The 72,089-nt window shown below is 34.9% G+C and overlaps 2 protein-coding genes across 5 annotated transcripts; one reads left to right on the top strand and one right to left on the bottom strand.

Moving 5' to 3' along the window:
• Positions 1-30,093: 30,093 nt before the first annotated feature.
• On the bottom strand, positions 30,094-40,215 carry Fer1HCH (ferritin 1 heavy chain). The gene is made up of 4 exons (XM_073961081.1): positions 39,601-40,215; positions 39,192-39,358; positions 31,242-31,519; positions 30,094-31,147 (listed from the first exon to the last, which is right to left on the bottom strand). The coding sequence occupies exons 2-4, from the start codon at positions 39,259-39,261 to the stop codon at positions 30,878-30,880; spliced, it is 618 nt and encodes a 205-aa protein (XP_073817182.1). The 5' UTR covers positions 39,262-39,358; positions 39,601-40,215; the 3' UTR covers positions 30,094-30,877.
• A 7,670-nt stretch (positions 40,216-47,885) lies between these two features.
• Fer2LCH (ferritin 2 light chain) lies at positions 47,886-52,861 on the top strand. 4 transcript variants are annotated; one of them, XM_073961077.1, is made up of 4 exons: positions 47,886-48,229; positions 48,570-48,724; positions 49,042-49,068; positions 51,731-52,861. In XM_073961077.1, the coding sequence occupies exons 2-4, from the start codon at positions 48,610-48,612 to the stop codon at positions 52,288-52,290; spliced, it is 702 nt and encodes a 233-aa protein (XP_073817178.1). In that variant the 5' UTR covers positions 47,886-48,229; positions 48,570-48,609; the 3' UTR covers positions 52,291-52,861. The 4 variants fall into 4 exon arrangements, with proteins under 4 accessions (XP_073817178.1, XP_073817180.1, XP_073817181.1 ...); XM_073961078.1 differs by lacking the exon at positions 47,886-48,229 and adding an exon at positions 48,302-48,413; XM_073961079.1 differs by lacking the exon at positions 49,042-49,068.
• The last annotated feature ends 19,228 nt before the right edge of the window (positions 52,862-72,089 follow it).

Raw genomic sequence — 72,089 nt, 5'->3', positions numbered from 1 at the left:
TTTTGCACGCCACTCAAGTCACTTAAGAGTGGTAAATTTTATTCGGTTCATTGCCCAGCACATGGAGACGTAGGACAGGAAATAAATAACAACGTAACACGTAGTAGCAAAGACTACTTAAGCCATGTCTACTTTCTTGCAATAAATTCTCAATGGAGACAATTTAAATTTAGTTATGAATAGAACAAAAAGATACCTATTTAAATCTCAAAAAAAGTAAATAACATACTACAAAGCCTAAATGATTTTGTTAGAAACTATTTTTTACTGCCAAAATTTATTACTGTTGAATTTTTATAACCCACATGTATATGTATAACCAACATATGTAGTCTTCTTCCCATCCGGGACACCCATTAGCCACCGAAATTTCGTGACGATCCGATCAAAATTGCGACCAGTAGCGTGATTTCAAAAAAAAAATGGAAAAATGGGATGTATTGCCATATCTCCGTTATTGGGCCACCTACACCAACCTATTTTGCATCATAGTAAAGATGGGATTTTCCACTTTCATAGTCAGTCATTGCTTTGGAAAGTCCCCAAAAGAAAGTTCTGATATTCGTCATTATAACTAAAATCGCAAAAATAAAAAGTTGGGTTTCATACGATATTATTGTGATATCTTCGATCTTTGACCACCTACGACAAGCTACTTTACATCGTTAGAAAGGTGATATTTTCTACATTCATTGTTATTATCCGACTATCACCAAAATCAATAGGCTTCTTCCCCTCCGGGACCTTCACCAACACCCAAAATTTGGTGGCGATCCGATCAAAATTGCGACCTGTCGCGTGATTACAAGATTTAGATGGTCAGACTGACGGACAGACATAAGCAGATCGACTCAGCTCGTCGAGACATTCATTATATATAAGTATGGGTCTGCGATCATTATTTCGATGCGTTACAAAATTTTTGGGAAAAACCAACTTATAATACCCTCCCCACATAGTGGTGTAGGGTATAATAAAGCTTAAGAATTGCTTCGTAGGAAGACTTCATGCGACTGTCGCAAATTTAGCACTATAATGTACTACCGAAACCACCGTTATTCCTAAAAATGTGACCTTTGACCGGGAGACGTAGGTGATGGACGATACCAAGGAACGGTCCTGACAGACTTTAACATGGCAAAGCCCAGGATTTATCTTGGTCCGTCTATCATCTCAAGTGGACACTGACCTCCCCGTGGTGTCACCTGGGGAACTGCCTTTAACACCCGTTAAAGGTAGTGAGCTAACATGTGCCGCGCGTTCACCCATAAGAACGTTAAAAACTTGGGTTTGGGCGTCGGGTTAGTAACCCTCCCCTAGAAAAAACAACCTACTATGAAAAAACGAAAGAAAAGAAAAACAAACCCCTCTAAAGTTGACGAACCCCGCAAACGTTTTAAGGACCATGCGAATCTGCACCTGGAATGTTCGCACTCTTTATAGAGAAGGTGCAGTCTTCGCATTGGCAGACGTACTTGAAAAGTACAAGACCGATATTACTGCCATACAGGAAATACGATGGATTGGGAAAGGCGTCACAACAACACCTAAAGGTGACGCACTGTATTATAGCTGCCATGACGTAAAGCATGAGTTTGGTTGTGGATTCGTAGTTAGTCGGAGACTAAAACATCTGGTATCCAGCTTCACCCCAGTGAATGAGCTAAATTCTTCAACATCAGCTTTATTTGCGCTCATGCTCCCACTGAAGAAAAGGACGAACAGACCAAAGATATATTTTACGAGCGCTTAGAAGAGACATATGACCGTTGCCCTGCCCATGACATTAAAATCATTCTAGGCGATTTTAATGCCAAAATTGAAAGGAGAATATCTTTGGCCCAACAGTCGGGAAATTCAGTCTCCACAGTGAAACATCTGACAATGGTATGAGGCTGATAGACTTTGCAGCTGCAAAAAACATGGTAGTTAGCAGTACCAGATTTAATCATCTCGATATTCATAAGGGCACCTGGCTGTCTCCAGATCAGAAAACAAGAAACCAAATTGATCATGTTGTGATAGATGGAAGACATTCATCGAGCGTGTTGGATGTACGATCGTTCCGAGGCGCAAACATTGATTCGGACCACTACCTTGTTGCAGCAAAGGTACGCACCCGCTTAAACGTAGCAAACAAAGTGCGAACAGACACAACACGAAAGTTAGACATCGGTAAGCTGCAATCACAACAGATAGCCACAGCATATTCCACTCAACTAGCCCAATTGCTTAATCAAAGCACTCCTCATCCCGATAACATATCAGCGCAATGGCAAAGCATTGCCCACTCCATGCAAACAGCCGCAAAATCCATACTTGGATACCAGAGACCTCCACCAAGGAATCCATGGTATGATGAGGAGTGTCGTGCTGCCACCGAAGAGAAAAATGCGGCATATAAGGCTACTTTACAATCCGTAGCAACGCGTAGCGCACGAGAGAGATACAGGGAGAAAAGGAGAGAGGAAAAACGTCTTTTCCGCAGGAAAAAGAGAGAGATGGAAAAGCGGGAGTGTGAAAAAATCGAGATGTACAGGAGCCAGAATGAAGTCCGAAAATTCTACCAAAGAGTCAAGCATCAAACTGATGGCTTTGGTACAGGCACATCCTCCTGTAGAGACCAGCAAGGTAATTTGGTAACTGATACAGATAGTGTACTCAGGATATGGAAAGAACATTTTTCAAATCTGTTGGTATCCAATAGCAGCGAAGACGACGAAGATACCACAGTCCCAATCCCAGAAGATGGTATTGAATGTATACCGCCCCGCCAAGATGAGGTAAAGACAGCAATAAATCGCCTGAAGAATAATAAGGCAGCAGGGGCCGATGGCTTACCAGCCGAGCTGTTCAAAACCGGAGGCGACACGCTGATAAGGTGTATTCATCAGCTAGTTAGCTCCATCTGGCAGGAAGAACGCGTACCAGACGATTGGAACCTGAGCATCCTGTGTCCCGTCCATAAAAAAGGAGATAAGACTTTATGCTCCAACTATAGGGGCATAAGTCTTCTCCCTATCGCCTACAAGATAGTGTCAGGAATATTGTGCGAACGACTAAAGCCCATGGTCAACGAAATAATTGGACCATACCAATGCGGCTTTAGACCTGGCAAGTCCACCATTTACCAGATATTTACCCTGCGGCAAATCCTAGAGAAGACCCAAGAGATGCAGATCGACACCTACCACCTTTTTGTCGATTATAAAGCAGCCTTCGACAGCCCGCTACTTTCAAAGGTATTCCAAGCAATGTCTGAATTTGGTATCCCCGCAAAGCTCATTCGGCTTTGTAAAATGACTCTAACTGACACAAGATCTTCAGTTAAAATAGGAAAGAACATATCCGAAAAGTTTTGTACCAATAGAGGTTTCAGGCAAGGAGACAGCATTTCGTGTGATCTTTTCAACATCCTTCTAGAAAAGGTTATACGAGAGGCAAACGTCACATGTTACTTGCTTATGCTGATGATATAGACATCATGGGACGATCAGTAAAAGAAGTAACCGATACCTTTATGAAGGTCGAAGGAGAATCTGCTAAAGTGGGTCTGGCGGTAAACGGAGAGAAGACCAAGCCGATGGTGTCGACGCGCAATGCGTCCATTGAGATAGGACCAACTTTTGAAGTTGGTTCCTATAATTTTGAGGCAGTAAAAGACTTCGTATACCTTGGCACCGCCGTTAACAGAACAAACGACATTAGTTGTGCAATAAAAAGAAGAATTGTATTGGCCAGCAGATGCTACTTTGGCTTAAGTAAGCACTTTAAAAACAAAGCCACACCTCGTCAAACAAAAATAACGCTTTACAAAATACTGATACTACCCGTGCTGATGTATGGTTCCGAAGCCTGAGTACTTGAGCAAGCAGATAAGGCAGTGCTTGGCGTGTTTGAGAGAAAATTTCTCCGAAAGATCTATGGACCGATCTGCGTTGACTGTGAATATCGACGTCGTATGAACCACGAGCTGTATCTGCTATACAACGACATCAATATAGTTAAACGTATAGAGATGCAGCGATTGCGTTGGCTAGGGCATATAATAAGAATGAGCGATAATGAACCCGCTAAAAAGGCGTATAAATTCGAGCCACATGGCGGTGCACGCATAATTGGCAGGCCAAAGAATAGATGGCTCAAACAAGTGGATAAAGAAATGACGAGGCGCGGTATTCCAAAAAGTGAAGCACGAAACAGAGAGAATTGGAGATATTTTCTTAGTTCGGTCTATGGAACAAATGTGCTGTAATGGGCCAGCTAAGTAAGTAAGTATGTGACCTTTGACCGCGGTTTATTTATATTATTTATTTATTTATCTTTTTTTTTCTCATAAAGTTAGTTTAGACGCACCCTGACGGGCCAATCTGCGAAAACGTCGAATATCATTCTTATTAAAAAACTTCTAAATACCAAATTTCATCCATTTCGATGGTATAATAGGCTAATTCCTTTAAAATATCGAAAATAGGGAGTTACCGTTGTATGGGGTCTTATCAAAACGTGGATCTGCACAGACAAACATTTGGGGGAAATTGTTGTAGCCCCAACTAATGAGGCTAAAACTTTGGGCTATATAAAAACGTGGACCATTTTCAATAATAAAAATCCAAATAGGACCCATAGAAACTTAAGTACCAGATTATAAAGCTCTAACTTAAATATTGCGAGTTGCATATTGATTTCAACAGACAAACAACTAAGAATTTTATCCTGATCAATAAAATATACAAAATAAAGGATATCCGACGAATATTTCGATCGATGTGTGTTACAAACGAAATGAATGGAGAGTATAAAAATAAAAAGGTAAATTCAAGATTGATGCTTTAAAATTATTTCAATTTCGTGCATAGAGATTGAAAAACGTTTTATTTAGAAAACTCAACGATTTGAACTGACATACAATATACTCTTATTAAAATTCAAGCAATGACTCAGGTGGGTTTGTCCAATCAAATATTATCGCTACTTTCTTATTTACAAATTTAAAATTCTTGTAAAAAGATTTCTTTGTTCAATATATAAAACGCCAAATACATACAACAATAACGTGACCGACCTTTTAAGAAAAGCTACTTTTAAAGGCGTAAAATTTATTTCGGAATGAGAACTGCTAAACTTTTACAAATACCTTTTACAATATCTTCACAAAATGTACACTCATACATATGTGCGAATGTATGCGAGAAGCAATATGTATTGTCAAACATGTGTACCACAGTTAATAATCAAATATTTTGAGGACATTGGCCAAATATTTGTTCAACAACTTGGAAACCGTCCATCATCATCACCATCTTCGTCAACAACAACTACACTATTCCAAAGTGAACAGACATCATCCCTCACTTAGATTTGACAATATGGGTAAAAATCAACAGATTGACACTTTGACCATAATTTATCATCATTCAATGCATGTCGCATCATTGTTCGTTCGCAAAAAAATGGAAACGACAACATTTGTAATGTCTTTTGAGAAAACGTGATTGACTTTCCAGCAAATGGGTCACAAAAGGAAAGTTGAAAAGAAAAGGATTAGATTAGTTAAGGTTACTTATTTGGCCTGAGAGTGTGTGTGTGTCCGTTGATTTGAATTACAACAGTTAATAAGATTAGTTGTAGTGTGTCCCACAAATCCGGAAGGAGTAAATTTTGTGGCACGATTTTTTTAAGGATTTCATGAAATATTTATTGCAATAATTTGGTACTTTTCATATGAACAGATAGGCAAAGGAATCCATAAACTTAATATATTATCGAAATTCTGTTTTAAGGACATACAACAACAGTTTAAACAAGCAAAAAGCGTTAAGTTCGGCCGGCCCGAACTTTTTATCTTCTTCTTTATTTGCGTATCCGATATTCAGATGTAAAGCGATCATACAATATTATTGTTTACATATTCAAAAATGTATTTCAAAATATAGATATTATCTAAGTGTATGTAAGCTGTCGATTCTCGAACTTTTTATATCATCCACCATAAAATATTCTGAATTAAAACGGAATATTTATATTCTTTTCAGTCCACAATTTTAGGCAGAGATATTTTTATTTTACTTAAATAAGGTAAAAATGCATACAACAATGTCTTCAATCGGTCGCCACCTTTACAGATAGTTTCGTCAAAAATTTTAGCTAAAATCCTCAAAATATCCAAAATCGGTAGATACCGTTATATGAGGGATATGCCAAAACATGGGCCTTTGTTCACAGTTTTTGGTGGAGAAGTTTTGTGATCACTGGGAACCTCAAATGTAAAATTGCAGGTAGTTCAGTCAACTAATGTAGCTAAATTCCTCAAAATACCGAAAATCTGGAGGTACCGTTATAGGGGGCTATACCAAAACGTTGACCTATGATGACAATTTTTGGAGTAGATATTTTGTGGCTAGAAACCCCAAACGTCAATTTACAGTTACTTCGGTTAAAAACTGTAGCTAAAATTAGCCAAACACCAAAAATTGGGAAGTACCGTTATATGGGGGCTACGCCAAAACATGGACCTATGTTGACAGTTTTTGGTGCAGAGGTTTTGTGCCCACTGGGAACCCCAAACGTCATATTACAGGTACTTCCGTAAAAAAAATTAGCTAAACTCTCCAAAATACCGAAAATCGGGATGTACCGTTATATGGGGGCTATACTAAAACGTGGGCCGATATAGCCCATCTGCCAATGGAAAAAAGACAATCGGGTGCAAACATATAGCGCACTAGCTCAATTATTGTGTACGCTAGAGTGATTACAACAGACGGACATGGCTATATCGACTCAGAACGAGGATCAATCAATTTCGCAAAGGGCATACCACAAGGTGGCGTTCTATCGCCACTGCTGTGGCTCCTGGTGATAAATAAAATACTTTGGGATTTTGATAAATTTCGATTAAACACGATCGCTTATGCTGGTGACGAGGGCATAATGATCAGCGTGAAGTTCCCACAAACACTATAGAAACTCGTGCAAGGAGCTTTAGGTACCACCAGCGCCACAATGATGCTCAATGTAGCTTCATCCATTAAATCTCGTAGTGCAGGAAGTGGCTGCCAAGAGTACAGTCCGGGTCAAGGATTTAAATTCATGGTACAGATCCGATTATGGTCACGCTCCCTCTGGGATCTGGGGGTAATCAGTGATTATGTATCACCACAACTCTATTCGGTAGAGGTTCCAAGATGGGAACGGGAACAGGAGCAGGTGTCTACTGCGATATACTCAACTTACGCTCTCATACACGTTGAACCTTGGGCGTTTAGAACACTGGGAGACCCCGCCCCATTTTCGTCATTCCGCTGGGTCTGGGTTCTACATCATCGTTTAAGTTGTTGGTAATCATTGTAAATGGGTCAAAATTTTTAGCTGTTATATCGGTATAGTCCGATGTTAAGTTACGTTTTGCGTTCCCATGGTTATCTATGCAAGCAGAGGGGTCATGTGAGGGTTAACGCATAATCATTAGGAGAAACTGCGTTCAGAGCCAGACCCGTATGAAGCAGTACAAGCCTGGAGCTCAATATTCACCTTGGTGCCAACAGAACTGAGAGCGTTTGTCAAGTATTAACGTAGAAGTCATTTCCGTAAGATTTCCCTGCACTTACTCAAGTTCCAGAATACTACAACTGTCAGGCCAAGGGATCAATAAAAATTAAGTGATGTGTACCAGTATACCATAATTATAGGCGAAAATTGTGTATTGCTGCCACCCCTCCTGGAGTCAGACGCAGACCAGCAATGTGGGTCAGACTCTGAGTGATTTATTTATGGTTATTGCGAAAGTAGAGCGGACGTGTCATCCAGAAGTTTACATGTTTCTCGCCCTGAAGGCTCAAACCATTGTCTACCATTGCACGGGAGCTGCGATATAATGCGACGGCCAGAGACTCTTTGGGCTTACCTACAGGGTGGCTTTCAGGTCTATAACGCAGGCACCAATTTTAAGATCCACTGTATAGATTTAAATTCGCTTTTGGCAGGGGAATGAGGTCTGTCCTTCACCAGAAAAGTCTCTAGTCAGACTTCATAGTTAACTGTCGATCGAACTGCCGCCCCTCCTGGAGTCAGACGCAGATCAGCAAAGCCACCCACTATGGGTCAGACGCTAATGGATTTATTTATAGAATGCCGTTCGGATAAATAATATTTTTACTATAGCATGGGTAATTGCGAAAGTAGAGGGGACGTGACGTCCAGAAGTTTACATGTTTCTTGCCTTGAAACCTCCAACCATCGTGTACCATTGCACGGGAACTGCGATAAAATGCGTCGGCCAGATACCCTTTGGAATTGCCTAGAGTGCTCTTAGAGAGTGGTTCCCCCACGGGGCTTTCAGGTCTACCTCGCAGACACTAATTTTAATATCCACTGTAGGGGGTGAGGTCTATCCTTTACCAGAAAAGTCTCCAGTCAGACTTCAGAAGTGACACTACTACAACTTTTAATCCCATACAAATTAGGACCTCTGGATTTCAGATATCTTTAGGAATTTAGCTACCTTTTCAGAACGAATGAGTTGATTTTTAGTCAGAAAACTTCACTGCCATAAAAATTTGACGTAAATTTTATACGGACAAAATGTGTCTCGTCAAAATAATGGTTTAAGGCCCCAAGTATGTTTGGACGAAATGTGTTTCAGACAATTTGGAGTTAATTTAGCCATGTCCGTCGGTCTGGCTGGCTGGAGCGCACGATAACTCTCGAGTGAATGAACCATTTTGGTCCAAGATTTGACGTTAGTAATATTTTATCCAAACTTAGTTTAAGTTCGAAGATGAGCCATATCGGTCCACTCCTTCAGATACCTCCCCCACAAAAGTTCAAAAATGTTCCGAAAAATTGTGCGAACGATAACTCTTGAAGGGAAATTTCTACCAGACATAGATGAGATTTCAATATGGAGTCTATTGGTTCACCCCTTCGGGTACCTACACACAAAATTTGCAGTTCAGGGGAAAGTCCGTACTTCCTGAGAAAATAGTTCGAAAGGTTTCAAATACCCCCATGGCACCATGTGTGTTGGCTTGAGCTCACAATAACTCTCGAACGGATCAGCCGAATCGGTCGAAAATTTGGACTTCGAATACTTTTGGTTTTTGTTGTATTGCTTTCCCCATTACGACGTCAGAAGTATGTTGTGTTACTTCTTTTCTTTAGGACCGAGTCTGAGGGTATATCTCTATCGGCCAAGTCGACTGATACTTTTTTAATTGTTTCTTTTTTTTAATACTGCAAATAGGCATTTCGGTCTTTCGGTGTGGTGAGATGTTCACACGAAAAATAGTCAAAATAGGTCGACGCATCCATGCAGCCTCCATACCACAGTACGAGGGCGGTTCGGGAACTTCTTAGCCTATCAATGAAAGAGAATAGTTAGTTTTTCAAAAATAATTTTATTTTTCAATATAATCTCCTGAAACTTCAATACACTTAGTCCAACACTTTTCTAGCAATTCTATCCCTCTATTAAAATAGTTTACTGTAATTGCATCTTCATTTGAGGTAAAACGCTTGCCAGCAAGGAATTTTTTTAGATTTGGGAACAAGTAAAAGTCACTGGGAGCTAAATCAGGAGAATTAGGTGGGTGGTCAAGCAACTCGTACTTTAATTCGTTGATTTTAGCCATTGTTAAAACACTCTTGTGCGCTGGTGCGTTGTCTTGATGAAAAATTATTTTTTTGCGTTGTAAGCCAGGACGTTTTTCTCGAATTTGTACATTTAATTGATCCAAAAAGTTGCAATAGTACTCTGAATTTATTGTTTTACCCTTTTGCAGATAGTCAATCAATAAAATACCTTTGAAGTCCCAAAAACCCGTTGCCATAACCTTACCAGCCGATTGAATTGTTTTTGCCTTCTTTGGGGCACTTCCTCCAGCTTCAGTCCACTGTTTGGATTGTTCTTTTGTCTCTGGAGTATAGTGGTGGATCCATGTCTCATCAAAAGTTATGAAACGACGCTTAAAATCCATTTTATTTCGCTTAAAATGATCCAAACAAGCTTGAGAAATGTTCATTCTTATGCGTTTTTGATCGACTGTTAACAAATGCGGCACCCATCTTGCAGAAAGCTTTTTCATCTGTAGTTCTTCATGCAAAATTAAATAGACTCGATCATTTGAGATGCCCATGATATTCGCAATTTCACGCACTTTTATTCGTCGATCATTTAATACCATATCATGCACTTTGGCTACAATTTCTGTTGTTGCTGTTTTTGGACGTCCACTACGTGGTTCATCTTCAATGCTTGTACGACCACGTTTAAATGCAGCAACCCAATTTTTTACTGTTGCATATGAAGGAGCACTTTCCCCTAAGACATTCACCATATCATTATGAATTTCTTGTCCCGATAAACCTCTTTTATGTAAATATTTAATGACAGCACGCGTTTCTAATTTTTCCATTGTAAAAAAATTGCGGATGCGTCTTCTTTGAACACCTGTTTCTATATGAAGCAGTTGCCAGATCGAAACAAAATTTAACATGTGTTCATAACAGAGATGGAAGTTTACAAAACACTTAACTTTTTTCTGTTTATACCGCGCTTTTTGTGCTAGGTTAAGAAGTTTCCGAACTGCCCTCGTACCTCACAAATTGTGAGGTGTGAGTCACAATTACTAGCATTTGATGTTTTCATCTCGATTAATTAATTAAAAATCTCACAAATAATGGCCTTCGCCCTAAAAAGGCAAAACTTAAAAATAAAAATTCAGCTTAGCCGGACTGGGATTCGAACTTGGGTCGTCGCCAACTAACAGACAATGTTGCTGACGTCTTAGCGTTCTGAACCACAATCCACTTAAAATCTTTCGATATGAAAGACATACTTACAGTCTACGGTGGAAAAAAGCTATCGACTGTAATATCGACACCTCCAAATAATAGTATGCTAAGTCTAAAAAGTGAGTTTTGCAGGAGAAGCTCTCAAAGTGTGGAATTTTTTTTGAACTTCAGTACTATGCTAAGTCAAAATTTGTTTATAACTTCTGTTCGGATTGACCGATCATTACCAAAATTTGACAGAATTTAAGTTAAAGGACGTTGGACACCTCCAAATAATAGTTTGCTAATTCTGAACAGTGAGTTTTGCAGGACAAGCTCTAAAACTTTGGAAATTTCTTTGACCTTCAGTACTATGCTAAGTAAATATTTGTTTATAACTTCTGTTCGGATTGTCCGATTATTACCAAAATTTGACAGAATTTACGTTAAAGGACGTTAAATATAAAAATGTAAAGAACTTGAAAACATGCTAAGTCGACTTAGCATACTATTGTTTGGAGGCGTCGATATGATGTAACATTCAAACATGGAGTTCTAGAAAACAAGGGGGACAAATGAGTCGTCTTTGGAAATAAAAAGCTTCAATTTGAAATTCACAAATGCAATTCGCTAGATATCAATTTTTCAATGTAATCTCCTTAGGTCATATAGCTCAATGAATTAAATTAATAAAATATCTTTAGTTTAGTACACTTTTCAAGAAATTGTAAATATAAGTCCATGATTTGTTGTACCTCATATAACGATAACTCCTAATTTCAGGGTGCTTTTCCTAGTTCAATTGAGAAAAATCCCCAATACTGACAACACTGACGAAAATCTTCATTATCTTTTTTCTCTGAAAATCTATGTCATTTCTTCCTTCAGTCCACAATTATCTATTTTCTTTATCTTTAATTTTAAGCCCTCTATTAGGATGAACACAATGGACCGTAAGGTCTCCGAGTGAAGCAGCTTTCTACTACTACAGCTAGGCCTTAAGAAGTGTTATAAGGAAGCAAGAATAGAAATATAATAAGGAAGCAGGAGCCAATAGTTTACAAGCCGAGGTGCTCAAGATCAGAGGCGACACCCTGGTAAGGTATATGCAACATCTAGTAACTTTTGGCGAAAGGAACCAATATCCTATTATTGTAACTTTATCCTATATCTCGGCCACAAAAAAGGTGATAAGACTGTGTGCTCTCGCCGTTGACTCATTCTCAACTTTTTTAAGGTGGCATGAATTTTTTCATTTGCCATTGATTCTTCCCTTTAACAGATTTAAGAAATACAATTTCTTTCTCCATAAAACTAAACAAGTGCGCCGCTTAATTTTTATGGTGTGATTTCGTCATACGGAAATCCATTTTTATTACAATTCTGTCAAATCGTCAATGTGCACAAATAAATCTGACCTTTAACCCCCTTAACACAACATAACATCATGCATGGTTCAAATAAACATTATGGTGATAAAAAAAGGAACAAAACGCCAAAACAACAATTTATTTTCGTTTGTTACACTTTGACCATCACCAACCACACACCGAAAATATTATTTAAACTTTTGTTTTGACAAGTGATTGTCCGGCTGTACGTTTTTTTATGTGGAGTATTCGGCCCCGACTTGGTTTATGGCGACATTTGACAGTTGACATTTGGATCATTAATCTTGAATATATCACAACAATTGCTCGTAAATTTAGCACCCGCCACCCGCCACCAAACGTACGACAGACAGTGTAGATTTTGTGGTGGTCGCCATAGGGAAGCGTATAAGGATAAAAAAACGTTTTCAAATATTCACATTTTCATGGTACTTTCAACACGTTTGTTGTGTTATGCATGCATACATCGCATCAGATAGACGACAGACAGATAAATATTCGCAGCTATTAAGTTCTACCAGACAAGAATACAATACACACTTGCAGCGATAGTTTTTTTTATCCATGAAATATTTTTTTTTTTTTCATCTTTTGGATGATATCAAAGTTGAGAAGATTTATTTGCAACAATTATTTGTTGTGGCTATTTTTTTGTTCGGTTGTTTTTTTTTTCTTTTTCGGTGCGGAAATGCTTCGTTTTATTTCATGCTTTATTAAAAAAACTTTTTATTATCTCTACTCTTAATAAAACTTCAAAGTGTCATAGTTTTGATAGATTATGGTACCAAAAATAAGATCTTAGAATACAAAAGGACACAATGTTGACATACAGTTTATTTTAGTTTTGGACGATATAAAATATTTTAAGAAATTAAATTATGACAAATAAAAACGCCAAAATATCATCATTCCTGCTGCCACAAAACAAAAATAACTTTCAACATTAAAAAATTTTCACCAAATAACATATACTAATTATTAGACATCGGATTTTAGCATGTTTTTTATTTCTTATCCGATTGGACTCAAATCTTGGATCTAGGCGTTTTGAGGGTCAATTTTTCGATATTTGGGGTCATATCAAAAATATGCAAAAAATATGCAAAATATATGCAAAAAATATGCAAAATATATGCAAAAAATATGCAGAATATGCAAAAAATATGCTAAATATGCGAGTGTTTTTTTGACAAAAATCGTCAATTAAACTTGGAAAATCATCAAAAAAGCATTCTAAATTAAGTTTTTTGACGTTTAACATAGTTTTTTGCAGATAATTATGTTATTGCGACTCTCCAGATATTCCGCCACAGCAATAAATCTAGACTAACAAGACTTAAATCAGTTTTCACAAGGTAAGAAAATGTCAAATAACCCAGCATTCCTATTACAACATAATTTGCTTCCTATACAAATGTAGATAGATAATGGAAAAATTTCAAAAACTCAATCAGAAATGTCAAAATCAACGTGTCCAAATATGGTGATAGTTTCTAATCGGCCAAAATTGTCTAGCAGAAAAACAAAAGAGCTAGTGTTAGTCATCGCTATTTTTGTTTAGATAAAAGCGCAATTTTTTTTAGTTTTTGGAAAAAGGGTTCGTTTTTTAGCGCAAAATGGGAAAAAGTACTAAAGTACCATTTACGATTCCAGGTTCTGGAATATAACTATAACACTGTGCAACAAAATGGAGCTCAAAGTCTGGGGGGTGGAAAATTCCTTTTGGGGTTGAAAGCCCTTGGTGAGTATATACAGAACCCAGAAGGACAGATCCGCCGTGAGTCGAACTTTAGAGATATGGCGTGATGAATATTTTGCTGGATACTCTATAAGCCTTCAGATATTAGCGTTATATCTTTGTCCGCTGTTGTTTTAGCTTATTTTTGAGATCACATTTCTTCAGCCAAATCAAATGAGCATTATTTTCGTAGAGCATTTTGACCTTCTATCTCGCTTCCTTCAATGTCCTTTTCGTCCTTTATTTTAAGAGCGACTATAAAAGTACCACAAGATGACGTTTTTCAGCTTCGAAATGTTCTGCAAAAATGTCGGTCAGAAAATTTTAGGTACGGCTCTCATTGACAACAAATCGATTTTGTCGCGTTTTCGTGGTCGTTTTGTGCATTTACCCTGTTTTTGTTCAGAAAAAGACTATATTTTGTTTTTTGTATATTCGTTACAGAACATACAAAAACATAAAACACAGTTTTTTCTGAGCAAACAGGGGTAAATTTAAAAAATGACTATGAAAACGCGACAAAATCGATTAGTTGTCAATGAGAGCCGTACCTAAAATTTTCTGAGCGACATTTTTGTAGAACATTTCGAAGCTGAAAAACGTCATCTTGTGGTACTTTTATAGTCGCTCTTAAAATAAAGGACGACATTTCTGATTGAGTATGAAAACGCGGCAAAATCGATTAGTTGTCAATGAGAGCCGTACCTAAAATTTTCTGAGCGACATTTTTGTAGAACATTTCGAAGCTGAAAAACGTCATCTTGTGGTACTTTTATAGTCGCTCTTAAAATAAAGGACGAAAAGGACATTGAAGGAAGCGAGATAGAAGGTCAAAAAGCTCTACGAAAATAATCCTCATTTGATTTGGCTGAAGAAATGTTATCTCAAAAATAAGCTAAAACAACAGCGGACAAAGATATAACGCTAATATCTGAGGTCTTATAGGGTCTCCAGCAAAATATTCATCACGCCATATCTCAAAAGTTCGACTCACGGCGGATCTGTCCTTCTGGGTTCTGTATATACTCATTAAGAGCTTTCATCCCCAAAAGGAATTTTCCACCCCCAAAATTTCGGTTCACAGTGTAATTAGAAGTATACGTTTTGAATATCCACATTATAGATTTTAATATATTTTATAGTGTTTAGTCCTTTATTCAGTTTATACAGACATAAATTGGCAATTTTTGTTCTTTATGGTCATAAAGCTTCTTTGGAAAAATGCTCTAACTGCCGCTTTAATATTGATGACATGGTTTTAGTTTAATGCACTAAAAATACATAATTTTATAATATCGATCTATATTGTACGCATAATGCAGAATTGGAAAATGTTCACTCCTCGGCGAAAAGTAATGCATTATTGTTATACCCATCCACGATGAATAATAAGAAAAATGAAGAACGTCCAATGATTAGTGCAAAATGACATCACTTAGAAAAACCACACAATAGAGTGGTAGTGGTAAAATAAGTCAAAAACCTTGGAATTGTCTTTAAAATGGCAAAACCACTCACATATTTCTGCTAGAAAAGTATTTGGAATGATAAAAAATATAGTTCATTCATTCCTGGTACAGGAAAACAATTTTGATAACACAGTCGAGAAGTCATAACCCTTTTGTATACACAATTGTTTAATTTATACCTGTCCGTGTACTCGATAATTTGTACCAATTATTACCAATGCTTCGAATTTTGACAGTTGTTTAATGGAGAAGTTGGTAAAAAATTTGTTTCAGCAACATTTAGTAAAAATTATCGAGTACAAGGACAAACCTTTCATGACACATTAGTCTTGTTGTATAGGATATAAATAAATATATTCAGAAAAATATTCGCGCATTGTCATTAAAGTTGCCAAATGCACGTAGAGCACTTTCATTTAAGTGTTCGTAATTAGCAGTTACAATTTAAAAAAGTATTATTATATAACTTCCACGAGTGATTTAATCATATAAAATAATTTATTTTCCTTACAATTCGTTAATCCGAACAATTTGATAATTCGGACACCGCCGAAACCTGTAGTGTAGGGATTATAGGGAATCAACTGTATATATGGGAGCAATATCCAAATCTGAATCAATTCTTACCAAAATAGGGATCGCCCTAGGGCCAAAAAATCCCCAATTTTTATGCGAAGTGGTCTATAAATGTGACCTGTGCTTTATTTTCAAAAAGACATGGCGAGATGGATAAGTGCGAATCTATGCAGATCATCAAAAGGATTTCGTTGCAAACTCATTCACTAAGACATAATACCCTTAGGGTATTAAAATATAATTATCAGTGCAATCATGAATAAAAATTCCGTGCAGAATTTGTTTCCTTTCCACAATTTCACAATTTTTTATTTCCGTATTAATGCTCAAAAAGGGAATATTTTTGTCGATTCGACTAGAATACGCCATAATGAAGCGAATCTAGTACTTTTCAAATTTTAACAAATATTGATTTTAAAAGAATTTCACTTTTAAAAATTATTTTCCGTGTGGAAAATTCAGAGGGAAATATTCATGATGGCACCGTATATATTTGTTATATGTTTTTAATAAAATATGAAAGATTTTATGTAATATTCAATATTTCCTTAGTCTTAATTTCTAGCTCATTTGTTATTCTGTCAGACAATTTTGGCCGAGCAGAACCTATCAACATATTTGGATACATACATTTTGACATTTCTGATTGAGTTTTTGAACAAATTTGTATTAGAAAGCAACTTATGTTGTAATAAGAAGGCTGGGTTATAGGAAATTTGTTAAGTCCTTTAGTCCAGATTTATTGCTGTGGCGGAATAATAACTAATAACATGATAATCTGCTAAGAAATCGACGTTTAACGGCAATAAACTTAATATAGAACACTTTTTGATGACTTTCAAATTTAATTTGATGATTTTTGTCAAAAAAATTACGTGCATATTTTGCATATTTTTTGCATATTTTGCATATTTTTTGCATATTTTGCATATTTTTTGCATATTTTTTGCATATTTTGTGCATATGCAAAATATGCAAATATGCAAAAAAATAAAAAATATGAGCCTGTCATTGCATTCAGTTTCCTTCAAAACGAATTTTGTCCCAATCAGAATTTTCGTATGTTTATTAATAAAAAATATGCAAAATCCGATGTCTACTAATTATCCCTTCTGAGATGTTTGTGGAACAATTACACTGTGATACAAAGGTGGACAAATTTTTTTTGCAGGATTTCTGATGCACAAATTCGGTTTTGTGGGAGTCCATAGAAGACGAAAATACCTTTGGTTTTTTGGGTCACTTCGGGTTTTGATTTTATAACGGTAAATGTAGTGAAAAATGGGCTTTCTTGGATTTTCAACTTTAGACTGACATTACTTATTTTTTCCACAACCGATTTGCACACACTGTTTTTCATTATAAAGTGGAGAGTAATGCCTTTCGAACAAACCATAGATTTTTAAAATCGGTTAACAAATGGCTAAGTAATAGTAGTTTAAGTGTGACAAAAACGCATTAAAAACAGTAAAATGTTTTTTCTTGTGCTCTAGGCTGCTTAAACGACACCTAACAGTACAATTATTTATAGTTAGCAAGTAGGAAATTTAGTTGGCTTTCCAAAATGGGTTGTAAAATGAATGCATTATGGCACTTTTTGTGTTTCAACTTTTTGGTTTTTTTCATATTTTCCTTTATAAAAGATGGGTATCTTAGCATGTATGATTCTAATTGTGATTATCCTGCTTAACAATTACGCACAAGGTATCAATGTTTTATAAAGGAAAATATGAAAAAAACCAAAAAGTTGAAACACAAAAAATGCCATAACGCATTCATTTTTCAACGGATTTTTTTGGTTTTCCCCATTTTGGAAAGCCAACTAAAGCCAACTAAGCCTACTTGCTAACTGTAAATAATTGTACTGTTAGGTGTCATTTACGCAGCCTACAGCACAAGGAAAAACATTTTACTGTTTTTTAATGCGTTTTGGTCACACTTAAACCACTATTACTTAGCCATTTGTTAACCGATTTTAAAAATCTATGGCTTGTTCGAAAGGCATTACTCTCCCCTTTATGAACAACAGTGTGTGCAAATCGGTTGTGGAAAAAAGAAGTAATGTCCGTTTAAAGTTGAAAATCCAAGAAAGCCCATTTTTCACTACATTTACCGTTATAAAATGAAAAACTGAAGTGACCCAAAGACACCAAAGGTATTTTCGTCTTCTGTGGACTCCCACAAAACCGAATTTATGCATTAGAACCCCTGCAAATTTTCACTGTAGCACAGTGTTATTATTTGCCAACAGAAATATACGTTCGGTCACACGATCCGAGAAGTAGTCATAAACTGGATTAAAGCACACAAGTGCTGTAATTGCGTGCGGAAGATGTATTGAAGGAATGCACCAATATAGTCCATCTTGGAACTGGATTTAATTATGGAAGTAATTCCCTTCGAAAGTTGTCGTACCAACCAGTCATTTTAGCGGTCACTCTAACATTTTTTGACCTTTTGACCGAATGTATGGATTTGGCCACAAACAAAATTTCAAAACATTCCTCGAACAGGTCTTAAGATTCGCTTTGTGAGAGAGGTACCTTAAGGTATTGTCCAATATACGTACACGGAGAAAAAGGCCTCTCTAACACATGTCCCAAAAATATTTTGCAGAAAACATATCGTCTGCTCCGTCGGAAAAGGTCGTAAGTCCCTCTCAATAAATTTTTCAGGAGGAAGAAAAAACTTTCCAGCGCTTTCTGTATTAAAGATTTTATTATGGTGGTAAAGGCAGTATTTTTCGTTTTTTTATTCCGCTTCAATACCTGTACTTTGTTTAATAAAATTCCATCGCGTTTGGGAGATAATTGGATGTCTTTGGACTTACGACCTTTTCCTTGTACAGTTTTGTATTTTTGTAGGGACTTACGACCTTTTCCTACAATTTACGGACGTTTTTAAAATAAAATATTTATACTTTACAAAACAATGTGGAAAGGGTATTATAAGTTTGTTTTGTCCAATATTCGTGTAACATCGCGAAGTATTCGTCGTAGACCCCCTCCCCTTTCCATTTTTTCATATCTTGATGAGATAAAGCGATCTAGCTATGTGTGTTCTTCTATCCATTAACAATTGTAATAAATCTCCAGTCTTCAATTTTGGACCGATCGTCACGAAATTTTGTGGAGAGGTCGGGTTCCGACCAGAAGTGGCCCCATTAGATGTTGGTTATGATCGAAAGGTGTGAAATGGACCAAACCAACAATTTTTACCCGACTTTGTTACTGTCCTGTAGATCGCAGTAATATTCCGATCGGACCGAAATTTTAAGAATGATTTGAGTTTAAGACAAAGAATAAGCTTGCAATTTAACATGGTGATGAGATAATTATTAGCGGGTTTAATGGACCAAAACTTTTGTATGAAATCTTATATATAAAAGACAATGTGCGTATGTTTGTATGTTCCGCATAGACTCAAAAACGGCTGAACCGATTTTTTTAGAAAATTTCAGAGAATATACAAGGAACAACGAGGTGAAAATAGGCTTTATAGTTTTTGAATTTCGGAGGGACCCTATTTTTAAAAAAAAAACACTATTTTTCAACAGTTATGAAAGCATCGGTCAGAAAATAAATTTGCGAGGCAACGGTTGTTGAATCTCCGACCCTAAGTACTTATTCCATGTAATTTTCAGGTTATGCACAGGAATGTCCCTTGGTGGAAGTAGGCTATATATTTTGTTGAATTTCGGAGGAGCGGGTTAAAAATTATTTTTTAAATGCGCTATATATAAAACTTAAGAACGATTCGGTTTCTCCAATCCTGGCTACATATTTTAGCAATAAGACCCGACCAGTGTAAAATTTTAAGTCGGTATAACCATGACCGTCTGTCCGTCTTTTGAAATTAAGATACAGCTCGCAATTTTTAAGATAGATCTTCGTGATTTGGTATAGAAGTTTCTATTACTTCTAGGATGTTTGGTATTGACGTCATCAGAGCTTTCAGAATCACCGTGAAAACCATAGGGAACTAGACCCATGACACCATCGTCTAATTCCATTCCAAATTTATACTGCTCCTTGTTAGCAAAAACCATGATGACTTCTTAAATTAATAACATTCCAATCAATTATTATTTTAAAATTATTTAATAATATAAACATTGCACTTACCCGTCCGTTAGAAGGTTTTACTTTATTGAATTCGGAATACAAACTAATCTCGTTATGTGAATGTCCTATGTCCTATGAATGTCCCTAGAGAAACCACAAATGACCAGTTGATAAAGTTAAGTAAGATATACGACAGTAAAAACAGAACAAATTTTGATTTTTTTTTTTTAAATTTTCAATATATGAGTTATTTGAACACATACAGTATCCCATATTGTATCAATGAAAATGCCAGAAGTCCATCTTTCATAATCAGTTCGCTTATAGGGGAAAATAGATTTCAAATGTAAATTTTCGTTGCAATATAGAAATTATCACATTTTTGTTCAAATGTTTGGTCCACAGGCTCCGCCAAATATCATCCGATTATCATCCAAAAGTGTAGGTTAGTTCTTTACATTGTACCCCAACCATGGATGACGTTAAACATTATATCTGAACTACATTAGCTGTAGTATTCTTTTAAAGTATACATTTTCCTGTGGACTTACGACCTTTTCGTACTCAAATTTGTACGTTTTGTGGACTTACGACCTTTTCCGACAAGGGCAAAACATATAGAAAAACGCGACATCCTACCATTTTCTTTGTATCATACGACGTGTTTTGACTTGTACTATCATCTTGTAACAAAAACGCGATTTCCAAAAAAAGTGGACTTACGACCTTTTCCGACGGAGCAGACGATATGTATATTTGTTTGCAATCAGTTCCAAACATAACATATGTTTGGGTCCTGCAAACAAATATATATTTGGGTGCAAACAAATTATATGTTTGGGTGCAAACAAATATTTGTGTGTGTGCAAAAAACTACAAACCCAAAAGCCACAAAAACAAGTAAAAAAGTATCAGTCGGCTTTGCCGACAGAGATATACCCTGAGACTGTGTGGATTGAAATATTTTTTCCCAAAAAAAAACTTATGTATTTAGGGGGTTTTAAAATATTGGGCGTATGAACCGACAAAAGTATGTATAGGATTAAAGCTCAAAAATTTGCGGGGATAAAGATAGATAGGGCTTTTTATCACACTAGCCCAAGAAAAACATAATATTGCTGTAAACAGGGCCACTAGGAAAACCTTCGGTAAAAATGTCCAAAGGATCCTCGAACATACCCTTAACCACACAAAAATGTTAAACATTTGTGTGGGTGGTACCATAAGTATTACAGAGAAGGCCCAAATTTGAACATAAACTAAGTTTCGACAATATTTAGAGACACAAATTTTGGACCAAATCGATTGCTATGTATAATATTCGAAGAAATATTATAATATCCAAAGTGTGGACGAACGCAGTATTCGGTTCGAGCTCTCCACCCACTACATATGGTGCCATAGGGGTTTTTTACAACTTTCGGGCTGTTCTCTCAAGAAGTATGGACTTGCCCCTGAAAAAATTTTACTGTCGTAATTGAGGCAGCGAATGCAAGTTGCTTCAACAAAAATCAAAATTTTTTTTTTTTTGTTTTGCCTTATTAAGGCGAAGGTCATTTTTAGAGTGATATTTGAATTAATTCTCTTTCGAGTTGAGCTATTTAGACCTAATAGGTACATTGAAAAATTAGGAATCCACCGAAGTCCCACACATTCAACCACTATGCTACGTTTCACGGGTGGTTAGACCGATCATCAGGCATATTGAATGGTGTTTTTTAGTGGATGGACGAAGGCTGAGCTTGGAGACTAGCATTTATATCACAAATCATTCGAAATTTGTATATTCGAATTAATTATTTATTTTAATGTTAGTCATTTAATTCCAAACCTTTCCTATAGTCCGACTTGGCTGGTAACCCTATTTTTCAATGCTTTATTACAAATACTAAGGCAGCTTTTTTCCACCTTTATTTTATTTGTTCTTCTGTATCAGAAGATTTTGATCATCAATATTTGTCATCGGAATCTTTGACAAGTTGATGGTGGCTTAGAACGCTAAGACGCCTGCAACCGTGTCACTTGGTTGTTGGGGTCCCAGGTTCGAATCCCAGCCTGGCTCATGCTGAAATTATTTTTTTTTTTTTTTTTTTGTTTTGCCTTATTAAGGCGATGGTCATTTTTCATCAAAATGATTCGAGAGCAGGTCTTAAAGTGAACTTATCCGAAAATTTGTGTGGGAGGTATCAGAAGGAGAGGACAAATATAGTCCATATTCGAACCTGATCTATATCTGGTAGATATATTAAGATGTGTAAATTATGGACCAAACCGGTCACTCCCTTCAAGAGTTATCGTGAGCACAATTTTTCCGAAAATTTTTGAACTTTTGTGGAGGAGGTACCGGAAGGAGTGGACCGATATGGCTTATCTTCGAACATAAACTTAGTTTGGACAAAATATTACGAAGGCCACACTTTCATACGGGCAAAATGTGCCTCATCCAAATACTGGTTTTAGACCCCAAGTATGTTTGGACGAAATGTGTTTCAGACAATTTGGAGTCGATTGAGCAATGTCCGTCCGTTTGTCTGTCTGGCTGGAGTGCACGATAACTCTCGAACGGATAAACCGATTCGGTTCAAATTTTGGCTTTCGTAATATTTTGTCCAAACATAGTTTAAGTTTGAATATAGGCCATATCGGTCCACTCCTTCAGGTACCTCCCTCACAAAAGTTCAAAAATGTTCGGAAAAATTATGCGTACGGTAACTCTTGAAGGGAGTGGCCGAATTGGTCTATACTTTACACATCCTAATATATCTACCAGATATGGACTATATTTGTCCACTCCATCCGGAGATCCACTTCCATAACGGTCAATATCGATCCATTCTTTGTAGTATCTCCTCCGCAAAACTTTTGATCCTTACTCCTAATCAACAACGCCCAAAAATTTTAAAACGCCCTAAATACATACGTATTTTGGGGAAAAATTGTTTCAATATACACAGGCTGAGTCGGCAAAGCCGACTGATACTTTTTTAATTGTTGCAGGGGTTTTTTGTATATTTCAGGCTATTTCCTCAGGAAGTATGGACTTGCCCCTGATGAAACTTATAGCGTCGTATGGGGGGCAGTAAACACAAGTTGCTACAACAAAAATCAAATCTATTCGAGAGCAGGTCCTAAACATAACTTTTCCGAAATTTTGTGTGGAAGGTACCCGAAGGAGTAGACCGATATAGCCCATCTTCGAACTTAAACTAAGTTTGGACAAAATATTACGAAAGCCAAATTTTGGACCGAATCGGTTGATCCGTTCGAGAGTTATCGTGCGCACCAGCCAGCCAGACAGACAGTGGGACGGACATTGCTAAATCAACTCCAAGTTATCTGAAACACATTTCGTCCAAACATACTTGTGGTCTAAAACCATTATTTCGATGAGGCACATTTTGCCCGTATGAAAAAAAAACTTAAACTTTACATGTTGTGTGGGAGATACGCTAAGGAGTGGTACGATATACGTTCCATATTTGGACGTAATCCAAGTATGTACGCGAGTGTTATGTTAGGCACAACCAAATTTAGTTAGTGCCGGCAGATTTTTTAGAGCTCCAAGGCCATTATCTCAAAAAGTATGGACTTGTCCCCGAAAAAGAATACACCGTCAAGGAAACGAATACAAAGTCAAAATTTCGATTTTTAACAAAAAATGTGCCGTTTATTGACCATTAAGCGGTCAAAAAATTTTAAGGATATTCTCTTTTTTGAAGACAAAATGTTGATGTATTCAATAAACTCACAAAAATATATGAAGACTGATCACCAAATTTCTGTAATTTTGGGTGGATAATGTGGCTAAAACCTTGCAAACCCAAAAATTGGGCGGTACCGTTCCACGGGGGTTATATCAAAAAAAGTTCAACCAATTTGGTTGATAAGTTTAGCTAAAATATTCAAAATACAGAAACATTAAGAAGTACCGTTCCATGGGGACTATCCCAAAACGTGGAATAAAAGTTGACAACACTGTTGCTATCAGTGCTATCGGCGGTCCGGCGTTTTTTTTTTTTTACTTAACTGAATTAATTGAGCTATCATGACCTAAGGAGTTTAATTGAAAAATTCATATCTAGCGATGTCCACACACATCCAACCAATATGCTACGCTGGCGGTTAATTGATATATTTGGCCGATTTGTATTACTTATATATTTTTTTGATAAAACTCCCATAGGGCATTACCTCCCGATTTATGTAATTTTGATGATTTTAGCCGCGTTATCCAACTAAAATGGCTGACATTTGGTATTTAGTCTTCCTTGGGGGTGTAACATATTCCGACAGAGAATTGTCGGTACACTTTTTGATATAACCCCCATAGAAAGGTACCACCTGATTTTGGTAATTTTGAAGATTTTAGCGGCATTATCCAACTGAAATAGCTGAAATTTGGTTTTTAGTCTTTGTTGGGGGTATAAAATCGCCCTTATTACAATTGGCGTTGTCGTATCCAAAATTGCAAACTGACGTGTCGTAACGTCTAATTGGTATTATGTTATTTGTACAAAAAAGCAAAAATTTAAATTTTTAAAGAATTCTTTTGGTAACAAAAATTAATAGAATTATTAGTAGATCATTTTAAACTATTAATTCAGAAGAACAACTAACCCTACAATTTTTACAATCAAAATAGGTGTTCGGCGTAGACTTTTTTGTGGTCGTTGGCGTAGTCGTTGTCGTAGGGATATTTTTTGGTACCACGTAACATTTACGACAACGACAATTTTTTCTCATACAAAATTAAAAAATATATATCTTTTTTAATGGTAAAACAATTCGTTTGAAATCTCTTGAATAAAAACTAAGAAATTTGCATTGCATGAATAACTATATGAGGACTCTAACAAATTTTCAATAGATAGTTTGTCATCTGATAAAAACACGTAATTTATCTTATGCAAATGAATAAAAGTAGTAGTAAAGTTTGTATTTATTATTGTTATTTTCCAATATATTGTAATAATCATTGCCAAAAAACCTTTTGAAATTGATTTGTTTCTATTTTTATATGCTGTCGTTTACAAAATCGGTCACGACTTTTTCCTCGTATTTCAACGCCATACCTGATACCCATTTGTCGTATTACGCCATACGTAATACCGATTTGTCGTATCAAAAAAATAAATGTTATATTGAAAACATGGCACAATTACCAAGGTAGTGGCATCGTAAAATTTTGAATATGTTATGTCAAAACTTTCTTTATGTTGTTGGGGAAATTACAACAAAAATAATTTTTTTATAAAGAGATTTGACTTTTCATATTCGATCAGCTGGTGTGATACCACTACCTGGTAGTTCTGCCATGATTGAAAATCAGAAATCCGTTCTGGGAATTACGAATGTATTTCTTTCGATTTTTTGGGGATATAACAGCTATAAAAGTCAAAAATTGTCGTTGTATATCATGTTTCATCACAGCTGTGTTCCTTTACTTACCTGTGGTCACCATTTTTACCATTTGTTACCATTTTAACCTGCAAAGCGTTCCTTAACCCCGAAAAGTGGCAAAACTGGAAGCAATTTTTAATAGAGTGAGAGTGGAGAGAGAGCGAAAATGGCTTTCTCTTCTACCACAGGCTACCAGCAAAATTTCTGCAGGTAAAAAATGGCAAAACTGATTTTTCGACTTTTGTTTGACGATTATTTCACAATGAAAAAGAAAATGGACGAAAAACAGAAGAAAAAGTCGAACGCTGACAAAACTAAATTAAAAACTGTGAAATAAAAGACGAAAATTGATTTTTTATGTTTCTTTTTGACATTGCTGCCAGATCTACCATTTTTCCGTTCCTTTACTTTTCTGGTAAAAATGTTCATGAGAGAGCAACTTTGAGCAATTTTGACACTTTTCTCTTTTACCACCCTTATTATTAAACAAGTAAAAAGTCGTTAAGTTCGGCCGGGCCGAACTTTTTATACCCTCCACCATAAAATAGTCATTAAAATGGAATAACTAGGGTCCTTTCACAATTTTAGGTGGAACAACTTTTCGACAATGGATAGACTCCTACTGCCTCCCACTATTGCTTAAATTACAATGTGAGCACAAATTTTGGGGCAGAGATAATTCCTTTTGGAGATGAAAGCCCTTGGTGTGTGTATATTAAAACCCCGAAGGATAGATGCGCCGTGAGTCGAACTTCCGCGTTATGGCGTGATGAAGTTTTTTCAAGAGACCCTGTAAGCCATCATGAATTAGCATTATATCTTTGTTTGTTGTTTTTGTAGAGCACTTAAGCAACAGTGAACAAAGATATAACGCTAATTCCTGATGGCCCACAGGGTCTCTAACAAAAATTTGTCCTTCGGGGTTCATAATATACCCACCAAGGCCTTTCTTCCCCAAGAGTAATTTTCCGTGCCCCAGACTTTCACCTCCATTTTGTTGCACAGTGTTATCTAATCTAATCTAAAAAAATGTTTTCAGCTAGGTGAAAGGTACCACCTACGGGGCTATATCAAAGAGTCAACCTACCTTTAAATTTTTTGGCGGAAACGTTTTATAGCTGCAGGGAACTTCAAGAGTCAAATTGAGGGTAGTTTCATCAAAACAATGTAGACCCTCAAAAATCGACCCTTGTTGACGAATTTTAGTGAAGAAATTTCGTGACCACTGAAAATTCCCGAAAATCGGGAGGTACAGTTATATAGGGGGATATACCAAAACATGGACCTATATTGACGATTATTTTTGAATAGACAAAATTGTAGCTAAAATTCTCAAAATACCGATCATTACAGCTAGTTCGGTTAAAAATTGCAGCTAAAATTCTCAAAATACCGAAAATCGGGAGATACCGTTATATGGGGGCTATACCAAAACATGGACCTATGTTGACGATGTTTCGTTGGAGATGTTTTATGACCACTGAGAACTTCAAATGTCAAATTACGGCTATTTCGGTTAAAAACTGTAGCTAAAATTCTCAAAATACCGAAAATTGGGAGGTACCGTTATATGGGGGCTATACCAAAACATGGACCTATGTTGACGATGTTTGGTGGGGATGTTTCATGACCACTGAGAACCTCAAATGGCAAATTACAGCTAGTTCGGTTAAAAATTGCAGCTAAAATTCTCAAAATACCGGAAATCGGGAGATACCGTTATATGGGGGCTATACAAAAACTTGGACCTATGTTGACGATGTATCGTGGAGATGTTTCATGACCACTGAGAACCTCAAATGTCAAATTGCAGATAGTTCGGTTAAAAATTGTGGCTAAAATTCTCAAAATACCGAAAATCGGGAGGTACCGTTATATGGGGACTATACCAAAACATGGACCTATGCCCATATCCTTTGTGGTATAAGTTTGTTGATCACTAGGAACCCTAAGTGTTAAATTATAGCTAATTCGGTCTGCAAATGTGGCGAAGAACGCCAAAATACCTCAAATCCGGAGGTACCGTTATATGGGGGCTATACCAAAAAGTGGACCGATATAGCCCATCTTCGAACTTGACCTGCCTATGGAAAAAAGACCCTCGGGTGCAAAATTTCAGCACTCTATCTCAATTATTGCGGACGCTAGAGTGATTACAACAGACGGACAGACAGACGGACAGACGGACATGGCTAGATCGTCTTAGAATTTTATCCTGATCAAGAATATATATACTTTATAGGGTCGCAAATGATTAGTTCGATGTGTTACAAACAGAATGACAAACTTAATATACCCTCCATACTATGGTGGAGGGTATAAAAAGTAAAGGAACAAAGCTCACATAAAAATGTAACTTACGACAACGTCTACGTCTCTTGAACGTCTACGACTACGCCAACCGTAACACAGTGGATCCACTTGTATGGAGAAAGTGGCCAAAAATATTTCCCGTGTAAATATCAAGCTAATGCGCTGGTTACAGCTACAGAGCGTTTTAAGAAGCCACGAGCGTAACATTCTCCCCCCTTTCCCCTCTGGAGGGGGTATAAGGTAAGAATTGTTTTATGTTGTTAATACAAAATGACATGAACAAAGGTCCCGATTATCTTATTATGCAAAAATAGGCTTGGGGAAACAAAACAATGTCCAAAACAGCATAAAATTCAACCAATTTAGCGGATTAAAAAAATCAAAATTTTTGTCTGAAAATTGGTAAAATTTTTAATATAGATCTTATAGCGTTCTTCCTGGAAGTCACGTACCACCAACGTAAGACAAATTTTGAAGAAGATTTCTTCATCTTGCCACTGAAACCAATTATGTTAATGTACGTGGTCAGATAACAGAGTTATACGCTAATATATCCATAGAAACCCTATTCTAGGGCAGCTTTAGACAGCGGCCCACCATTTATAGTCTGGCACTAGATGGCAGCTGATTTTAATACTGAATAATCTTAAACCCATGAACTACTTTGGACATTCATTTCCGAGGTGGGCACTGGTGGGCATCATGACTAAAACCTTAGGTCAAATTTAAGTACATGATCGAATTAACATTACAAAATACACTAACAAAATATGCAGCTAACTAGAATTCCACAACACGCTAAAGCACTATTTTTTATGAAAATTAAGCTATTATCTCCTCCTTCAAAATCCACTATAATATTTTGTTATACGTATTAGTTTCGCGATATTTTGAATATATTTACTTGCACTTAAAATATAGGTTGTACTCACAACAAAAAATATTAGTCAAATGTTCCGACTTTTGAAGTTATTCTTAAGATCTCGTTCGAATGAAACAAAAATTAATATATTTTTAAAAAGGTCCATGTCATAGCTGTCAGAGTTGCCAGATGTTGTACCAAAATTTTGACATTCATTTTTTTATTTTTGGCCAATGGGTGGATCCACTGTGCGTAATAAGGGTGAATGTGAGAAAAATAATCATTGAATTTGGCGGCACTGAAGGGTCTTTTTCCTACCTTGTGTGCCCTAATTGTTGTGAAAACAAAGAGCAAATTTTAAGTGTTTTTAGACAAAATCAACAAATTTAATCAAATAAATTACACTTTTATACATCAAAGACATTCAGAAGATGTTACTAATTATGAAAAACATCAGATGTGATTGGAAATTTCTAAGAAGACAGTGCAACTGACTCCATTGTGCTATGGAACTGCCACTATCATGAATGTGTTAAAAACGAGTGTTTTTAATTAAATAATGGCAAAAATTGAAAAAATACGAATTCTGAAATAGAGATTATTGAAAAAATGTTTTTATCCAGTGTTTTTTCAAAAATTGTTGTGCAACAATTTTTTATCTCCAAAATTCTTTCATCCCATCGTTGATCGGTACAAAAAGTGGAGAGTGACTGAGTTTGCAAAGTGATGTTATTTTGTAAAAACCACAAGTAAATGATTTTAGTATAAAATCCCAACAAAAGTGTTTATTTTGCATGTTTTGTACAAAGTTTGTGGGAAATACTAAGATTTTTGTAAACTCCCTTCAGTTTTGCAAGGGAGATTTTTTTTGGAGGAAAACACATGTTTGAGAGCGTTCATGATACCTACTTTTTCTCCATCGGAATTTTTTTCCGTGCGGATTTTTTATTTGTGATAGCAAAGAAGTGAAAAAAGAGAAATTTCGCACGGAATTTTGTTTTTGTTTGTTTTTGTTGTTTGATTGGGCTGATTGTGCACAACCATGATCCAGTAACAGTAATACACTCAACTTCTATAAGAAAAATATTGTGCCTGTTGCTTATCTTTTCTTTTGTTTCCATTGAAGTCCTCTTGCGTTTCCAGGAAAAATTGTACAGCAATGTGTTGACTTTGGTTTTCCAGAGAACATATTGAAAAAGAATGTGTAATTTTCATCCCCTGTCTTATGAAATTCAATCCAAATATTAATTGGGATTATTCTGAACGAATATTCCCCGTGAGTTTTTCACTTTCCGCCGTTTCAACTTCAGGGAGAAAGTGAAAAAATTCACGGAGAATTTTCGTTCAGAATAATCCCAATTAATATTTGCATTGAATTTCATAAGACAGCACAGAGGTTTGTTTTGATCATTTCATTCGAACAAAAACAAATTCAACAACAAATGTAATTAGAACCCAACTTAAAACATTTTTTGCAGTAAACCCCCAATGGCGAACACAGTTTCAATTTTATTTTTAAGTTAATTCATTTATTTATCGTGGCATAATTGACGAATAAAATAATAATATTATTAATAATAACATACATTACTATAAGTATGTATTTTCTAAAACTAAAATCATTACTCCATATAATTTTATTGATACGACTAACGTGTTTTGTCGCTTTGAATGTGATTTATTTTTAATTTTTGGAAAATTTATGATTCACTTAAATTTATTTTATACTGTAATCCAAGGGAAATGATAAAAAAACAAAACTTATTAACAAGTAAATAAATCATCACACAATTAACGAAGACTTTTTCGTGGAGGGTAAGTGAGGTTGGCTAGAACTATAGCAACACGGTGCTTGGTGACAATGCAAATATTTTTAAATGGAAGATAAGAATTCTCTAAGCCAACCAATAAAGTATAAGAAAAATGTTGTGGAAGTAATGATAAATTAAATGCAAGGAAATAATAATTTATTGTGAAAATTAAGAAAAGAAAAAAAAAACTCAACAATTTTTGTTGCCACTCCTCTATAAAAAAGATTATAAATTTGTAGCCAAATATAAAACCAATAAAGCGATGAAATTTATTGAACAAAAAAAAAAGGAAAAACAAATTTAATTTTTCTGATAATAATTTTTAAAGCATTAAACAATACTATTTGTTTTATAATTTATTATGTGATTTTTAGTGATAATTGAAAAGCACAGCTATAGAATGTTTATGACAATAGATAATTTAATGGTTTTTTGTTTGCAAACTTAAAAATCTCATGGCTGCATCACATAGTTGGAAATTTACAAATCCTTGTCGAACAAGAATTCACCCAAAGCACCATGGTTGGTCATCATCTTCTTGAGGGTGCTCAATTTACCAGCCAATTCACGTTGACCGTGCAATTGTTCTTCCAAATAGACACCGGTCAAATAGTCAACCAAATGATAGTAGTTGGGTTTCTTTTCACAGGTGGCAATCAATTTACGAATGGACTTGGTGACTTCAGTTTCCAATTTGAGGGCATCTTCCAAAGCTTCTGCGCCACTTTCCCATTCGTCCTTGGAGACAGTCTGTAAGAAATTAATGAGAAATGAGTTGTTAGTTATAAGGAAAATTTGCTTGTGATTCTTTCTCGCATCTTTCGTTGAATTTATTATTACTTACGGGAATGGTAATCAAGTCGGTAACACGATCGGTCAATTGACCACGCATGGACAAGTATTCAATCAATTTGGAACCATGTTCACGTTCTTCCTTGGCAGACTTGAAGAACAATTCAGCGAAACCGGGACGATTGATGGTATCACGAGAGAAGTGAGCACCCATGGCCAAGTATTGGTAAGAAGCATCAATTTCCTTTTGAATTTGATTGCGCATGGCTGTCAAACAGTCACCGCGCATATCGATCCATTCGGTAGGCAATTCAGGATTTGGCACGGAACCTAAATTATGGATAGATTAAAGAAATTATGGTTAGGAGAGGTCAAATTTATTTGCGAAAAGCCAATAATAAAGGTAAACAAAGTGTTTTTTACCACAAATCGTTGGAAATGGCTGTAAATCTAAACACCAGAAACCTTTTATGGAAACATTCAAGTTCATCTGCAAGACACAGCTAAAAGACCGTAATACAAGGCTGACTTGTCATTGGAAAAACATCAGAAATTTCAAAAAACAAAACAGTGTCTGCTGGCCTAGTAAAGATCACACTATATACATTTAGACTCAGCGGTTACTGAGTTACAAATATAATCTGATGTAATATGAGAGAGGCATATGACAAAATCTTTGACCCATGTAGAGGTTATTCTTGTCATGATCTTTTTCTTAAATATGACAAGTTTAAAAGTAATTTAAGAAATATGTTTCACTAATTTACCCAATTCCTACAGTCAAGCGGAAGAAACCCCCTCCCCTGTTGCCTTCGCAAAATCTTCTATTGAATTTCACAAGTTTATGTTATAGTAATTATTTCACAATCAATTGCTATATTCCCTTAAAGGCTGGGGTATTTTCATTGACAGCTAGGGGAAGATGCAATGCATATCAATAAGAATAGAACTGTGACGTTAGACAAATAGAAATGCCAACAATAAGCAAATGTAAAATTGCCGCCAATTAGAGCAACAAATGAGGGTTGATCAATCTATGATCATGGGAATGATCAACAAGATCTTGGGAAATCTATAGAATTTTAAGTATGTTAAAAGGGGGTTGGTTTTGTCTATGGGAATTTAAGGTATAGATGTCAAACTGAGGGGATATTACTTTCGAATGAGCTGATATTGTGAAAATCCACAGGCAATGGCAAATGAATAATTGATCGTAATTCAAAATACAATGTAAAGGAATTTCTTTTCACAAGATTTGTATGGTGTGGAATGTAAAGCGCAATATTGTAGGTACACTAGATGTGACCATGTGAAGTCTCCCCTGATTTTTGTTAAAGCTGTAACCTCCATTAGAAACAATTGGAATATCTTGGTATAGACGTTTGTTTAGAAGAGACTTAAGTGTACGTTTGAATTTCACATTAGATTCATGTGAACTGTTATCAGTTGTTTAGGTTCCTATGCTAGACGAATAGTAATAACAAAATTTACATCATGGCTGCCGGGTGATTTTGTTTATATATTTTTTTTTTTTGTTTATGCCTTTATATTTGTTGTTGGCGATAAATGTTGTTTAGTTGTGGTTGTTGCGATCCATTTTTAGATTATTTGTTTATGTTTAAAAGACAGTCGTGTGCAAAATTCAATGGGAGAATGAACACGGGAGTAGAGCAAATCTTTAGGGAAGAGAATGGTTTAATTTAAGTTTTTACTATAAAAATTTAGGTACAAATGTACTGCACCCATTGCCCACTAAACCTTTAAAAGGAAACTTTAATTCAGATGAATTGACAAGTGGGAAAGATTTTTGGCAAATTGTACAAAATTGTTATAGAAGCTTTTTGGAGTAATTGTTAACTATCTTCTGCTTATTTGAAAAATATATTTTACAAAAATAATTGGGGTTTGGACGTAAGTTAAAACGAAAAAACTCACGGGGAATTTTCGTTCAAAGTCCGATTATCTAAAATATAAAAAATATCCCCCCTGATTCATAACTTCATAAAAAGCAAATATTGTTATAATTCGTGTACATTGATCTTATAATTTCTGTATTTTTTTAACAAGCCATAGCCATATAGATATCAAATTATGACACATTTCGATGGTATGTATTACTGCTTTGAAAATAAAACAATTTTCTCCTCATAATGAATAATAAAAATTACTAATATTTGTTCTACTATATTCAATATGGGGAACAATATCCTCCTGATTCATACATCTATTCACAACAAAGAAAATTCAATTTTATATTGTTGTACATTGGCCTCCAAAGGGCATAGTTTTCGTATCTTCTTTCTATAATATATCGGCCATCTATTAAAAAAACTACATTCTGATAGCATTGAGGCCATTGTTATGTACTATACTTTTGTTGTCTATATGAGAATTATTCTTTGTCACCATATAAGAGCCATGCGGTTTTTTATTATTTTTTTCTTTGTAGACATTTTGTAAAATAATGAAATCTCTTGCCGTGTGCAAAAACACATAGTGTCAATGGATCTCTCGAATTCTCTGGAAGTAACATTATTGTGGGAGTACCACAATTCTCAAAACACAGTAGAGAATTTGTAATCATGGCTTGACGGGATCTTGTTGTCATTGTTCTTGCTCAGCATTTATAAAACCGTGTGCAAAACTCACATTGAGAGTAAGTAACAAATACAAAATAAATTATTGTCAAACAAGCAACAACAACATTGCAATGAAATAATAACAATTATGAGATTTCTAAAGAAAAAAACCACGAGGTCAACTTATGCAGACGCAAAAAATAAGGGGAACTTTTATAAAAAAGAATTTTCTTGGATTTTAGACCCAAATCATATAGTTCATAGGCAGAATATTAAAAAATTGGAGATGAAAGTGCTAAAACTGTGGTTCCTAAATGACTATAGGGTACCTAAGGCATAGAGCCATATGATACCAAAGTTGAATATAATAACAAAAATAATTAATAAAAGAAAAATCCAAGAATTTGGGAAAAACTCAAACAAACAAAGCGCGCAAATAATGACTTCGTCATTGGATTGGTTTCATCAAAAGGTTTTTTTTTTTTGAAAAAAGGAAGACGATTTTTGTTTAATTTATGTTGATTAAATAAACATTTTAGAAATTAAAATATATGTTGGTATGTACATTTGCAATTAATGGGATTCTATATGGGTACCAGTCAAAGTCGGTGTAAACAATTTTGAAAAATTTCCTCCAATAAAATCTCGGTTTTTCCAAGCGGAAGGAACAAACAATTGTTTTATTCTTGGCTCACAGATGGTCTGTGGTTCAATCCTTTTCCAGAACTTTAAATCTTTCGGCGGTGGCAAGGTTCCCTAAACAAGATGGTAGTCACAACAAAATGGTAGTCAAATTTACATTTTCTGGAAGTAGTTGGCTAATTTTCGGAACATCCAGGCATCTTATCTAGGGAATTGTGAACTTCCCATTAAAAATTATACAGCTGTAAATAACATCATTTGTATTGAAATAAATGTGGCAAACAAATTCTAAAGTGATCCATGAACAAGCCAAAAATTGTATCTGGGCGGAAAATGTTGGACGTTTGGTGGGAAGGATTGAACCTTAACTTAAACATGGACAGATCGAACACTACAGGAATAAAAAGTTATCAATGTGTTACAAAACAACAAAAAAGGCATTTTGGTTGTTGGATCTTGGAAACTTTCAATGCCTTTATTTCGGTAAGTGTCGAAGAAAACAAATATTCGGGTTTAATACGGACCTCAAGGACTACTAACGATACAAATTAAACTACCATCCGAGAACAATTGTTAAACTGCAGCTAAGTCCATATTTACATTAGGGTGCACGTAGAAGTTAGTGGGTGCGATTCCCCAACCGGGCAAACATCAACATTTTCAACGGTGGCAAAATACCTCTCAGTAATTTTGGCGACATTTCCTGAGTACTTCAGCCATGTAAAAACTTCTCTACAAGTGGTGTCTTAAGACACACCATTCGGACTCGGCGATAAATAGTAGGTTCCATTTCATTGAGCTAATATGAATCGGGGTGCACTCATTGATATGAGAGAAGTATCCCTTGTCCCGCCTGGGATGTTTGTGAAACAATTATTATAGCTGAGAAACGGTGGTGAGAGGCAAAGGACTACCATATGCCTCACCTATCTCTCAATCAAACTGATAATTGACGCAAGGAAAATTGCCTAATGTAAATATGGACTATGTGTATACTTTTGCAGTTTCATAGGGAGAGGAACTAGAACTGGAGGACCGTTATAGTTCATCATCAAAATGTATGTAAGTTTTAGGAGCAAATATTGCGATATCCCATCAAGAGTAACCGTGCTCACCAGTTGTTGTTGTAGCAGTATAGAAACTTGCCTTAAGCAGCGTTGGCAGCCTGACCGAAACACTATGGTTTCGGTTCAATCCGTTACGAAAGAGCCCGCTGCAGTGGGATTGCTCATCAGTAATTTTAGTCGGTGGCTCTATGTTTTGCAGATATTTTGGGACTTTATCTCAGGAAGTATGGATTTCCCAACTAAAGAAATTATTTCTAATTCTAATTCAATTCATTGTATATGTGATAAAATGTTTAGAACTTTCCTAGAACAATTGAGATTTCAAAATGTTTGAGATTTTGTGGGGGAGGTACCAAAAGACTGGCATTGATTAGCTATCTTCGAATTTGATCTATATTTAGTAGAAATATTAGGCTGTGCAAAGTTTGGACCGAATCGGCCACTTCTTTCGACAATTGTCATTCGCATCAGCCAGCCAGAGAGAAACACATGCTTCAGAAAATCGAACATTTTTATTGGCTTATTTTTAAGAAGAAGTAGCATAGAAAATGTTGCAAAATTTTCATTTCGATCGGAACAATATTGCCTGCTATATGGACGGACAAATTTTATTGTGTTTCGTATGAAACATAGGAACTAAAAACGCATTTTTCTCGAAATGACATTTTGAAATCGGTGCCAACTCTAGCTCGAAAACTAATGAACCGATTGTCATACAATATCAAGGACATGAAAATCTTGGTCCTTCATCGATCGATTTTATTTCTAAAAAACCTTAAAATATTATTCAACAATTAATATAAAAAAGACAAAGTTCATGATTATAAGTAGAAGGGGCATCGAATCCAACACTCCTTTAAGCATCAATGGTACTCAAATAGAAAGAGTCTCAACATTCAAATATCTCGGAGTTCAAATTAATGAAAACTGGGATCCATCAAAAGAAATAAAATGTAGAATTGAAATGGCAAGAAACTCTTTTCATAAATTTAGAAAAATATTAACGAGCCATGACATAACTCTGGAAACAAAAAAACGATTTGTAAAATGCTACATATGGTCAGTACTATTATACTCGGCAGAAACATGGACACTAAAAGCAGCAGACGAGAGAAGACTGCACTCGTTTGAGATTTGGATATACCGACGGATCTTAAAGATATCCTGGACCAATCACATCTCAAATAATGAAGTACTGAGGCGAATGAATACCGAAAATCAAATTATCAGAACTATAAAGACGAGAAAAACTGCTTATTTGGGACACATTATGCGAAATAGAAAATATAATCTCCTCCAAGCTATTATAAGAACCAAAATTGAAGGTCGCAGACCAAGAGGAAGACGAGAAATAACATGGATGAAAAACATTCAGGAATGGACAGGACACCAAGATGAAATAAGCCTTTTAAGCGCCGCAAGAAACAGAGAACTAGCTATAATTGAATAAAATGTTTTAACTCTATAATATGTAATTAAATAACTCTGTAATAATTAACATTGTATGATCGCTAATATCCGAATACGGATTTGCAAATAAAGAAGAAAGAAGAAGATTATTCAACAAAAAATAGATGATTAAGATGAGCTCTTTTAGAGAAAAAATCGACCAAAAAGTTTAGTAGTTTTATTGAAAAAAAAAATCATGAAAAATTGTCTTATTGGCTTTACAAGTGGGGGTAACCCCTTAAACCACTCCAAATTGAAAGTACTACCCAAAGCCTTAATCTGATTGAAAGGTAAAATACTTCCTAAATTATGAAATTTTGCTGAATGATTGTAGGTATAGTTTTATATACGAAAAACTCAACGTCTAAGATCTTAGATTGCATCGAGGATGAAAAGTTTGATGATAGTCACAGCTTATACCCAAGTTGGCGGCGATATTTTATACCCTCTGGGATAACCAAACATTGTTATTAGTTTTATATACGAAAAACTCAACGTCTAAGATCTTAGATTGCATCGAGGATGACAAGTTTGATGATAGTCACAGCTTACACCCAAGTTGACAGCGATATTTTATACCCTCTGGGATAACCAATCATTGTTATAAGATATCTGGACCTAAATCATAGGTCACAGCACAATATAGTCGAAACTGACGTTCAGGTTTAACCGGGGGTGTCTTCAGATACTATTCAGTGATACTTGGGCATAGACTATTATATTCCATCAAGGTATGACAAGTAATCTGTACTTGATATTCTCCTTATATTCAATAAAATCTGCCGCGCAGACATCTATTCATAAAAGACTGTATGGTTTTGGAAATCATTCACAGCTGCATGGCAGCACATAAATTCCATTACGAAAATGATCTAAAATAATTGTTGGGCATACTTAATTTGTCAAGGGAATCTATTTTCTGACTTTATCAGTCAGTATTGCTCTGTTCAAAACCACTATAATTGACTTTTTTTAATCTTTAAAGGCATAGGTATTAAATTATGCATTGATTTTCCAATAACTTTGGAATACCACTACTCTAAATAAAACTTCTACTTCGTAAGTATCGACTTTTCACAAATCGTTACAAAACTTTATGTAGATAAGATTACATTGAAACACTTGAGCAAAACAAATTTGATTATTTCTTTGTAAGACTTGGCTTATAAAGTCACTCTAGTATCGGAAAATCTCAAAAGCCTATTTACATTTCCTTGTGAAATTACAAATTGTTACAATATTTACATAATCAATGTATGACGTAAAATTATGCTGTTGGATTTGTTCCAAAGTTCAACTTCAAAATTTGTACCCAAAACAAAGAATATAGGAAGTGTAGGTATGAAAAAACAAACAAAATCAAAACATTGAGGCTGTGTGCAAAACATCTGGCGAGAAAGAGGGAGATTTACAATAAAAACTACTCTCTAATAATACATTACATGTACATAGGGCTGATAACAGTAACTTACTGCTTGATAACATTTAAATGTTAAGTTACAGTGAAAAAAAAAATCAATGTTATTACAAAACAGTTCATGTTAAGGTACAGTGTAGTATAAAATTGTATGTTATTACAAAACAGTCCATGTTAACATAACATTGTTACTAATTTCCTTTGTTCATGCTTCACTTTCACTTTCTGCCATCACATTTTGTGTTATGAAAATCTTATAAGAAAATCAATATAAAAGAAATTAGAGAATAAATGTTATGCAAAACTAATCAGTAATTATAACGGATAAACAAGTTTTTTATCTCACCAATACCCCGTCCCGTGTCACAACACAACATACAAATGCTTGTTCAATGACGTTTAGTGGTTGAAATACCGGTTTAAAACAAAAGAAAGTAAGCAAATAAAACTCTAGGTCAAGCAAATGCTAAAAAATGAAAACAAAAACATAAATAAAAATGCATGAAATTGACATCCATACAATGTTAACAGAGCAAGGGCCACAACAATGACTTAACAGAAAATTTACTTTATATTTTAACAAAACAGAGAGAAAGAAAAATAAAATCAAAACAAAGCTCGGAGAGAAAAATAATAATTATGCTCTGGCTCTTTGTCTTGTTTACCCAAATTATTCGGTGAATTTTGTATGTATGCCATTTCTTTTATAAAAAAATATTTCACCAAAGAAATTAAATAAAAATGCGGCGCATATAAGGAAACTTATTTTCCCTAAATCGGTTACAAAACACTTTGTTTACATTTCAAGTTATAAATGACGACGTAAAATAATATTGGTATGTACTTACATTTAAGTTCGCCAAAGACAGCTGGGGCCACAACGGCCAAGACGCAGAATCCAACCAAGAATTTCATCATGTTGTTTTGTTGTCTTTTTTCTTTGAAAATCACAGTTAAAATTTGGTTTATGTTTTTTCACAAAATGTGTAGAAGTCCTCTAGAATGTCTCACTTTGCTAGATGCACAAAAGAAAATGAATTGATTTGGTCAATTGTTCCACAATTAAATACGAAACGCAGAAATATAGTTCTCAGGTCTCACAATGGAAGTCAACTTCACACGTTATGTAGACGACAGATTACTGCGATTTTTTGATGTTCCGTTTGAATGTTGAATTCTTATGAAAAACTGTCAAAAACCTTTATACGCACTGGTATAGAAGGCGACCGTAATTGAGTTTGATTTAGATTGTAGTACCTTTGACAATTGAAATCTTTTGATTTTTATGTCCCCGTATATTGAGGTATAATTTATTTATTTCGTTCTTCTTTGTTGTTTTGCTACTGAGCGTATACAAATGTGAACTGTTCGATACTGAGGCGGTGTTAAACACTTTTAAATATGCCAAACATAGCAAGCAATGAACGAACGATACAGAAACACAGCCCCACACCAATAATGAATTTGACAGCAACAATAATCTCTTTGGCTCTCAGTTGTTGTAGCTCTTTTCTCTCTCTCCTATATTGGGGCGACGGACATACAAAACAATAGTTCCATGAAATGACCAATACTTTTCCTTATCACAAAAACAATATGTCGTCCTATGGAAGAAATTTGCTTAATTGATAATTCCGCAAATCGGCATGTTTAAAAGAAAATAGCAATCTTTTTAATTGCTACTCATCGGAAATAGTACAAATTGCACTCTGCACTCAGTTTTGTTTTTGTTCTCACAATTTGTATTGCAATATGGCTGTCGGTCGTGTTTTTTGTTTTGTATTTCCATATCACTCTCTTTACCCCGAAGAGCAGTTCTTTGTTGTTGCTTTCCCTACTCGTTTGATTAAAATTCCATAGCACTTCACGATTGCAGGCCATGTGTTAGAGTTGCCATTACCACATTCGATTTATCTTGAAGTATTTAGCACAGACAGATACGATAAGAATGACTTATTTAAAGATGGCTGCTAAAAAAGGCTTTTGTGATGACTGCAAAATATAAGACCACGTCACAACATTGTATGTAAATTGACACATCATTATTAGATTTAATCATCATTGGATACTAATTGCTATCAAATTTACTACTATGTTCAAACTGCACGTAATTTATGGAATTAACTATTGAAAACGTGATATTATGACAATTTAATTTCTTTTTTGGGAAAAAAACATGAACTCACATTTTTTATAACAGGAGGTTCAACAACTGATAGGGGATATTAATTATTGTCAAAAAGTGAACAATTGTAAATTATTCAAAGAGCGTGAAGACTACCATGAAGACAAAGCTTTATGTCTTTGAATTTTATGTATTACTTGTTGCTAGGGTATGGGAACATTTCCAGATCAGTCTATATTTTGATAATTTTGTTGTTCCAGTATTAATTACTCACGCCATAAGGCGACTTTATGACGGTAAGTGTACAACAATGGGGTTTCTTAGATTTTCAACTTTAAATAGTCCTAACATATTTTTTACAATTTATTTCAATTATTTCTTTTCCTTTTAACTCAGCTCGGCTGAGATTTGAACCTGTGTCCTCGCCAACAAACAGACAACGTTGCCGACGTCTTAGCGTTCAAAGCCACTGCCAATCTATCAAACTTCCGAACTGTAAGGCATTACAATTCATGACAAACACCTTCGATTGTATATGTGAGTGTATTGAAGATGATTCAAAAATACTTCACAACTGCAAATTTGCAATAAGTTTAGTATAAATACAAGTTTTCAAACTCAGCCTTTGTCTAGCGCCACATCTGATATGCCTGATGAGCTGAATTAACCACCAGCGAAACGATCGTACCGTATTGGTTGGATATGTGGACTTCGCTAGATATCACTTTTTCAATACAAACTCCTTAGGTCATGATAGCTCAATTAATTCAATTAAAAAATGGTTAAGTTATAGGGGTTGAAGAGTATAAAGAGGTATTCGAAGTTTTTTCATGGGCTCCTTAGCAGATTCCAAACAATACAACTATTATTAGAAAAAAGGTAATTAAGTTTCCAAAAATGGAAAAAAATAATCAAATCCGTTAACGTCGGTCAAGGGACCGACGGAATTCGTCGCTATAACCGATATTTCGATAAGCGATAGGGCTATAAAGGGCCCCGGAGATTTGGGACTTTTGGCTATGGTCGTTATAACCGATATGACGTTATAAGCGATTTTGACGGTAGTATCCATTGAATCAGCAATGCACAAGTATTCGACATTTATAGCTATTTTAGTGACCCTAACGATCATAACACGAAAAGGTAGTTGTTCACAGTATATTTTTATTTTGATGGTTTGGAAGCTTTAGGAGCAGGTTTTTAGAATAATGCTCTACACTTTTTATTGAGTAAAAGCCCAAAAATTATACCAGATCTTATTTTTACGAAAATCCAAGCCATCCACATACAATTTGCGCTTTGAAATGCTGGGGAATCTATTAAATTCAATAGAAATCGTAGATTTAGCGAAACTCAGGAGGATATATTATCCACAAGGAAAATTAGAAACAGCTCTTGGATCTCAAAATCTTTAGTTCCACTGGAAATTAAAAATAAATGAGTTATGCAATTTTTGGTGATTTATTTATTAACATTTTGTATTACAGTCGGACCTCGATTATCCGTGATGGTCGGGACCGGAGGCATTACGGATAATCGATTTTCCCGGATAATGGAGGCAATGCTTTTACGCAGTTTTTGAACATATTTTTTAAGTAAAAATGACATAATATTGTACAATAATATGAAAGTCTGCAATTTTTATTAAATTCGTTACGGTAATCCTCCAAATTTTAGAAGGATACATAATATCATCATCATCAGATTAATCTGAATGAACATTGTCCCATGGTTTTTGTGATACCATAAATACACAAATTGTGTAATACGGGAGTATTTCCAGTTTTTGTTTGTTTACCTTCTGTTTGCTTAATCAGATTAATTGGATAGTGTGTTTTTACTCCCGGGCAATGAAGTTTATAACGAAAAATAGAAGAAATGAAAAAAAGTCCAACATTTCTTTTCTATCACGGATAATGGAGGTTCCCGGATAATCGATTCACGGATAATCGAGGTTCAACTGTATTTAACATTCGAACCCCTCATGCGCGTGATTGTTATTATCTACATATTAAAAATAATAAGAATCATAAGAAGAATAAAAAGTAAGTATGCCCGTTTAAAGTTAAAAATCCGAGAAACCTCGTTTTTCCGTACATTTACCGTTATGAATGTATTTTCGTCCTCAATGGACTGAAACAAAAGCGAATTGGTACATCAAAATCCCTGCGTAATTTTTTGTAAATGTTATCTTAATGTTATTAATGCTTGGGGATGACTACACTATTTTCAACTGTAATTCAGAAAATAGCAATTGTAATTCAGAAATTCCTTTTGAAATTCAGATATTTTATTTTTAATTCAGAAATTCCATTTGTAATTCAGAAATTCTATTTGAAATTCAGTAGTGCGATTCTCTAACTCATTTTTTTACTTTTCCGACAAAAATCGGTAAAATTAAAATGCAAATTTATGAATGAAACTTACAAATAATGGTTGACAGCACTTTTGCTATCGGTAGAACCTTACGACCGCTTTTTATTCGTCGCTAACTTACCGAGAAACATCGGTAATTACCGAAATTATAAGCATTTTAATTTGACCGATTTTTGTCGGTAACTCCAAAAATGTGTTAGAGAATCGCACAACAGGTATATTATTTGAAATTCAGATATTTTATTTGTAATTCAGATATTTTATTCGAAATTTAGAAATGCCATTTGAAATTCAGATATTCCATTTCAAAGTCAGAATATGTCATTTGAATTTCAGAATTTCCATTTGAAATTCAGATATTTCATTTGAAATTCAAAATATTTCAATTGAAATTCAGAGAATTTTAATTGAAATTCAGAATTACTTTATAACGCTAGCAATTCTCTCTGTAGACGTAAATATTTAAGTTATATTTCATAAATTATTTTCTGAAAAAAATAATTGAAGGGTTCTGAATTTCAAATGAAATATTCTAAAAATCAAATGTAATTTCTGAATATCAAATAAAACTTCACTGAACTTCAAATGGAATATATGAATTACAAATAAAATACCTGAATTTCAAATAGAATTTCTGAATTACAGATAAAATATCTGAATGTCAAATGGAAATTCTAAATTACAACTGCTATTTTCTGAATTACAGTTGAAAATGGCGTAGAATATAAAGTATAAAACTAGGATAGATTTAAACTTGCAGCAAATTAATTTAAACTAATAATAGCTAACGACACACAGTGTGGGTAAAATGTTTTGGAGGACATGGTTATCAAATGGAAACAAAAAATTATACATTTCGAATTTAGTCGGTACCGGTGGCTTTATCAAAACGTGGATCTATGTTCATAGATATGTTTGTATAATAATGTTCTTTACACAATGAAATCTCAAAATATCAAATTTCAACCAATTTGGTTGGACATTGTTATATTGGGGCTATATTAAAACATGGACCTACATACATATCTATATTTACAAAGGCTATATTTCTTTTTTTGTTAATCTGTCATTTACACTTCGCGAAATTTTTAAGATAATCGCATGCAAACAACATATGCTGAGGACTTTATAAAAGCACAGACCGAAAAGACAAAAACCCTATTTGGGTTTTGTGTCTTCAGATCTAGTGTAGATTTAATGGCCACATCTAAACATGGCTAGATATAGATTTTTCAGAGCAAATCGGGGCTATATCTCTGAAACCAATTCTAATCTTGTTATGACCTCTGCAGCAATGTTGATAAGAGCATGAAGAAGATATTTGGAGAACTAATTAACTCCAAAAACTGCAAAATGTATAATGTATCTAAAAATGCTATACTGTACGCATTTTTGCACAATATCTCCAAAACTGTTAAATTTTTCGAAGTGTTATATTTGGGGAATATATTCGCTGAAATGTAATACATAACTCTTTAGAACATTTTATTGTTTTAGAATGTCTCTATCACATTGTGTCTAGTATATTTTTCAATGAAAATTTGATAATATTCGGTTTACAATTTTACCAACAATAACACCACAGTATTTTACAGGACCATACCCAATAACTTAAACAAAATTGTTTCCGTTTCAATTAAAACATGTAACTACATATTTAATGGGTACTTTACACGATATGTTTTTTACATATGAGTTGTCAATTTGCATATACATTTTGTATGGGAGAAGTGACATCTTCCCTCCCATAAAATAAGGGTTTCAGTTTGGAATTCTTTTAGAAAAGGTTACTTGGTTCAACTCCCAATTTTTAACAGAATTTTCTATATTTTGTTGATTGGAAAACATCAAAATACCACTGGAAAGTATAGGCCTAAAATGGCCCCGCAATGCAGTATTTTGAAACGACCTATAACAAACACAGCGCTATTTCCACTTTTTAGAGCATTAAAATGACTTAATTTTTGCTAATTGGGTAGATAGATATTACCTTCAACTATCATAACAAATCCTATAAAACCTACCAAATATAGGAACTAAATCCCTACTGGAGCAGCTGGAATACCGTATGTGTGGGTATCATATTCTGCACCAAGCAAACTAGTATGCGAAATTGGGTTCACGGACATAATAATAATTGGGTAGACATTTCCACTGACAACATTAGGAAATATTTAATAGTCATTAGTCCAGAAATCACAAACAAGTTCAACTACCACATTCCAAAGGCCAGATCATGGCATATTAATTTTATTTGTGTAAGTTGCTGATGTAATATAAGAACACTAAACTGATATATATTTCGGGCCAATATCCCGATATCAAATTTTGCAATTCTTTACTTGGAACCCCATTGAAGTAGGTAATTCTAGTTTTTGACTGTATTTGTTATAAACTTTGCATATTTTTACGGAATATTGGTTTGTGAAACAATGCCAAGAGACTTGAACAAAAACCGTATAGTTTTTACATAATTTGTTAGCAGAAATTAACAATTCATATGCAATTTTTTACAATATTGGTTTTCTTTCTTCTTTCTTAGGTGTTTAACTGTACGTATTTATAAAAGAAACTGAAAATAGTGGACACCTAATGCAAAATATATAGATAACAAATATAGAGAGAACAAATTGTCTATATAGACAATTTTTGTGATACTTTGCTCGTACTAGAAGTTGTATTTAAATTTTTAGCTAAATCTACTGATTATTCTATGTTATATCCTGAAGTTTTAAGTGAATTTAAGGTAAATTAGCCATGATTTGAAGTACATACAACTGGGTAATAGTTGCCGACTATTGGTACGAACTAATTTATTTAATCAATATTTTTAATTTACATATGTACTTTTTGAAGCAAAATCAACAAAATCAAATACATATATAAATAAGAAAAGTAGAAACTAGTGTCCTTTCAAATATATCTATATATATAAAGTAGACAAATGTTTGTACGTTTGTTTGTTTGTTTGAAGTTTGTGGAATCAAAAACCGCTAAACCGATCTTCCTCAAATTTTCAGAGTATATCACTACATGGCCTGAAAGTAACATAGGCTATAAAATGTTTTGAAATTCCGCGTTGATCCGGAGATATATCATCAGAATCGGAGGTACCTCCAAAAATTTAGATGTTGTATGCAAATATCTATAGAATTTTATCTTTTACCATCTCCAAATTTTAGATGTGTGAATGAATTTGGTCTAGAAATACATTTGCCAAGTTATATTGAAATCGGCTCAGATTTGGATATAGCTTCCATATAAATTTTCGGCCGATTTTAGGTATTTGGTGCACGAAACACGCTATATCTCCGATTTCAATGAAATTTGGAATGTGTGACGGAATTCGGTATAGAAATTAGTGTGCCGAATTATATCCAAATCGGTTTAGATTTGGATATAGCTCCCATATATATTTTCGTCCGATTTCATGTATTTGATGCACCGAACACGCTATGTATACCCGATTTCAATAAAATTTGGAAGCAAATTGGCCTACAAACAAATGTGTCAAACTATATTATACCTTAGTCGGGGTAGCGAAGCGCACTGGGTTCAGCTAGTAAGAAATAAATGTAAAGTATGCATTTTTTCTTTATTTATATAACATGCCGACTATTGGAACATCTCATGCCGACAATTGGGAAATGGTTCCGACTACTGGTAAAAAGGCAGTATTTGTTTATATAATCTAAAACTACGCGAAATTACGAATCATAACAACTTAAATTAAATTTAATCGGACATTTAGACTCGGCAGGACATAAGACTGAAGATAACAAAATCCTTAAAGTGCCGACTATTGGCGCAGTTACCCTACGTATGTATGTATGCACATATATTGTATGTAGGATAGCACTATTTTACGACCGATTTCTAGACTTCGGATCATGGTAGAAAAAATATAAGGTAAAGTAAATACTACAACAAATACAACTCGAACAACAACCACAAAGGAATTTGTTTTTGTTTGTAACGTTATTGCCAGTTGTATTTGTAAACAAAACAAGGAAATGTCTATAAATTATTTGAATTTAAAAAACTAATAATTTTTCACATTTGGTTCAATATTTTGGAAAACATGAATGAAAATTCGTTACATTTTCAATTTTTATGTTTCCTCATCATTCCACTAAATGGATAAATTCTCGCAGAAAGTAGAATTCTTGCAGAAAAGTTTGGGGTCGCTGCAAATTCATAGAAAAAGGAGAAGCTGTTTCAATATTTTGTTTTAAAAATCAAAGAAGCACATGTTTATTAGGGCTTTATTTTTTTAAATTTTAACAAAATATCTCACATATTAACAAACGCTGTATCGCCTCTACAAGCGGGGATTTACTGCGCGGCTTATAGTTCGAACTTGGAGGAGGTTACATATCATTGATATGAAGAAGCCTTTCTGGGAAATGTTTTTTTCCGAATGATATATTTTTTTTCTCAAAAAATATATGTCCCTAATGTACATCGAAATAGAAATAAATGTATAAAATGTCATATGAAATTTGACACTAACGTTACAACCCAGTTCAGTCAGCTGTGTATTGCTGCTACCTTTTCTTATTCTACCATGACTTCGGATTACGTAAAAATAAAAGTGGCAATAACATTAAATTTATCATCTCAAGTTTAGATCTTAATATTTTGATTCTCAAAACCTCCAAACATGTATATTTTGTCCTTTTACATCAGACCAATAATAAAAGACAATATTAGAAGCTGTGATAAATTGCAACGTTTCCCATTTACATTCATTTATGTATTCATCACATGCACAATCACCTTAAAAAAATGCAGATGCCATGATTCTGATTGTCTGATTGTTGGCACTTGTTGCTATGTTCCAGAAAATATCATCAAACCTGTGCTGGAATGGGGATCAATTTATCACGCGAAGACAAATTGATTGACAATAAAATCATATGGACAAACTACGTAATATGATTATCATTGACAGAGAGAAACGACAACCCTACAAACGAAACAACAACAAAACACACAGAAAAAACTGACGTTGAATATTTGTAACGGTATGAATCACTACGTAGTATGTATTTCGCACTCTGAACAAGAAAAAAAACAGGCTACTGTGTTGTGTGCACACCAAACAATAACAATGGACGCCATATTGATTTGAAAAGAGTAGAGAGAGAACCAAAACATGAGTGCAAAACAAAAGCAACGTCAGCTTTTGCTTTGGGGGCTACTAGGCTACTACAAGTATCGATAGAGGCAATGTATAAACAGCCAGTACAAAAACGTCAACTCAACCAGTCAGAGTAGCAGACAACAAAACAAACTAGAATTGTGAAGAACCATAAAGTCTTCATTAAAAAATTTCATAATCTTTGAAAAGATTTTGGTGAATTAAAAGATTACCAATAAAAAGTAAGTAAATTGTGGATGCATTGATGTGATAAATAATTGGAGGGATACCTATTGACGGTGTGTTCGTTTTCTTCTGACATTTGAAAGATAATTTGATAGTTACTTTTTATTTAAAAAGCAATTGCTTTCAGAGAAAAATCATTATTCGTAAATTGTATTTCAACGAAGAAAAGCACACAAAGAGGTGAAGCAAATTAATATAAAACTCAACATAATATAATTAGTGAAAAAATGTTTTAAAATTGAAATTTGTGTTAAATGTGATTTCTATTTCTACTCTACTTGTTTTACAATTTAGAATAATTTTTCCTTCTTTGTTTTCCCCCAATTTGTTTTGTAGATTTTTTGTATACAAAGAACACAAGAGAGAAACCCCAAACATGAAGTCGTTCATTGTCATTGCTGTGCTCGCCGCTATTTGCGCCGTAGTCAATACCGAGGAGGTCTGTCACAATAACGTTGTCAGAGCTTGCGCCTCCACTTCCACACTCTCTGGTAAGTATTCTGAATTTTTACTAATGGAAATGTAGAATGTAATGTGGAGTGGCATTAACAGAGATCAAATTTAACATACATCTTGGGGGGCTTACAAGAATTACACGACTGTGAAAGTTTATAACATAAATCTGTAAATGCTTAACATAGAATGTTATGTTTCTGATTTCTATGTAATGCTGTTCCCATTCCTTACTCTGTTAAATGTTTATCTCTGTAATTTCACAACTCGATAACATAAAAATATCCGGTTGCTTTTTTATTCTATTTCTTTTTTATCACAAAAAACAAAAATCATTGAAAAACAAACCACAAAGCAATTGCGGGAATGTTTTCTAGTGAAAGTAAGAACGAACATTTTTAAGAATTCATTAATTTATTTAAATTTTCTAGTAGTTTGGCAACAATTACTTTTTTAACAGAGAAGGTCTCATTTAACATTGGGAACTGTTGATGGAAAATGAGGAAATGATTCTAAGCTAGTCAAAATCCACATCACAACATTCCCCAGAAATGGTCCAAGGCCCACCAATGGTCAGAATATTATCAGGAAACCCGATATTTATTAAAATCTAAAAATACGAAGTTCTGAGTAGGAGAAATTTTGATAAATAAGAACTTAGTGAAGTATTTGATATGAATGGGTGCCACCGTGGTGCAATGGTATGCACACCCGCCTTGCACACATAAGGTCGTGGGTTCCATTCCCCGGCCAGGCAACATCAAAACACTTTTCAACGGTGGCAAAATACCCCTCAGTAATGTTGGCGACATTTCCTGAGCATTTCAGCCATGTAAAACTTCTCTACAAAAGTGCTGTCTCAGACACGCCGTTCGGACTCGACAATAAACAGTCTGTCCCATATCATTGAGCTAATATGAATCGGGGTGCACTCATTAATATGAGAGAAGTCTCCCTTGTCTCATCTGGGATGTTTGTGGAGCAATTATATATTATATTTGATTTGAATGACTCTCGATTTAAATATTATCTAACAACATAGACAACATAGCAAATTAGCCTAAACAGTATTGACCCATTAATTGTCATAGATTTGACAATTCGAGTCGAAGCTCTCGTCTTTATATTAGTCTGGTGAAGTGCAGATTTCTACAAAGATATTTGCCTGATTGTATGGGTATTTAAAGATTATCATACACTTCCAACCGTATTAGTTGTAATTTATTATTATTGGTACGAGAAATGATATGACTTTATCAATGATTTAATAGAACTAATAGACTTTTTTGCACGTCGAGTCCAAGGTGGTCAGAAAACTTTGTTGCAAATATGTCGAGGTGATGGGTTGTTATGGGACACTTGTTGCCTAGTTCGATGTCTCTTGAGGAATCACGTCATATTTTCAAAACAATATCTCTGTTTCTCAGAAGTCATGAAAGCCTTATGACCGCAAAGATCCACGTTTTGTACATCAACATTATTACATATCAAACCTTTTCTTCAAGAATTGTTATACCCTTACGACTATGGTTAAAAAAAATGTTGAGGGACTGTTCTCCAAATTTTAGGTAGTTCTTGTGGCCCCTCTTAAAGCGGTATAATTTGTATATTAAAGCCAGTGAGCAGTGAGATAATGGTCCGAAAGTTCTAAAAAACGTCTACAGTAACAAATTAATTGGATGGTGCATACGATAGCTTTCGAAAGGAGAACCTCTAAGGTGCAGAAACTTACACAATATTTTTATACCCTTAGCTTTACGCTAACGAGGTTATGTACACTTTCAATTTAACCCTGTCCGTTCGTCAGGCTACCTGGATAACTTGATAACTCTCGAACTAATCGCCCTAATATTCACTGTGCCGCATCGAAATAATAGTTTTTGAGCCCAAGTATGTTTGGGCGAAATCCGTTTCATACATCCATCTATCTGTCCAGTTGATGTGCTTTATTACTCTCGAAAAAAATTGGTCCAATATTTGGTTCTCATAACTTTTTGTCCAAACTTAGATCATGTTCGAAAAATACTTTTCCCCCCAGAAAAGTTAAACAATTTTCTATAAAATGGTGCATAACATGGCCTTAGTTATATTTCTTCCAGACATAAATCGGCCTCGACTATGGTCTAAATCGGTCCACTACTTCTAAAAAGTTTTGCTGAAGGCAACAGACCTATTAACAACCGTACAATTTTTTCAGGGCAAGTCCATTCTTTCTGAGGTAAAGGCACATAAGCTAATTAAAAACCCGCCGTCACCAAATAAAATGACTGATGAGCACGTTACTGACGAATTGGCCGAAACTTTGAATTCGTTCAATGAATGTCTACATCTGGCAACAAATTCGGGTAGCTCCCTCACAAAAGTTTAAAATTTTCGATTAAGTGCAGTTCGAGGATTGTTTTGGATTTTTTTTCGAAGGTAATCCTCGTGGTTCTGATACCACAATATATTTTCGTGCACAAATCTATTCTTTCGGCCAAAAGCTCAAAAAACCGACGGTGACCAACTAAAATGACTCGTTGGCATGATAACTATCGGATGGAATGACTCCCAGTTGTATATCGGTCCATTTTAAAATTCTTTGATTTCAAATTTCTCATTTCGCCATAGTTTCTAAAAAAATTTAAATTAGCGAATACCCCTTCTAAATTTTACTGTTACCAAAAATGTAATATAGAGGTATTATTAACAACAAATTTCCTAATCAAACTACTCATTAACCTTCAAATCCGCGCGGAAACATAAAATTGTCTACAACGTAATAAATAATACAAATTCTAATCAGTTTTCTATGCTTACAACAAATGACCCACTAAAGGTGATCTCGATTTCGATAGATAAGAAATAGCTGATGCATTCAGGCGAAAAACAAAAAAATGTCATCAAAAAAGTAATTGTCGCTAGTTTTTTTTTTTCTACTATTAAAATGCACTTTTTAGTTGTTTGTTTTCTCGTTACCACAATCTCTGTTTTTAGTTGATAACATTGTTTGATTTCATTTGATTTTAATTTGCTTTATTTTTTCTCTATCTTTTCCCCATTAGGTGCCAACATTTGCAATGCCCGTATGGGTGGCATCGATCACATTGAAGCCGAAGTCCAAGCCTATGTCAACTCCCAATTGACCAAATCCTATGACTACTTGTTGTTGGCCACCTACTTCAACAACTACCAAAAGAATCGTCCCGGTTTCCAAAAATTGTACCAAAGCTTGTCTGATCGTTCCTTCGATGATACCATTGCTTTGATCAAGAAATTGACCAGCCGTGGTGGTAAGGTTAGCTTCAACACTGTTCATGAAAGCCCTGCCTCTGTTTCCAAGGTACGCATGCAAATGGAAGTCGATGAATTGCACTCTTTGGCCATGGCTCTGGATAACGAGAAGACATTGAGCGCTGGTGCCATGCATGTCCACACTCGTGCCCTCCACGCCAGTGAACGCGACCCTGAAATTGCCCACTACATGGAAGAGAACTTCTTGACCAAGCAAGCTGATACCGTACGCAAATTGTCTGGTTATGCCAATGACTTGTCTAAATTGATGAATGTCCAAGATCCTTCTTTGGCTGTCTACTTGTTCGATGAATATTTGCAAAAGCAATAAATTCCTAAAATAGCAACATCCAACAACAACATCATCTAATGTAGAAACCAAGTAGTAGCAAAACGTTTAGCAACAAAGAGTTTGGAAGGGGAGAGGAACAAAAGCAACCAACAAAGTGGAGGGCCTTTACGTCACACGGAAACAACAGCTTGCCGTCTTAACATCATCGTTATCAACCCTCTACAATCATGCAAAAAATTCTTCTCTTTGTTGAGCATTTAAAAAAAAAATTATCAATTGATCTGGTTTTTGCTTGAAATAAACTACAATTCGAAATTGTTTGAGTATTATATATGAAATTCATTATCATTTTTTTGTTTTTGTTTTACTATTAATTTAAAATATATAATAAATATTAAAAAAAGAAAACTCAATAAATCAATTTTTTCTGGCTTGCATATAGCAACTATCCCAAAAAACAAGCAACATGCGTATAAAACATGAATTATTTTTATTTTCTATTATTATAATTAATGTGATAAATAATTACACTTTAATTTAAACACATAAAACCTATATATGAAATTAATTAATATTAAAATAAAAATTGCGGTACGCTAAGTCCATTAAATAATTGCATTTTTTATTTTAACACTCTGAGAGTCAAATTAAACAAATGTTGTTATCATTTACCTCAACCTTTATAATGTTTTGGGGGTTCACGGTTGTTGAGGTTTTTACGATTTGTTTATATTCTATTTTTGTTTGTTCCCACAACTACACAAATCACCAAATTTATCTGTTTATTTCAATTTACTTGTGTTCTTGTTTTCTATACAATATGCCTTTTTCTTTATTTTGTTTTGTTATCGTTGAATATTGTTTTGGCTACATATTCTCAATGCCAAAGTTGCTGTATCTCGAAAATTCATTAACAACCTACTAAAGAGATGCGGTATAATTTGTTCGGTGTTATAGATAATATGGGAAAACTCTCGAAATTCTTAAAAGAGAAAATGGAAGACTATTTTTGTTTAGTGTCACAGAAACACGATTTCGCAGTACATTTGCTGTTGCTTCCGTCTGAAAATAAATCAATAAAACAGGCAATAACAGACATTTAATTGAGATGTGGTAAATGTATAGGATATGGACATTAGGACGATCAAAAAAAATTTTTTTGCAACTCCTACCCTTTTTTTATTTGATCCAAAAATCTTATATATGATATTCACCCTTATTACGGTTGGCGTTGTCGTATCCAAAATTGCAAACTGACGTGTCGTAACGTCTAATTGGAATTATGTTATTTGTACAAAAAAGCAAAAATTTAAATTTTTAAAGAATTCTTTTGGTAACAAAAATTAATAGATTTATTAGTAGATCATTTTTAAACTATTCAGAAGAACGACTAATCCCACAGTTTTTACAATCAAAATAAGCGTTCGGCGTAGACGTTTTTGTGTTCGTTGGCGTAGTCGTTGTCGTAAGGATATTTTTTTTACCACGTAACATTTATGACAACGACAATTTTTTTCTCATACAAAATTAAAAAAATATTTATTTTTTTAATTGTAAAATAATTCGTTTGAAATCATCTCTTGAACAAAAACTAAGAAATTTGCATTGCATGAATCGTTAAATGAGAACTTTAACAGATTTTCAATAGAAATTTTTTCATCTGATAAAAAACACGAAATTTATCTTATGCAAATGAATAAAAGTAGTAAAGTTTGTATTTATTATAGTTATTTTCCAATATATTTTAATAATTATTGCCAAAAAATCTTTTGAAATTGATTTGTTTCTATTTTTATATGCTGTCGGTTACAAACTCGGTCACGACTCTTTCCTCGTATTTCAACGCCATAGGTAATACCGATTTGTCGTATCAAAAAAATAAACGTTATATTTAAAAGGAGAAATCCGTTCTGGGAATTACGAATGTATTTCTTTCGATATGTTAAGGATATAACATGCTATAAAAGTCAAAAATTGTCGTTGTATATAATTTTTCATCAAATAAAAAATGTAACTTACGACTACGCCTACGACAACGTCTACGTCACTTGAACGTCTACGACTACGCCAACCGTAATAAGGGTGATTTTGTGGCGATCGGTTGACGTTAACGCGTGATAAACAAATGAGTTTTTATTTGACTGATACCAATGACGTCACTTATCAGGGGATTCATTGAGCAAATATTGTAAAAGTAATACCTAATTTCCTACCAATTTAATACAATCTAGTAAAGTTAGTTCTCTGAACAAATTATGTGTGTTTTGGCATTTTGGGTTTCCAGTGGTAAAAAAAATTATTCGCCAACAAATAGTGCACATAGGTTCATTCATGTTTCGGTATTATAGCCCCATATAACGGTACCGCACGATTTACGTATTTGTAAGGTCTAGCCCATCTTTATACCCTCAGCATTTATGCTAACGAGGGTATATACACTTTCATACGGGCAAAATGTGCTTCATCGAAATAATTGTTTTAGACCCCAAGTATGTTTGGACGAAATCCATTTCAGACAATTTGGAGTTCATTTAGCCATGTCCGTCCGTCTGTCTGGCTGGAGCGCACGATAACTCTCCAACGGACGCACCGAGTCGGACCAAATGTTGGCCTTCGTAATATTTTGTCCAAACTTAGTTCAAGATACCTTCCGGCAGGCATCTCTCCCTCAAAAGTTCGAAAATGTTCGGAAAATTTATGTGCATCGAAATCTCTGCCAGACTTAGATGACGTTTCAATATGGACTCAATTGGTCCACTCCTTTGGGTACCTCTCACACAAAATTTCGAAGAAGTTCAGTTTAGGACCTGCTCTCGAATCACATTGATTTTTGTTGTAACAACTTGCATTCTCTGCCTCAATTACGACGGTAAAAGTTGTTTTCAGGGGCAAGTCCATACTTCTCGAAAAAACAGACCGAAAGTTGTAAAAACTCCTATGGACCATACGTAGTGGATGGAGAGCACGATAACTCTCGAACTGATCAATAGAGCTGGGCAATCTCGTTCAATGGGTGACGTAGGGGATGAATGATACCAAGCAACGTACCCGACGATTGGAACCTGAGCATCCTACGTCCCGTCCACAAGAAAGGAGATAAGACTGTATGCTCCAACTATAGGGGCAGAAGTCTTCTCCCTATTGCCTATAAGATAGTGTCAGGGATATTGTGCGAACGACTAAAGCCAATGGTCAACGAAATAATTGGACCATACCAATGTGGCTTTAGACCTGGCAAGTCCACCATTGACCAGATATTTACCCTGCGGCAAATCCTAGAGAAGACCCAAGAGATGCAGATCGACACATTTCACCTTTTTGTCGATTATAAAGCAGCATTCGACAGTCCCCTCCGATCAAAGGTATTCCACGCAATGTCTGAATTTGTTATCCCCGTAAAGCTCATCCGGCTTTGTAAGATGACTTTAACTGATACAAGGTCCTCAGTTAAAATTGGAAAGAACCTCTCCGAAGAATTTTGTACCAAAAGAGGTTTCAGACAAGGAGACAGCCTTTCGTGTGACCTATTCAACATATTGCTGGAAAAGGTAATACGAGATGCAAATGTCAAAAGAAATGGCACAATTTACACCAATAGCCACATGTTACTTGCCTATGCTGATGACATAGACATCATGGGACGATCAGTAAAGGAAGTAACTAATACCTTTATGAAGGTCGAAGCAGAATCTGCGAAAGTGGGTCTGGCGGTAAACGGCGAAAAGACCAAATTGATGGTGTCGACGCGCAAAGCGTCCATAGAGCTCGGACCAACTGTGGAAGTTGGTACCTACAATTTTGAGGTAGTTAAAGACTTCGTCTACCTCGGCACTGCCATAAACACAACAAACAACATCAGTTGTGAAATAAGAAGAAGAATTGTATTGGCCAACAGATGCTACTATGGTCTAAGTAAGCAATTTAAAAACAAAGCCACATCTCGTCAAACAAAAATAACACTATACAAAACGCTGATACTACCCGTGCTAATGTATGGCTCCGAAACATGGGTACTTGCGCAAGCAGATAAGGCAGTGCTTGGTGTGTTTGAGAGGAAAATTCTTCGAAAGATCTACGGGCCGATTTGCGTTGACGGTGAATATCGACGTCGTATGAACCACGAGCTATATAAGCTATACAAAGACATGCATATAGTTAAACGTATCGAGATGCAACGATTGCGTTGGCTAGGCCATATCATGAGAATGAGCGATGATGAACCCGCTAAAAAGGCGTATGAATACATGCCACATGGCGGTGCACGCAGAATCCGCAGGCCTATGCTTCGATGGAGCATACAAGTGGATGAAGAAATGAAAAGGCGCGGTATTCCAAAAAGTCAAGCGAAAAACAGAGAGGAATGGAGATCTTTTCTTAGTTCGGTCTATGGAACAAATGTTCTGTAATGGGCCAACTAAGTAAGTAAGTAATCTCGTTCAATGGACACCGGTAATTTCTTTGACAAAACTGCGTATACTCAATCTCACACGTTGGTTTTTATGATGTTACTCATTCGTCTTTGAACGAGGACAGTGATCCGGATCGTTCAATTGAACGAGATTGCCAAACTCTATTGATCAACTTATTTGGTCAACAATTTGGCCTCCGTCATATTTTGTCCAAACTTAGTTTCAGTTCGAAGATGGGCAATACCGGTCTACAACTTCCGGTACTTCACCCAAATATTTTAAAAAATCACTAAAATGGTTTGCACGATATCTCTTGAATGGGGCAACCAATTTGGATCTCCTAATATTTTGTCCAAATTTCGTTTAACTTCCAAAATGGCCCATTTCCGTCCTCTCCTTAAGGTACCAGTCACAAATCAAATAATTTGCTCCCTCTTGCACGCTCTTTTTTTTTGAGTTCGGGTCGTATGTGTGTGAATTGCCAAAAAACTTCGTAACCAACGATAACCGTGTGTTCGGCACAACATTTTGCAAGTCGAACGGAGCAAAATTGGTTCGGATATAGCCGTTCAAAGTGAAGAACCTGTTGTGTTTTGTGTATAGAGTAGTGATGCACAAAACAGTACTCTAGCGTAAATTTGTTTTTTATTCTCTTGCGCTCAGTCGTTGGCGAGACGTCAACGAAAGCACACAAGCACGGATGTACGAACTGTTTTCTTTATGTTTTACTTAAATAGTGTTTGTCCATTAGTATTAACACTTGTAATTTATTGTTTATTATTTAAAATGACTTCTTTAATATGACCATATCAAACAAATAAAGAAAATCTATTAAAAATAACATGTTCCCAGCTAGCATTTGGAAGATTGCTTTTTCAAAAATCACATTGCGGAGTCTTTTTAGAGTCCTTTTGGTGATCAAAAACTGATTAAGTCGCGTGTATGATCAGAAAGGGACTCGAAAGTGACTCCCTGTAATGATTAAAAAGAGTTCAATTTAAAATACAAAACAAATGCGTAGCAGTCACAAATAAATCATTGAGGCGTTTGAAATGTGACTACTTTTTCGTTATTGTCACATTTTGATCTTCATGAAGATTAAAAAATGCTTAATCAAAAAAGGGTCATGCAGGTGTTTGAAAAGTGATTATAATTATCTATCTTTTGATCATATTTTGAACAGTTAGGTGATTAAAAATTTATTGTTTTGTTTTACTTTTGTTTGGTTGTAAATAATTCTCATATACACTTTCTACAAAACTTTGATATAAATGTAACGTAAAATATAGACAAACACAACACATGTTCAGGTTTTGCCAAGTGAAATGAAGAAGCAGTATACTAACCACCGCGCAACACAAAGGATAATTAAAAGAAATAACAAAGCAGAAAAGACAACAAAACAAAGGAAAGAAACAAAAAAGAATAAAAAGAAAATTCTTTTAATTTATTTCGCCTAATAACAAGACTCATAAATGACTCCCTAAAGACTCGTAAACGATTATAAACATGACTCTAAAAAGACTCATTTGTGATTTGTTTAGAAGAGTCGCCTGAGGTTACGATTTCCTCCCGACAAAGGAGTCATTTATGATCAGAAAATGAGCTCATATTCTAGTTTTTTAATCGTGCAGTCGGATCAAAAAAGACTCGAATTTGATTAAAAATTTCAAAAAATGCTGGCTGGGTTTAAATTTTGTGCTCAATCGGAGAGTAAATTTGGTACTCTTACCACTACATTCACATATATTGTTTTGTGCATCCCTAGTATAGAGCATAGCCGACCAAGAAGAGGGCACACAAAATTCTCAATATTTGCAACTTTTGACAGTGTGTTAGTAACGTTGCATTCTCCCAGCCAGCATTTTTTGACATTTTTAATCAAATTCGAGTCTTTTTTGATCCTACTGCACGATTAAAAAGCTGGAATATGAGCTCATTTTCTAATCATAAATGACTCCTTTGTCGGGAGGAAAACGTAACCTCAGGAGACACTTCTAAACAAATCACAAATGAGTCTTCCTCTGCATTAGTTTCGAGTCATTTTTGACCATTTTCTGATGGAATATTAAGTCTTTATCGAGTCGTATTTCAATCATTTATTGGTGATTTGTTGATTAATGTGGGGCTCTTTTTCGAGTCTTTTTTGAGTCATGTTTATAATCATTTATGAGTCTTTAGGGAGTCATTTATGAGTCATTTTATTAGACGAAATAAATTAAAAGAAATGTCTTTTTATTCTTTTTTGTTTCTTTCCTTTGTTTTGTTGTCTTTTCTGCTTTGTTATGTGTTTTAATTATCCTTTATGTTGCGCGGTGGTTAGTATACTGCTTCTCCATTTCACTTGGCAAAACCTGAGCATGTGTTGTGTTTGTCTATACCTTTAATATTATACGTTACATTTATATCAAAGTATTGTAGAAAGTGTATATGAGAATTATTTACAACCAAACAAAAATAAAACAAAACAATCAGTTTTTAATCACCTAACTGTTCAAAATATGATCAGATGATACATAATTATAATCACTTTTCAAACACCTACATGACCCTTTTTTGATTAAGCCTTTTTCAATTTTCCAGATGATTAATATGTGACAATAAATAAATAAAATGGTCACATTTTTAGCACATCAATGATTTATTTGTGATTGCTACACATTTGTTGTTGTATTAAAAATTGAAGTTTTTTTAATCATTACAGGGAGTCACATTCGAGTCCCTTTCTGATCATACAAACTACTTAATCAGTTTTTGATCACCAAAATGACTCTAAAAAGACTCCGCAATGTGATTTTTGAAAAAACAGTCTTCCAAATGCTAGTTGGGCTGCAAAACAAAAACAAATCAAAACATTTGTGTGCTCTTTCGTTGCGTTCGGGTCGTGTGTGTGTGAATTGCCGAAAAACTTCGTAACTTTAACAATATCAAAGCACGACATTGGTATAGAGCAGCGATAGGCGGAGGGCGCTACTGAGAGCAAATGAGCATAAATTGCAATGCATTTTATATTGAAATTTACCCTCACTTGCTCTCATTAAGCGCACAGAGAGGGCACACAAAATTCTGAATATCGGCAACATTTGACAGTGTGTTAGTCATAGATGGGCTTTCTTGCACGCCAGTGTTGCTATGTTTTGTTTCTCTTTTTCGTTGTTACAACATAAGCTGTGTCTGGTTACCCTAAAATTTGTAACAATTTGTACCAATTGTTGCTGGAAGTCGTCTGTTAACACAAAAAACCAGCAAAAGAGAGCGATTCGAGAGAGACATTTTGACAGTTCTTTCACTGAGAGCTTGCAAATTCTTGCTGGACAAATTTCTTCTAGCAAGCACTTGCAAGCTCTTCTTCTTCCTGAAAACAATCAATCAGCCGTTTTTAGTTTTTTGTTGATTTGTGTTTGTGAACATCAAAAACAATTTTATTGTGGAAATAATATCGTCTAATTGTATTGTTTTATGGAGAACAAATTTGTAAAGTGGAAAAATACTTTTTTGTTTCATTTTCTTTTTTATTTTTAATAAAATACAACGTGTCTGCTTCCTTTGTTGGCGGACAAATTGTTCTGTTTTGGCAAGTCAGCTGATTGCTTGCTGGTTTTTGCTGGGAAGGTGTCTGTTTACTTTTTAAAATTTTCTAGCAAAAGAGAATAAAAACCCCTTACTCTCTGAGAAAGTTCTTGCTGGACAATTCTTGCTGGGAAAGTAACCAGACAGACTTATAAATAAACATTTACGGGTAATTTTGCACATTTTTTTAATATAACAGTTTTTTTGGACTTGTTAAGATACCGTCTGTGTTTAAAAAATATTAAAAAAGCAAACAAATTTTAACAAAAACCCCGTTCTAATTTTCCCTTAAATTATATTTAAGAGACATTTTGCCCATCTATGGTGTTAGTAAGGTTGTACGCACGCATGCTGCAAAACAAAAACAAATCAAAACATTTGTTCTCTTGTGTGTGCTCTTTCGTTGCGTTCGTGCCTGTGTGTGTGTGAATTGCCGAAAAACTTCGTAACTTCAACAATACCAAAGAACGGCTTTGGTTTAGAGCACTACCGACCGAGAAGAGGGCACACAAAATTCTGAATATTGACAACTTTTGACAGTGTGTTAGTAAGGTTGTATACACGCATGCTGCAAAACAAAACATTTACTCTCTTTTGTGTGCTCTTTCGTTGCGTTCGGGTCATGTGTGTGTGAATTGCCGAAAATCTTCGTAACTTCAACAATACCAAAGAACGTCATTGGTTTAGAGGTGCAACTTAAAACGCGTTTTTCTCGAAATGACATTTTTGATGTCGTTGCCAACGATAGCATGAAACCGAAGGGATCGATCTTTATATATTTCGGGGAGCTTGTTAAATATATACATAAAAATCTTGTCTCTAAGAGAGACACATTTTTATTAAATATTGTTTGCCCGAATTTTGGACAAGAAACGGTCAAGTTTTTTTTGTTAAAATCGAAACTTTGATTTTGGCAGCTCATCATTTTTTTATTGATTTTTTAAAATTCTGCTTCGCTTAAAGACAAGATTATTAGGTTCTTCAAACGTCAACAAAAGTATACGAAGGTGAGGCCCATTCATTTTCGAGCTATCGTTGGTACCGTAAAGTGCTTTTAGGAAAAAGGGGTTTGGGATGTAGCCATTTATACAAAACTGCAATATTTGTCAACAACAAAAATTCCAAAATGTGTGCTATTTCAGATGAAAGAAAGAAAAACATAAAAATATTTGTAGTTCCTTTGTAAGTAAAATCATTAAAAATTAGTCTTTCTTTAATTTAATAAATATTAAATAAATATTTAATATAATAATAGTTAACAATTAATATTTGTTATTTTATATTTTCTGTTGATGTTATTGTTGTAACAGCGTTTATTATTACGTTTGTATGTCCGTTCTTCTGTTCAATCTGGCTCTGGGTCTATTTCCAGTTCAAGGAAAGTGGATGCTTCGATGGGATGCAACCACAGATCCACTTGAGTTATATGAGTAGGTTTGGCGGGGCAGTTGAAATGGTGTTTTGAGTCGTGCGGGCCCGTGCCGCATATTGGGCAAATGACCGGCACGGCGCGGTCGATTTCCGCCCAATAAGTAAGTAAGTAGTTGAGCCAAAACTACTCTGGTTTGTCGTGACAGCTGACGCTCCTCAGCTGCGATAGATGGGGGATGTACTCCGAGGACTTTATTCACAATATACACTGCCGCTCATTTGAATAGAACCCCCTGCGAAATTTTTTTCAATCTCCATTTTTTCCGAATTATACAAGATATGAAGTCTTTAAGTTTTATTATATTTTACTTCATGTGTTTGGAGTAAACTTAGTCATTCATTTGCATTCAAATGCAATTGGTATAAGGATTATACAAGGAAAACAAAATAAAGTCATAAATTGAAGAAAAATATTTGGCTCATTTGAATAGAACCCCCTTTAAAACTTGGGAATACAGAAAGATTGTATTAGAATATCGATGCATATTCACTCTATATTGAAAAAAAGTACTTTCAGTAATATTCAGTAAAAGTATATCCGTCCTGATTAAGGATACACCCGTATATTTTGCTTTGACAAGGTTTCTTTAAATAATCAGGTGTAATGCATAACAAAGCTTGCTTTTTTCTTTCAACAAGTTTATTTTTGGAAGCGTACTGTCTCCTTTATTCGTATATTTTACGCATAAATCATTCCCATACATTTTAGAGAATATTTACCTCTGTAAAAAATGACGCCCCTCCAAGATATCCGCATTTCTTTTCAAAAAATTATGTTATGTGTACAAAAGTTTATAAAATCGTGATGAAATTGCCACTCGGGATATCCGAAAATGCTTCTCACTACTGGAAATGCTTGTTTTAGAACTCCTTTGTAAATTGTCGTGCTCATTTAGGATGAAAGAAATTTACGCCGAAGTCCTTCATAATTTATAATGCGTTCCAGCACCATAAAAACAAATCCATCGCTATAGAAACAATATAGAAGATGGTATTTCATTCAATAGACGCGAAACCAATAGTTATAGAGTTATGCTATTGTTTGCCTTATGAAGAGAGTCCCTTATAATTATGAAGGACTTGGGCGTCAATTTCTTTCATCTTAAATCAGCACGACAATTTACAAAGGAGTTCTAAAACAGACATATCCAGTAGTGAGTAACATTTTTGGATATCCCGTGTGGAAATTTCATCACGATTTTATAAACTTTTGTACACTTCGAGTCATAAAAACTTAAAATTTTGAAAAGAAATGCGGATGTCCTTGCGGGACCGCCATATTCTAGAGTGGAAAATATTCTCTAAAATATATGGGAATGATTTATGCGTAAAATATACGAATAAAGGAGACAGTACGCTTCCAAAAATAAACTTGTTGAAAGAAAAAAGCAAGCTTTGTTATGCATTACACCTGATTATTTAAAGAAACCTTGTCAAAGCAAAATATACGGGTGTATCCTTAATCAGGACGGATATACTTTTACTGAATATTACTGAAAGTACTTTTTTTCAATATAGAGTGAATATGCATCGATATTCTAATACAATGTTTCTGTATTCCCAAGTTTTAAAGGGGGTTCTATTCAAATGAGCCAAATATTTTTCTTCAATTTTTGACTTTATTTTGTTTTCCTTGCATAATTCTTATACAAATTGGATTTGAATGCAAATGAATGACTAAGTTTACTCCAAACACATGAAGTAAATTATAATAAAACTTAAAATCTTCATATCTTGTATAATTCGGAAAAAAATGGAGGTTGAAAAAATTTTGGGGGGGGGGGGGGGTTTCTATTCAAGTGAGCGGCAGTGTATATGATTATGGCCTTAGCAACTTCATCCGTGTGAATACTATTTAAATCTGCTCGATATGCCTGTTGATCTAGGGGTTCTCTCCTATATTGTTGAACCTCCGTCTCTAGAGCATGAATATCCTTCCTGATATGCCTGAATGTGTCGGGCCTAGCCAGCAGATGGTGATTGGGATGGCTCTCACGGTAACACCTAAGCAAGCACTGCAACGAAAGCATCTCATTGTGTTGCTTTACTGGAAGAATCTTTGCTTCCTCATGTTGATGGACCACTGAAGACTTGAGGAGGCACCCTGTTGCTGTTCTCAGGGCGACATTCTGACAGGTTTGAATATTTTTCCAATTCGTATCACATAATCTCGGGGACCAAACTGGAGCCTCATAGCTTACCACAGACCGACCTATCGCGTTATATGTGGTCAACAAGGTTTCTTTATCTTTAGTAATAATATTTTAAATGGGTGACGTAGGGGATGGAAGATACCAAGGAACGGTCCTGACCGGTTTTAACATGGCAAAGCCCAGGATTTATCTTGGTCCCTCTTTCATCTCAAGTGGACACTGACCTCCCCGTGGTGTCACCTGGGGAACTGCCTTTAACACCCGTTAAAGGTAGTGAGCTAACATGTGCCGCGCGTTCTCCCATAAGAACGTTAAAAACTTGGGTTTGGGCGTCGGGTTAGTAACCCATCCCTAGAAAAAACAGTCTACTATGAAAAAACGAAAGAAAAGGAAAACAAACCCCTCTAAAGTTGACGAACCCCGCAAACGTTTTAAGGACCATGATCTGCGAATCTGCACCTGGAATGTTCGCACTCTTTATAGAGAAGGTGCAGTTTACGCGCTGGCAGATGTACTTGAAAAGTACAAGGCCGACATTACTGCCATACAGGAAATACGATGGACTGGCAAAGATGTCACAACAACACCTAAAGGTGACGCACTGTATTATAGCTGCCATGACACAAAGCATGAGTTTGGTTGCGGATTTGTAGTTAGTCGGAGACTAAAACATCTGGTATCCAGCTTCACTCCAGTGAATGAAAGACTTGCTACAATTCGATTAAAAGCAAAATTCTTCAACATCAGCTTAATCTGCGCTCATGCTCCAACCGAAGATAAGGACGAACAGACCAAAGATATATTCTACGAGCGCTTAGAAGAAACATATGACCGTTGTCCTGCCCATGACATTAAAATTGTTCTAGGCGATTTTAATGCCAAAATTGGAAAGGAGAATATCTTTGGACAAACAGTCGGGAAATTCAGTCTACATAGTGAAACATCAGACAATGGAATGAGGCTGATAGACTTCGCAGCGGCAAAAAACATGGTAGTTAGCAGTACCAGATTTAAGCATCTCGATATTCATAAGGGCACTTGGCTGTCTCCAGACCAAAGAACAATAAATCAAATTGATCATGTTGTGATAGATGGAAGACATTCATCGAGCGTGTTGGATGTACGATCGTTCCGAGGAGCAAACATAGATTCGGACCATTACCTCGTTGCAGCAAAGGTACGTACCCGTCTAAACGTTGCAAATAAAGCACGGACGGACACAACACGAAAGTTGGACATCGCTAAGCTGCAAACACAACAGATAGCCACAGCATATTCCACTCAACTGACCCAATTGCTTAATGAAAGCGCTTCTCGTCCCGATAACATATCAGCACAATGGCAAAACATTGCCCACTCCATGCAAACAGCCGCAAAATCAGTACTTGGATACCAGAGACCTCCACCAAAGAATCCATGGTATGACCAGGAGTGCCGTGCTGCTACCGAAGAAAAAAATGCGGCATATAGGGCTACTTTACAATCAGTAGCAACGCGTAGCGCACGAGAGAGGTATCGGGAGAAAAGGAAAGAGGAGAAACGTCTTTTCCGCAGGAAAAAGAGAGAGATGGAGAAGAGGGAGTGTGAACAAATAGAGATGTACAGGAGACAGAACGAAGTTCGAAAATTCTACCAAAGAGTGAAGCATCAAACTGATGGCTTTGGTACAGGCATGTCCTCCTGTAGAGACCAACAAGGAAATTTGGTAACTGATACAGATAGTGTGCTCAGGATATGGAAAGAACACTTTTCCAAACTGTTGGTATCCGATAGCAGTGAAGACGGCGAAGATACCACAGACCCAATCCCAGAAGATGGTATTGAATGTATACCGCCCAGCCAAGATGAGGTAAGGACAGCAATAAACCGGCTGAAGAATAATAAGGCGGCAGGAGCAGATGGCCTACCAGCCGAGCTGTTCAAAACCGGAGGCGACACGCTGATAAGGTGTATGCATCAGCTAGTTAGCACCATATGGCAGGAAGAACGCGTACCCGACGATTGGAACGTGAGCATCCTATGTCCAGTCCACAAGAAGGGTGATAAGACTGTGTGCTCCAATTACAGGGGCATAAGTCTGCTCCCTATTGCATATAAGATAATATCTGGCATATTGTGTGAGAGACTAAAGCCTATGGTCAATGAAATTATTGGACCCTACCAGTGCGGCTTTAGACCTGGCAAATCCACCATTGACCAGATATTTACTTTGAGACAAATCCTGGAAAAGACCCAAGAAATGCAGATCGACACCTTCCACCTTTTCGTCGATTATAAAGCAGCATTCGACAGCCCTATACGTTCAAAGGTGTTCCAAGCCATGTCTGATTTTGGTATTCCTGCAAAGCTCATTCGACTTTGTAGAATGACATTAACTGAGACGAGATCTTCAGTTAAAATTGGAAAGAACCTCTCCGAAGAGTTTATTACCAAAAGAGGTTTCAGACAAGGAGACGGCCTGTCGTGTGATCTATTCAACATCCTGCTGGAAAAGGTCATACGAGACGCGAAGGTCAAAAGAAATGGAACGATATACACGAACAGCCATATGTTACTGGCTTATGCCGACGACATTGACATCATGGGTCGATCGGAAAAGGAAGTAACTGACACCTTTGCAAAAGTCGAAAGAGAATCTGCTAAAGTTGGTCTGGCAGTAAACGGCGAAAAAACCAAGTTGATGGTATCAACGCGTAATATGTCCACAAACCCCGCACCATCTGTGAATGTTGGTACCTACAATTTTGAGGTAGTAAAGGACTTCGTCTACCTCGGCACCGCCATAAACACAACAAATAACATCAGTTGTGAAATACGAAGAAGAATAGTGTTGGCTAACAGATGCTACTTTGGGCTGAGTAAGCAGTTTAGGAATAAAGCCACCTCTCGTCAAACAAAAGTAACACTTTACAAAACACTGATACTACCCGTGCTAATGTATGGTTCCGAAGCATGGGTACTTGCTCAAGCAGATAAGGCAGTGCTTGGTGTGTTCGAGAGAAAAATTCTTCGAAAGATCTACGGGCCAATCTGTGTTGACGGCGAATATCGGCGTCGTATGAACAACGAGCTGTATCAGCTATACAATGACATCAATGTAGTTGAACGAATCGAGATACAACGATTGCGATGGCTAGGCCATGTTATAAGAATGAGTGATGATGAACCCGCAAAAAAGGCGTATAAATACGGGCCGCATGGAGGTTCTCGCAGATCTGGAAGGCCAAAGCTTCGTTGGAGCGAACAAGTGAAACGAGATATCAGAAAGTTACATATCCCAGATTGGGAAAATACAGCAGCAAACAGAGAGGATTGGAGATTTTTTCTTAGTTCGGCTTATGGAACAAATGTTCTGTAAAAGGCCAGCTAAGTAAGTAAGTAAGTAATAATATTTTAAATAATTATTTAATATTTTAAAGTTAATTTTTTCATGCACTTAATATTTTATAGTTTACATGATATATTTTATATATTCTATTTTATTGATTATGATTTACTACACTTTATTTTTAATATTTCATATTTTATATTGTTTGTATTTTATATTTAATATATACTTTATATTTTAAATTTTATTTATATTTTTTATTTTAGATTTTAAATTTTATGTGTTACACTTTATATATGTATATATTTTTTATATTATATATTATATTTTACAATTTAAATTTTATATTTTTTATATTTTATATTGTATATTATATCTTTAATATTTTAGGTTCTACACTTTATATTATATATTTCATATATTATATTTTAGAATTTACATTTTATATTTAATATTTTAAATTTTTTATATTTATTATGTTATATTTTAGATTTTAAGATACAATCAAATTATGGTGATGGTTATAGGTTTTAGTAATTTGCACTGTCACTGACTACAATTTTATACGATAAACACATAAACTTATCATGTTCATCTATAGTATGGTTCCAACTGTCAATTTTTAACAATGATTGTACTTTTCGATTTTCTTGAAATGTTTCTTGTATTAAACTGCGATCAATTACAACAATTTTAAGATCTATTTTGTAGTGGGATTTGAATGATTACTATTTGTTTCTAAATTTTTCTAAAATTTGCCAAGAAATTTTTTTGTGTACACCACTGCGCTAAATTTGTTATTTTACCACAAAAATAAAAAATTGCATTTATATACATTTTTTTTGTTATTTTATTTAGGAATTTATCTTATACTTCTTAAAAACTTCATTTTGCGATTTTAAGAATGGTTTTGCAATTAGTGTACCAGCATTAGTGGGTATTATTGAATGAAGTTTTTTTGTGTGCCCGCGATAATTTTGGCTATTTAATATCTCAAATTGAAATAATAATAATTCAAATTCAAACAATAACAGCTAAACCATTTTCAAAATCGAAAAATGACGAAGTTTTTAAGATGTTTAAGATAAATTCCAAAATTAAAGTACAAAACAAATATTGAAAAATGTAATTTTTCAATTTTTTGGTAAAATAACAAATGTTTCTTCACACTGATATAAAGGAAAAACTATTGACAAATTAAAAAAAAATAAGAAAAAATAGTAATGCCCGTACCAAATAGGACTTAAATTTTTGCAATTAATCTTAGTTTAATACAAAAAATTTCAAGAAAATCGAAGAGTACAATCATTGATGAAAATTGATTTTAAATCGCGAAAATTGCATCCAAGACCACCGCCCAAAATTGTTTTCTATTTTTTATTAGGTAGCTGATAAAACAATAAAAAAATACAAAAAAGATGTTTTCTACTTGGATCAATATTAAAGAAGTTTGGAGTATTTCTTTGCACATAGTTTTTACAGAATTCGACTTTTTCAAGGGGCTATATCTGGAACCTTTAGTAAAAAAAATATATATATACTGAAATGTTTTGCTGATGAGCAGCATCAACTCACCAAAAATAATGGAAATCAAAAACTACTTTTTAAAAAAGTGTCCAATTTGACTCAAAAATAACACTACAATTTAATTATATTAAACTGTCTTAAAAAATAATAATGACATTGGTTAACTATTCGAAAGGCAATTAAAATCGAAAACTTACCTTATGTGAGTGAGTGTATGTCGAAATCTGAAAAGAAATATAAAAGACAATTTTAATAATAAACCCAAAAAATTAAAAAAAAAACAATACATAGTTTTAATTAAATCTACTTTAATTTATTTCACATAAGGTACAAGTGCTTTCTATTCCAACAACCCTTTTCAAGGAACGGGGGTTTTTTTGGTAACATATGTTCAACGAAAATAAATATACAAAGTCATAACCAATAAACTTATGCAAATCTCCATATATGTATACGTACATTGTTTACCTAGCACGCCATTAAAGCATGTTCTTGTGATAGTTTTATGTGACTAAAGTTCGTAATGAAGGAAGAAATTTTTAATTGTCTTTTGTGTGTGTGTGTGTGTTGGTTGTTATTAAAATGCATAAATTAATTTTTATTGCATACAAATTCTCCGACACTCACACGTCTGAGTCATTTGGTGGCAAGAAATGAATTTAAAACCTATTAAGGAATCATTTGTTGCTCCATATTATTGCCGTTCTTTTCAAATACGAATCTCTAATAACCACAAAAATAAGTTTCTACCTTTTTGAAAACCAAAATTTATGTTCAAAAATGGCACACATTAACCCCAAAAAAGAGGTTAGGTTAGCAACAACTGGAGATATATAGTAAGAGAAATCCTAAATTAGTTAGCAACACCTTTTTGTGGTCATGCCAAAGATATCAATAATGGCAATAACGGAAATGAACGCACATGAGACTTGTGATATAAACAACTGCATGTTTAAGGCTCATTAATGGCCAGAAAGTTCTTTCTTCTTCTCTGCTTAAAATATATTTTGTGGTAAAATAATGACTTGGCTTTGATTTGTATAAGGATTGGCAAAGATTTGAATGGCTTTTTCTTATAACAAATGAAACCTAAATGACCACATTTATGAACCGGAACTTAATTATTCTACCACACACAAAGGAGGAAGCTAAAGATCCCTTATTATAAAGAGAAAAATAACAAAATATGTTTTTTGTTTTGCCCATTTCCATGGTGGTAAGGGGAGGTAAGGGCAAAAAGGATTCTCTGGGAAACGGGACATGTTTTAAGTACCACCAATTAATATTAAGTGGATTATAATATTATGACCTGAACAAATGAAATGTCCACAGTTGAGCGTGCACACGAACACACATTCACTTTCACATTAACTTCCATTTAGTGATGGTTTTTGTGTGCTTTGCATCCACCATGGATTCATTGCAGTCACCATCTGGCCTCATGGAGGACTCATTAACCCATCAGGTTTTTTTTGGCATTCGCTCTCATTTATTTGTCATTCATCCACCTCCTCCCAATTGCAGCAATTACAGTTAACAAAAAATCTCATATATGGACAGTTAAAGGACATGTTACCACCGTATGCACATGTGTGTCTGGTCTATGTGAATGAGGAGCCTGACTACAAGGATCATAGTTTTAATTTCATTTCATATCTCGTTTTGAATGGGCAACCCTGTTTGACATTTCACATTGCTGAGATATTTTTTCTGGTATCCTTTAATTGTTATTATCATTATTACGAGTTATCTTGTCCAGGGACATCATGTGTGTATTATCTGGGATGGGCAACTGGTGGCACTATAAAATATTATTTTATAACATGAATTTTTAAATGTGTTTTTGTGGGAAACAACTTGGACATTCTCGTAGTATTTTCAAGGTTGGCTGGTGGGGCGTGATATGCTGTTGGCATTTCCATTGCTTTAGAGTCACAAGTAGTACATATTTGGACAAATATGTCTTTTCGCTCTCAAATTCTTAAAATCGCAAAATGAAGAAGTCTTTAAGATTTTTAAGATAAATTCTTAAATAAAACAACAAAACAAATGTTAAAAAATGTATTTTATATTTTTCTTTTAAAAATTGTATTGAAAAAAATTGTATTGAAAAATGTAAAAAAAAAAAAATTAAGAAAAAATAGAAGTTATTCGAATACCACTTGAAATTTTTGTAATTAATCGTAGTTTAATACAAAACATTTTCAAGATAATCGAAGAGTACAATTATTGATAAAATTTGATTTTAAATATTAAATCGCGAAAATGTCTTCCAAGCCCACAGTGCAAATTTGTTTCCTATATTTTATTCAACAGGTGATAAAACAACTACAAATGCAAACAAGTGAGCCAAGGCTATAGTCGGGTCGGGGCCGACTATGTGATACCCTACACCACTCCCCCTGTTCATAAGCTTTTGACTAATAAAATTCAAAATATTAAAATATTATCCGATCATCACCAAAATCAATAGGCTTCTTCATCTGTGTGACCCCCATTAACCCTCAAAATTTCGTGACGATCCGATCAAAATTGAGACCTGTGGCGTGATTTCCAAAAAAGTGGAAAAATGGGATATATTACCTACTATTGCGATATATCCGTTATTTGGTCACCTACGCCGACCTAGTTTACATCATTGTAAAGATGGGATCTTCAACTTTCACAGCCAGGTTTTGCTTTTGGAAAGTCCCCAACCAAAGCTGTGATATTCGTCATTATAATTAAAATTGCAAAAATGAAAATTTGGGTTTTATTTGCGACTATTGTGATATCTTCGTTGTTTGATCACCTACGAGAACCTACTTTACATCATTAGAAAGGCGATATTTTCTACTTTTATTGTCAGGTTTTGCTTTTGGTATACCACGTATAGAAGCTGAAATATTCGCTTTGGAAAAAAACGTTGTCTTTTTAGCCACATAAGTTTTTTGCCCATTCCGACCACTAAATATTATCCGACCATCACCAAAATCAATAGGCTTCTTCCCCCCATCAACATCCAAAATTTCGTGACGATCCGATCAAAATTGCGACCTGTTGCGTGATTACAAGGTTTAGATGGACAGACGGACGGACTGACGGACACACATAGCCAGATCGACTCAGCTCGTCGAGACATTAATTTTGTTATATATAAGTATGGGTCTACGACCATTATTTCGATGCGTTACAAACTTTTTGGCCAAAACCAACTTATAATACCCTCACCACATAGTGGTGTAGGGTATAAAACGATTGTTTCAAATTGGACCAATATTAAAGAAGTTATGAGTATTTCTTTGCCTATCGTTTTATTACAGAATTCGGCTTTTTCAAGGCGCGATATCTCTCGAACCGTTAGTCACCACAGCAAAAAATAAAGGAAAACAAAAACCACTTTTTGAAAAAGTGTCAGATTTCACTCAAAAATCCCCATAT

This window comes from Musca autumnalis, unplaced genomic scaffold, assembly GCF_047663935.1.
Source record: "Musca autumnalis isolate F117 unplaced genomic scaffold, ASM4766393v1 scaffold_1, whole genome shotgun sequence".
Lineage (NCBI taxonomy): Eukaryota > Metazoa > Arthropoda > Insecta > Diptera > Muscidae > Musca > Musca autumnalis.
Note: the sequence above shows the minus strand (reverse complement) of the source record. Positions and strands in the feature narration are given on the sequence as shown.

Coding starts and splice junctions, on each gene's coding strand:
- Fer2LCH (XM_073961077.1), top strand. CDS start 48,610: ATGAAGTCGTTCATTGTCATTGCTGTGCTCGCCGCTATTTGCGCCGTA. Junction 48,725..49,041: donor CTCCACTTCCACACTCTCTG/GTAAGTATTCTG, acceptor CAAACCACAAAG/CAATTGCGGGAATGTTTTCT. Junction 49,069..51,730: donor GGGAATGTTTTCTAGTGAAA/GTAAGAACGAAC, acceptor TTTCCCCATTAG/GTGCCAACATTTGCAATGCC.
- Fer1HCH (XM_073961081.1), bottom strand. CDS start 39,261: ATGATGAAATTCTTGGTTGGATTCTGCGTCTTGGCCGTTGTGGCCCCA. Junction 31,520..39,191: donor TGTCTTTGGCGAACTTAAAT/GTAAGTACATAC, acceptor TCCATAATTTAG/GTTCCGTGCCAAATCCTGAA. Junction 31,148..31,241: donor CCGACTTGATTACCATTCCC/GTAAGTAATAAT, acceptor AATTTCTTACAG/ACTGTCTCCAAGGACGAATG.